The sequence below is a fragment of the Artemia franciscana genome, chromosome 3 (assembly GCF_032884065.1).
Source record: "Artemia franciscana chromosome 3, ASM3288406v1, whole genome shotgun sequence".
NCBI classification, from domain to species: domain Eukaryota; kingdom Metazoa; phylum Arthropoda; class Branchiopoda; order Anostraca; family Artemiidae; genus Artemia; species Artemia franciscana.
In genome coordinates, this window is record NC_088865.1 from 41,913,017 (window position 1) to 41,985,105 (window position 72,089).

Here is a 72,089-nt window from a genome sequence, read left to right on the forward strand (position 1 = left end):
AGACGATTAGAAAGCTTTAAAGGAACGCAAAGTATCGCTCAAATATCATATATAGGCTCGAAATATCAAGGAAATAAGTGAAACCTTAATGAAAATAGTAGGGGAGAGGGGGCTATCCTCTTCCAAGAAGGATAGATTTTGAGTTTTAGTGTTGCTTCTTACTTTCATTTGAAAAGAAATCGTTATTCTTTTTGAATGTAATTTCTGTTTGTTTTAATATCACATTTAATGTCATCTTAAATATGAAGGGGGCTAATGCCTCCTCTTTCTATACCCTTTACATTAAAGTTTGCTTTTGCATAACAATTCTTAAAGAAATAGGGATTGTTTAGTGTGCTGACTTTTTGAAATTAATTAAAAAAAAGATTACTACAAAAAAGATTACGAGCTTACTACGAAAAAGCTATCAAAGAAAAGTAAAGAGCCATACTAAGCTTAAGACCAGCAGAAAAGTTCATATAATAATTATAAGTCAAAACGACCAAAAATTATTATTAAAGAATTAATTAAACCCAAAATTAACGGAAATTAAATAAACAATCTTAACAAACATATAAGAGGTAATAGCATAAATGAACAAATATATCTAAAAACCTATAACAGTCAAATTGAATATCCAAATCAAACTTAAATCGAAAAAAAGCATTAAAAACGAAAGTTTGGTAACACCCCCTCCTCCCTAACTATAAATTTCTAAGGCCTACTACGTCATTTGCGTTTTATTACGCTAACTGTGTGTCTTGAACAATCCTTAAAAAAAAACTAATGAAATTAAACTAAATGTTTGGTACAGAATGATATTAATTGCTGAAAGCTCAGGAATTCAAATTTTATTTCAATGTAATTTTTACATTTAATTTCAATAATTCAAGCACAAAAGAAAACATTTGGAATATAATACGTTTTAAGTAAAGCGCAAATAACGCAGTAGGCCTTAGACTGTATTAAATAAAAAAAAAACAAGTTTTTTAAACTGCAAGTAAGGAGCGACAGTAAAACTTAAAACGAACAGAAATTACTTCGTATATGAAAGAGGCTGCTTCCTCATCAACGCCCCGCTCTTTACGCTAAAGTTTTTTACTGTTTTTGAAAGAAGAATTGAGAGAAAGAGTCAAACTTTAGCGTAAAGAGCGGGGCGTTCATGAGGAAGCAGCCTCTTTCATATACGAAGTAATTTCTGTTCGTTTTAAGTTTTACTGTCGCTCCTTACTTGCAGTTTAAAAAACTTGTTTTTTTTATTTAATTTCTGAACGTTTTTGAAGTAATGCATGTTATTATTTTCCAGCTGTACTTTTTAAATTAAAAAAATACTTTAGTGTAAAGAGTGAGGAGTTGCGCAGGGGACAACCTCTTTCATTTACGGAATAATTTTGTTCGCTTTAAGTTTTAATGTCGCTCCTTACTTTCCGTTTAATTTTTCTTTTATTTAATTTCTGAACGTTTTTGAATTAATGCATGTTTTATTTTGTCTCTCCACAATAATTAATTCATGAATAATTAATTATTAATTGTTAGTAATAATTAAGTAAAAAAATTAAGATCAATAATCATCTCAAAATTAACACAAGCAAATATTATCATAAATCAAAGTGTAGCTAATTTCACGTGTAAAGCTTAGAGTATTAAGATGAAAAGGGTGTCAAATGCACACATCAACAATATTTTTGGAACGGCTTAACGTGTCAAGGCGAAATTTCCGGTGCATCATGAAAGTGATGTTCAACTGAACAAATATGCACATTTTAATATGCACAATCTAATTTCAGGCATGTGGTCAATTTTTGGGGTGATTTTTGGAGCTTCCATCTGTATGTTCGCCATAGATTGGCCCAAAGTTGAAATATTTAAACTTTTATATCTAAACTGACCTACCAAATAATGCTAGTAAATCCTGCTCTCCCTTCATGGAAATTTTCTTCTCCCATTAAAAATTCTCGAAGGAAAGTTCCCCCAGCATATCCCCCTCTTCTCACCCCCTCCCCCAAACCAAAAAAATCCTCCTGAAAACGCCTGTATACTTCCCAATAACCATTACTATATGTAAGCACAGGTCAAAGTTTGTAACTTGTTGCCCCTCCCACGGGGACTGTGGGGGAGTAAGTCGTCCCCAAAGACATAGTTATAAGGTTTTTCGACTACGCTGAATAAAATGGCTATCTCAGAATTTTGATCCGTTGACTTTGGGAAAATAATTAGCGTGGGAGGGGGCCTAGGTGCCCTCCAATTTTTTTGGTCACTTAAAAAGGGCACTAGAACTTTTCATTTCCGTTAGAATGAGCCCTCTTGCAATATTCTAGGACAACTGGGTCGATACGATCACCCCTGGGAAAAAAAACAAAAAAAAACAAAAAAACAAAAAAACAAAAAAACAAAAAAACAAATAAACACGCATCCGTGATCTGCCTTCTGGCAAAAAATGCAAAATTCCACATTTTTGTAGATAGGAGCTCGAAACTTCTACAATAGGGTTCTCTGATACGCTGAATCTGATGGCGTGATTTTCGTTAAGATTCTATGACTTTTAGGGGGCGTTTCCCCCTATTTTCTAAAATAACGCAAATTTTCTCAGGCTCGTAACTTTTGATGGGTAAGACTAAACTTGATGAAACTTATATATTTAAAACCAGCATTGAAATGCGATTCTTTTGATATAGCTATTGGTATAAAAATTCCATTTTTTAGAGTTTTGGTTACTATTGAGCCGGGTCGCTCCTTACTACAGTTCGTTACCACGAACTGTTTGAAACTTTAGAGTCGATGGAACTTACTGCGGTATTTAAGCCGTACTTTAGAGTTTTTTTTTAAAGATGTGGAGCTCAAAACCTCCTAGCATGCATCGGAGCTCAAAACTTTAGCCATTTTAAGCTTAATTATTAAGCCATAATATATAAAATATAAGCCATATAAGCTGTTTTTAAAGATGTGGAGCTCAAAACCTCCTAGAATGCTTCAGACACTGAACAATCAAACTCTTACCATAGACTTTGGATTCCACGGCAGTTTGACTCTCTTTGGACAGAAACTGAAAAGGCAGAAAAAGCTACTTCAATGTTCAGTGTCAAATTGGGGGCTCAAAATTAATTGTTTAAGGTTTAGATCTTAAGAGATACATTGGCAATCTTCGAATTTTCATTTTTCGGCATTTAAAACCTCTCTAAGGAAAAAATTGATGTCTATAAAATGCTATATAAAACGTTTCCTGGCATCTTGGCTCTCTCTGGGCCATAATTACCGTTGGATGGTGAAAACAAAAAGCCAGAAAATGCATTCCATTGAAAAAAGCACTAGATATGGCATTTGACGCCTAAGTGAATCCTTGTCTAATATTATACGGCAACTGGTATAATATTCCACGATCATCCCCGTAGAAAAAAAGAAAAAGAAAAAAAAGGACACATATATAAGTGCAACTAATGCAAAAAGGGATTTCCCTTACTGTTTAAGATGTAATTCTCCTATATAATTCTACATAGTTGAAATTTTCGTAGTAAAAACCTTTGACTAGAGTTTGAAATCCTCCAACTTGAGTAATAAGGTAAACTACATTTTTATGTGGGTCGCACTGACAGGTCTCATGTTCTTTTTCCACGACTGATTGTACCAAGCTACCGTTATAATTGTAGAAAGTCTTAGAGAGGACTAATTTGAAAGGAATCAAAATCCACTTCCTCTTTTAGGCAACAAAATAGATCACACCACCACAAAGTGCCATTTTCTGGAATTTTGTAAGGGGAAACATCAGTTGTGGTCAAAGGCATACCCAGCGGGGGAACAGTACTAGGTTTTGACCCCAACAGATATATTTCTCTGACTCCTATAGTTGTCGTAAATATGAATTTAAAAAATACTCTTTCCGAACAAAATTCCTTAGGCGAACTCCCCTTCCGAACAAAATGCTTTGGGTAAACCCCTCCAAAGCAAACGTTCCAGAAAATATTTCTTATTCTGGCCCAAAATGCCTGAGAATGCGAATTCGGTAAGATCCAAACAATTTTTCAAGGTCTAAATCCTTGATTGGAGGTTTGCAGTTTCACTTCTATAAAACCGAGGAAAACCACATCTTAGGATAGAAAGCATAACTGTTTGGTCTCCGATGATTATTCTAAAGGATTTTTAGAGATGTTTTAAGGGAACTTTTTCCGAAGAATGTTCTTCCAAATATCGAACACAGTGAGAAATTAAGCTATTTGTTATATACCAGGGGAAAATAAATATTATCTTTGCGTCCTCTTTTGTTATTCGGTCCTCTCATTGGCGTTCATTTACATTAATGAAACTCGACTTTCACAGTTACAAATCCTCCACTAATTGAAGGTATTGGTGTGAAAATAATTTTTTCTGTCTGTTTTTCATTTAATTTTTCAAAACTGTATGGAAGTTGATAATTGCCGTACTTTAGGCACCCGTCTTTTGGAATTTTGAACATCAGTTGGGGGACCAAAGAAAATGAGTAACTTATAAGAGTGGAAACTGACGCTAGTGTCGACAAAAAAAACAATCAACGCTATCTAACGTTTGGCGAAATTTGGACTGTATTTAGTTCCCTAATTTTACCAATCACACTAAAAAATTAGTTATTGTCATTCGTAAACTGGAAAAGATGCCAAGTGCCACCAGACTCTAGATGGCGTTGACAGTTTTGTTGGCATTCGTGCCAGTTCCCATTATTGTAAGTTACCCGTACTCTTTAGTGCGCGCAATAACTGTAGGTTATAGCACTTGCAGCATAGGAAATTATCTGTTGAAAAACAACCTATTAAACATGCAAAATAGGTGCAGAAACGGCAGGGAACAGAAATTGAAGTATTTGTTGACAAGAGAGGTAAACAGCAACATTTTGGACCTGACTGGCAAAAAGAAGCTGATCCAGAGAGTAATTGCCCCGTTCTTGCCCCATTCCAGTCTCAGTTTGGAAACAAAAGTAATATCATTGATAAAGCATCAATATGGATTGTTTTTTGGGAGGGGGGAATAATAAGAAAAACTGTTTATAAATTGAACAGGAAATGCAAAGAGGGAACTTGTGTCTTATAGCCACCAAATTCTGAGAATTTATATAGTGAGCATGAGACAATTACCGGTTTTTCATGATCTTTATACCAGACAATTAGCTTTGGCTCGGTGGGAAACTACATTGTAGCTATCTTTTAATTAAATATTTAATTAATGTTTTTGGTGAAGTTAGGTTAGGTTAGTTTAGGTTACGTATTTTATATTATGAAGTCCGGACGGTCCCCCTTCCATAATTCTTTGTTATAGTTTCGATAATTTTGTTACTAAACTATTATATTTTCATCAAATTTTGGTATATTTCATTATGATTAACCTAACTTCACTTCTTGAGTTTGGTGGCTATAAGACACAAGCACCGTAAAGAGTTTCAAGACGCCTTCAGATCTTGGAGGGGGGCCCGCCTTGAAGCCTTATACTCTTTTTACGAGCCTGTTCTTAATCATTATTTTGTCACCAGTTTTAACAAACTTTAAAAAATTGATTCCTTGCCTTATCCAAATTTGGCTCCTAGAGATGTTTTTTCCGTCTATGAGTTTTGACACGCCATTTACCTTCAATCCAATGACATGTGGAAGTTACAAAATTTGTCACTTCCCTTTTACCCGTATTAAATTTACTAAGCCAATGTTACTGTACATTCAGTCATTTTGACACGCGTACAATTTTTCAAGTATCGATAATGAAGGGTAATCATTCAACTACCCATAAGAATAGTTTTGGAGCTGGATAACTCCTCCTCCTGCTACCGACGCTACCTGTTTAGTCGTACCTCACTCGCACCTGGATCAGTGAATGGGCGGACCATAGTCATTTTTAGTAATTTAACATGGATAGTCAACGGCCTGTCAGTTGCTCAACAGTCAATGATGTTAGTTTCTCATGATTCAGTAGGCAGAGAAAAACTAAGGAAGATGGATTTGAGCTTACCTGGGATTGCTGGATTTCCAGGAATACCAAATGGTAAGTTGTCATTGGTTTGGCAAGAAGCTGGTATTAGTTTCAATAACGTACCGCAACAATTTTTTATTGTTGTCACTCATGTGAAAATTGTAAATTATACTCTAGTAAATATTTCAGTATTAGAAAACTAATAACACATTTTGCATTTCTTAGTAACAATATTGTCTCTCGTGATAATTAGCTACATATATTGTTGGGACAATCTCTAGATCATTGGTTCCCACCCGATTCAAGGCCAAGCCCCATTTCTTCATGCTCGGTTTTGGACATTTCTAAAATCCTGATGCACCCCTGGTGAAATTTAAATTTTGTTCTTGAAAGTTTTACGTGTATTCACATCCAGGAAGCTTAAAAAGGGATATCGCCCACATTTGGGTTATACCCTATACAAATATATAGCCCAAATTGGGGTCTTAAAGTACTGAAGAAACTAACGAAGAAACCGGTTTAATCTCAAGTTTTACACAGCGTAGACTAGAGTGAATGGCGTATAATACACAAGCATCAATGCCGCCACTTGTACTCTTTGATAAGTATTTCTCCATTTAGCTTTTCTAGTGAAGATGCGAATAGTGTTGCGATGGGTAGTCTTTGTTTTTTAAACTCTAACTGTGGCATTAATACTACAGTTTCCTCAATATATGAATTAAGTAACATACTTGAAAATAACGGTATATTTACCGCAAAATGTGATATTGATGTGACCGAAGGGGATTTCCCCCAAAAGGGGAAGTAAGATTTAACTTGTAAACTAGAACGTTGAATCATTAAAAAAAAGATCTCAGTGAGCTTTCCAGTATGATTTGCCACTGGCAGATCCATGGGGGACCCTGCCCCCTCAAGATTTTTCTGGCGCCTTTTTATCCTGTTTTTTTTACTCTCTTTTAGAATAAATTTGTCAATTAGGTCAATTATTGCCATCTTTGTAAATTTGTAAAAGACCTCCAAGATTCTGCCCATTGGCACCCTAGTTACATTGGACCTCCCCCAAGATTTTGCTCTAGATCCGCCTTTAATTTGCCAAATGCAGACGATCTGGTGAAAGAGGAAGTTTAATTTCTTTAACACTAAGGTTAGTTCAGATAGGATCTAAGAAATTCATTAAAATGTCCATATTAGTTCTTTTCAGATACTTTCACAGTATATACTTTTGTAACAGTTTTCAGTTTGTAACTTTCTAAGAGTAGATCGTTCATTATGATTATTTTTCCAATATCTTAGCTACTCATAAACATCTTTCACTGAAAGTTTCTTTCTGGGTTGTTTGTTATTCTGAAAAAAAGAAAAGAAAGACACAGCTTATTTTTAATGTAATCGCAATGTTCAAAAACTCTTTAAGTTGTAAGCCTTGTTTTTCAATTTAGAACCAATTCAATAAAAAATGTTCTGTAAATGATGGAAGGAGTTTCTGAAAAGAATTTATTATATGTCTAAACTGAAGGAATGTTTGGAATACTTAAAATTCATTCTAATTAATGTATTTTCTTATTTTTACAAAATTATTTATCCATTATTAACCTCTGCACCAATGGCAGTAAGACAGCGAGTCAGGATTCGTCAACAAATAATTGTTATATTGAGAAAAAATTTCCTAGCAGGATCGCTTAACTGTGGTCTTCTTTGGGAAAGATCAGTCATTTCAAAAGCACCAATTAATTTCTAAATTTGATAATTTTAATTTCCAAATTTTTATACAGGAGTCTATACATAATTTGAACAAGAGACTTCTGTTCGCTTTGGATCAAGAGAAAAATTTAGGGCCATGCCCCACCTAGGCATTTCAAAACTCCTGATGCTCCCCTCGTGATATATTTTTGGTTCTTGAAAGTTGAGCATTCACATAAAGGAAGCTGAAAAGGTCATTAACTTGATATTTCTTTTTTCCAGGTGTCGTCTTGACATATTTTATACTTATGAAAAATATTGTCTGCATAGAATACCTTTTATATAACGTTATTGTATAACGTTTTTTATCGTGTTAATGATAACGTTTTTTTGTATAACGTTATTGATGCTACCATGTATCTATTTTGCTATTAAAATGCACACCTATATGTCGTTTTTCACATGAATTTTTTTTTTCAAAATTAAGGCTCGGAAATATAGTCAGCAAAAGGATACTTGTCCTGCCCATTGCTCACCGAAATATTGCCAAGCGTCACCTGTGGGGCTTGCACCTTACTTTGGGAATCACGGCTCAGGAATATCATTTTTATTGAGTTAATAGACCTGAGTAAGTTAATCTTTGTCACTACTGGAAGCTCCCGGCTTGACTCTGCTAACTTCGACTAATAAAATAGCGTTAGGTTTAAGCATATTTTACATGTTTGGGACAAGCGCAAATGTCCCCAAAATTATCAAATTTGGACATTATTTGTGCTTATAAATGGAATGACCTTTATCCAAAAAGACCACAGTTAAGCGTTTCTGCTAAGAACATTTCCTTGAATATAATAATTATTTGTTGACGAATCCTGACTCGCTGTCTTAACGCCTTTGGTGTAGAGGTTAATAATGCATTATTTAAAAAAAAACTGAAAATAAGGAAATAAATTAATTAAAATAAATTTTGAGTATTTCAAGCATTCCTTCTATAGATATATATAAGAAATTCTTCCGGGAAACTCTTTCCATCATTTAGAGAACTTTTTTTTATTGAATTGCTTCTCAATCGAAAAACAAGATTTAGAATTTCAAGAGTATTTAAACATTGAGTTTACATTCAAAGTAAGAATAAGCTTTGTCTTTCTTTTCTTTTTTTCAGGATAACATATAACCCCGAAAAAAAAATTAAGTGAAAAATGTTGGTGTGCAGCTAAAATATTTGAAAAAAATCATAATGAACGATGTACTTATAGAAAGTTAGAAAATGAAAACTAAAAAAACGATCAAAAACTGAATCTGCAAAAAATCGTGATTCTTCAACCGAAAGTAAGGAGGAAAAATTAAACTTAAAACGAACAGAATTTATTATGTATATACAGGTTTTCCCCTCCTCAATACCTTGCTCTTTACGCTCAATTTTTTTTAGAACTTTAAGAAAAACTAATTACTAACACAACTGTTCTTAAATAATAGGAACAAAAAGTCCAACTTTAGCGTAAAGAGCGAGTTACTGAGAAAGGGGTAATCCCACCATATACGTATTAATTCCTGTTTGTTTAAGATCCAATTTCAGTCCTTATTTTGAGTCAAAATAGTTTTTTTTTTTTATTTAATTTTATGTCTAAGTTTATTACATCTGACATAAAAACTTAGCTACTGTTTTGTTACTTCAAAATGGTTTTGATGCGTAAAAGCTCACTTTAATTTACGTAGATTTTTGCAGACCTTAACAAAAATTTCTATTAACGAAGACGACCTTAGAATAAATTTAAATTCTGGTTTTAATCATCACTATATTTGTTGTGGAAAAAATCATGAATTCTGCGTTTTCCCTTATCGATTTAAAAATGCAACAAGAAAACGGTAGAACTAAAGCTAGAGTTATATCCTATTGAATTACGAAGGCATTATTACCGTCACATACTTCAAGTTTCAAACTATTCAATGCTGTTTCCACATAAAGTGTTGAAACCTATGAATGATGTAACCAGGCTGCTACTGAGTATTCAATAGCAAACTGACCCAATGGTTGTAACCCCAGGGTCAAGGTTCCGTGACCTTGGGAAAATTCCCAAGAAGTGGCAGCCCTGTTGCACCTAAGTTCCCTTTCATTTTATCAGAAAATTAGGGTCTAATCGATATCGATTTTTTCGATCAGATACGAAAATATCCGTATCGTACCGGTATAATTTGCCGATAAGTTCCCCTCCGGAACAAACCTTACCTAAAGTTTAATCTCCCCCTATTCTTTCCCCATATTCATGCTCACATTTTCCCCCCTGGTCTATCAAACAGTTCGTGGTAACGAACTGTAGTAAGGAGCGACCCGGCTCAATAGTAACCGAAACTCTAAAAAATTGAATTTTGATATCAATAGCTACATCAAAAGAATCGCATTTTAATGCTGATTTTAAATATATAAGTTTCATCATGATTAGTATTACCCATCAAAAGTTACGAGCCTGAGAAAATTTGCCTTATTTAGGAAAATAGGGGGAAACACCCCCTAAAAGTCGTAAGATCTTAACGAAAATGACACCATCAGATTCAGGGTATCAGAGAACCATACTGTAGAAGTTTCAAGCTCCTATCTACAAAAATGTGGAATTTTGTATTTTTTGCCAGAAGACAAATCACGGGTGCGTGTTTATTTGTTTGTTTGTTTGTTTTTTTTTTTTTTTTTTTTTTTTTTTTCTTTTCCCCAGGGGTCATCGTATCGACCAAGTGGTCCTATAATGTCGCAAGAGGGCTCATTCTAACGGAAGTGAAAAGTTCTAGTGCCCTTTTTAAGTGACCAAAAAAATTGGAGGGCATCTAGGCCCCCTCCCACGCTCATTTTTTTCCCAAAGTCAACGGATCAAAATTTTGAGATAGCCATTTTGTTCAGCATAGTCGAAAACCATAATAACTATGTCTTTGGGGATGACTTACTCCCCTACAATCCCTGGGGGAGGGGCTGCAAGTTACAAACTTTGACCATTGTTTGCATATAGTAATGGTTATTGGGAAGTGTACAGACGTTTTCAGGGGGATTTTATTTTGTTTGGGGGTGGGGCTGAGGAGAGGGGGCTATGTTGGAGGATCTTTCCTTGGAGGAATCTGTCATAGGGAAAGAAAAATTCAATGACAAGGGCGCAGGATTCTCTAGCATTACTATAAGAAAACAATGAAAAATAAACATGAAAACGTTTTTTCAAATGAAAGGAAGAAGTAGCATTGAAACTTAAAACGAACAGAGATTATTACGCATATGAGGGGTTCTAAAAATACTTTAGCATAAAGAGCAAGGTATTTAGGAGGAGATAAATACCTTGCTCTTTATGCTAAAGTATTTTTAGTAATTAAGACTATTTATTATAGGCCTTTCTGATTCAGGGGTCATTCTTAAAGAATTGGGACAAAACTTACGATTTAGTGTAAAGAGCAAGGTATTAACGAGGGTACAAACCCCCTCGTATACATAATAAAAATATAAGGTTATGAAAGTTTGTTACGTAAGTTAATTCTTAAGTTACGTATATTTTTTACTAATAAAAACGTTCGTTAAAATTAAAAGTTCTAGTTGCCGTTTTAAGTAACCGAAAAATTGGAGGGCAACTAGGCCTCCTTCTCCACCCCTTATTTCTCAAAATCGTCTGATCAAAAGTAAGAGAAAGGCATTTAGCCAAAAAAAGAATTAATATACAAATTTCATTTTAATAGTTTATGTGCGGAGAGCCAAAACCAAACATGCATTAATTCAAAAACGTTCAGAAATTAAATAAAAAAAACTAATTTTTTTAGCTGAAAGTAAGGAGCGACATTAAAACTTAAAACGAACAGAAATTACTCCGTATATGAAATGAGTTGTCCCCTCCGCAATCCCTCGCTCTTTACGCTAAAGTTTGACTCTGCCACAATTCTACTTTTTAAAACAATTTAAAGCTTTAGCGTAAAGAGCGAGGGATTGCGGAGGGGACAACTCATTTCATATACGGAGTAATTTCTGTTCGTTTTAAGTTTTAATGTCGCTCCTTACTTTCAGCTAAAAAAATTAGTTTTTTTTATTTAATTACACACCAAAGAACAGCCTAAGCATATTTCACTGGCGATACCAAAAATCATGCCATTTAGAAGAATTCTTTGATCTTCGTTACCTTTTTTAACTACAGCTTCTGAGCACACAAAGGAAATGGTGGATATTTGTGGAAGTGACAAATAAGAAAAAAATTAATAAAAGAAATCGGTTTAGTTATATAAACACAAATACCTGACAATCTGATTAAAAGAAGCTTAAAGTACACTGGATACAGGGGTGAAGCTTGAGTTCCAAGATAGGTGGAGGGATTTAAGGAATGTGTCGACAAAATCGTCCAGTATGCTGACAAAGGCGGATACACAAGCTAAATTTCCAAGGTAAAGTTTCCAAGCTGTTGACACGTGGTAGTGACACCTTGAAATCCCTCCTCTTCCCAACTTAAAACACTCCCTCTTCCCCTTAGCTGCACCTGGATATCAGCCGATATTAACCATATATCAGCCCAAATGACTGGATATCATGATGTTAACTGATTGAATCTTGGATCTTTCACCCACGCATGTGAACATTCATTGAACAGAAATGTTCAGGGTATTGTTTTCTTTTTAGTTGTTTTGGTAGAGTATGCACATTTTTGAAGTCACCATACATTTAGAACATTGCTACACCGGGTGTGTATTGACCACAAATGTACTTTGACTTCATTTGACTCATCTGTGCTGCTCTCTCCTCCATGGTCAGGCTTAGCTAATGGTTCTGGCCGCATGGACTGGACAAGCAAAACTACCCGAGGAAATCTGGTGCCGTCTTCTGAACAAGTTGTGAATAAAATAAATTATAAATATATCGGCTGATGACCGATATTTTCCCCCAATAACCGATAATGACACTAGCCCTCATATCGGCTGATATATTGTTCGGGCTCTACAAAAATTGTCCTCTAAACTTTTCGTACTTAATTAGTCTGTACATGTTCTCATTAGGTGGTAATATTTAAGTTCAGATTTTGGTTTTCTGTTATTATTGTTATTAGCATAATACAGGCATAAAAAATGAAAGCGAAGTCATGGCGTCAGGTTTTGGACTGAGGCTGAATATCTTGATGGCTATGTTTTACATAGTATTGATTGTCAACACTGATGCGTCTAAGAGCTTCGTAGGCTAAACAACAAACTGAGCTATTGCTGCTTTTTCAAGTTACTAATCAAAAATACTATTAGTTATATGTGCAAAAATTTTATTTTAGAAGAGATCTGGTCGAATTCTATTTTCTGTTTTTTCTTTACTGCTCCAGAAGCCTGCAGGCACGTACAGAGTGGGGTTGGACGTAAGGGGGCCTCTGGTATTTGCTCCTTGGAAGCCTTAGTATGTCTACGATTCTTTCAGTATTATCTAAATTATTTCTTCAGTTCTAAATTTCCTGCTTTTTCTTATTTTTTTGCTTCCTCTGGAATAAAAGTCAGTATATGTTCCTGGGGTCAATGTATTTGCCTGTCTATTTTCTTAGTCAAATTGATGAGTTTTCAGCGTAACTTCAAGTTACTATCCAAAAACCTTATTTTTATTACTTATTAACCTTATTACTTATTTTTACAAGATACAATAGTTACGAAATAAGAATTTAGCTTATTGTTTTCCTAACCCCTATGAAAAAAAATGCTCTCAGCTTGGTAGATGTCATTTTAGTCTTTTTCCTGCCTGATGAATTTGAATAGAAAAAGAGGATATTCTATAAATAAGTGAATTTGCTTTTTTTTTATAAATGTTCCCTTAAAAAAAGAAGCTAAAAATAGATTTCAAAGAAAAGTAACCAGTCATTTCAAATCTAAGACTAGCAGAAACAGAGAAAGTAATAACTTGAACGTAAACGCTGAATTCACTATGAATTAATCAATTACTATGAAACCCACTCCAAACAAAACTTCAAATAAATAATTTTCGGATTGTTAGAAAGGGTGAGTTTTTCATCCCGTGAATCGACAATCTACATGATTTTTGGACGCCCTTCAATACGTAACTTAGACTACAGTTTTGTTCAAAAATATATCTGATGCTTTTCTTTGGTGTAGCTTTTTTTAAGTAAATGTATATCCTGCGAATTAAAAAGAATTTTTTTTGTCCTAAAAAAAAGTCACAAATCAACGCAACCTTATTTGTTTCCAAGCATTTTTTTGCCTTAATAGAAGTTATTTTTCACCCTGTTTGCATAGCTTGGAATTTCCAGGCGGATATGCAAAAAAAAAGATCCTATTTTTGAGTGCTAAAAGTAGATAAGCTACAACGAAACTTTTTGTCCAAAATGTGATGCTTCATGCCGATAAAAATGGTATTGCCTCAACTCGTGGTCTCATGAGTTGATCCAACATAATTATTTGAAAATAAAATCTCATTTTAGCTTTGCTTTTCCTATTGCAAATACCTAATAAGGTAAAAAAGAATAAGAGACAGAACAAATACTGGGTCTACTTTAGTATAATGAGTCGATACGGATAAAAGTAGTTTAAATTTTTTTTTCTTTTTAAATTACGTTGAACAAGGTTCTCTGCATGCAAATCTGTCTCATGTACTTACTATATACTGTATTTGAGTAGTTAACTCTAAGTGCTAGGTGTCAGGAATAAGCTCAGTTTTGAATCGCTATGAAATTCAATTTGCAGCAGCTTCAACTTAAACTATTTTTAGACCGACGGAAGGTTCTATAGCTTCCATTTAGGCAAAGTTAATCTCAAGCATATTTCACGGAAAATTAATAAATAACCACACAAACAGTCAAGACCTTATCAAGATTTTTTTTTGGGGGGGGGGCTATGAAAGATTTTTTTTTCGAGCGGGGCTTACAAAATATTAAAATCTTTTTGTTACGCTTTTAAGAGTAGGAAAAACTTTTCGGGGTCGGGGGGGTTCAAACCCCCTAACCTCTTCCCCTGGATGTGGCCTTGCACGCAGTATCGGGTGGTAAATTTGTTTGGCCATGTCTACAGCTAATATTGAAGCCGATTGGGAAATACCTATCTATGGTTTTCTAAGCTGCTTTTGAAAAAAAATTCCTCTTTTTGGCCCCATTGGTCCAAAAGATGTTTCCACCCTGGTTTCTTTAGTTTTTCTGGTTTCTTTTTTCCTGAGAATTAGATTATTTCTAAGAAGTCTTAACATTATTGTATGTCTGGATTTTCTTTAGAGCCCCTTTTCCCCAATCCTTAGGACATTCTCATGATAGTAAATATATGTTGCTTTTTTACTGGTTAAGGTAAACCTCATTGTGTGTCAATTACAGACGAAACATCAGCATAAGCAATGTCGTTTGAAAATAATCACCGGAAAGTATAGTCCTTTTAATCCGAAATGCTTTATCAGTTTTGATACGAAAACTGAATTGAGCGTTGAAGTGAATTGAAAAAATTATAAAGATTTCTGTGCTATTTTAATCTTAAAGATGTCTTTTATGGTCATGAAGTCAGCCTGTATTTCCGACACCTCCTTTATCGTTTGCTGGTTTAAGTGACGAATAAAACTTGGTCAAATACCTATACGCAAAAAGGTCAGATGGGTGGTACTCGCTGAACATCGTTGGGACGAGCTTCCCCAAGACCATCCCTGAGCCCTGCTCCCCCAATGAAAATTGCTCAATATTTTGTCATGATTTTTAATACAGTCACCATGCCGGCATACAAAGGCAGATATGTTATTTACAATTTAAATAAGTGATCTTCATCTCAAGAAAAAACAGTTTTCTATTGTTAAATTTGTTACGTGCATGATTAATTTTAACAATTTAATTATAACTTTTAGGATCTGGAAGTCAACCTGTGTTTCCAACACCTCCTGTACATACTTTTTCAACCATGCAATCGCCGAATGCTGCACAACAAAGACTTTTACAAGAAATGATAAGGTACAGACTGCCTTATGATTTAGCTGCAGCTAGTCATCAGCTCCTTGCAGCTTCACACCCAGCAGCTGGGGTTTCTAAATTAATAGGTAAGGTTTTTTTATATCTTAAGTTCGTCAGCACTTATTTATTAAATTTATAAGTAGAGACTTTGCAATCCTAAAGGAAGGCTGCCTGGAAAGGAAATTTGCCTTAGGTTTAACATTTTGAAATTTTACTTTTTTCATTGGACAGCAGTCTTAATTTTAGCCCGTCTATTAATAGGCTATGAATTCAATGTACCGTGCACGATTGTCCATTCTGCCCTATTGCTTAGTAGTGGCTGCTAGATCAAAGTTCCTAAACTTTTTTCTCCAGTGGTCAAACAGGTCGTGGTAATGAGCTGTAGGTAAGAAACGAAATAGACTAATAGCAACCGAAACTCTAAAAACGGAATATCGGACCATGGATTGTCAGTTTAATGCATCCCTTAAAGTTTGGATATTTTTTTATTTATGAAAGTAAGAAAAGTAAAAACTTTTCAAACGTATTTTGTTTTCAGTAAAGCACAAATTGTGTCCTGGTCTTGAGAAAGCATGGTTGTTATCAGCCCTACTCATGTTAATTTTGTCTCGTTTTGAGCTTAATTCGGCAACTTATTGCAATTTCAATTCGTTTTGAGTTTCATTTATTTATTGATAGTGATTTGTGGTAGTTTTGCGCTTGGAAGATTATTTGAATTTATTTTTGCTCATTTATGGCCTAATTGAGCGCTTTGCTTTTTTCGAAAAACTTATTTTGTGGAAAAGTTTTTTAAATTATTTCTGATCTTTTTTTATTGACATAGTCTTGTTCATGGAAAAAATAATATAGTAATAGTAGTATCCCCAAAAGTTTCAACTTAAAAACCCCAATCGTTCTCGACATACTTCTGAGGTGACTTATTGACGACCATAAATACAATGTCTTTTGATTTATATTAAAGCATAATTTAGTTTCAAAGTAAGATGGGCCAATCGCATGAATGTGGGGGGTTAACATGCCTAATATCCCTAAAGATACAGTTGCTGGAACCTTCTGCGAAGCTGAACAAAATGGATGTATCAAAATTTTGACTGAATGCGTTTGGAAAATAAATGGGCTAGAGAGAAGGACAACTTGCCCTCCAATCTTTTGCTACTCTTAAAAGGGGCACCAGAACTTTAATTTTGAATTGAATTAGCTCCTTTAAAAGTTCCAGCCATATTCCTAGCCATAATAGAGTTGTGAAGCCTATGATATTGCTTATATGCCCTTTTGAAAGCCCGCATGCATATAGTTTTATCCTTTAATCGAAACTCCTAAGCGTTCCCTAAAAACTTCATCTTAATGCATTTAATGTCATTGGTAACATTGACTGTAGTTAAAGTATTAAAAATGCAAATGGGGTGCCCTCTGGCTAGTTTAAAATCCCCCGAAACTTACACTTAAAGGTCTAAATTAATAATATAAGTTGTTCTTTAGATTTTACTTTGTCATCTTTTTAAAAGTCCACATGCTCATTGTTTATTTTGATTTAGTTCATCATCCGCCTAAATATTCCTTAAAATCTTCACCTTAATACCCTTAGCTTGTGCAGTGGCAATAGTTGTAATGGCATTTGGTAGCAGTATGCACATATCACCTTTGGTTTCTTTACTAGCCACTTCAACACACGCTGAAAGTTTTCAGATTATTAAGATCAATCATTCCTGAAGCATTTCTGATGCGTCCACTCGACAACCTGTGTGGTCATAGTGTGTTTCCGATTTAGTTGCATACAGTTTCTATATATCCCAAATTTTTCACATTAACATCTTTAGTTTTAATAGCATAAGTAGTAGTAGTAACTGTAGCATTAATTGTAGTAGCCTAGGCTTTAGTGGCAGTAGCAGTAATAGAAGCAGTAATAATAGCAGTAGTATGAGTAGAAGCAGTAGCATTGGGATGTAAATATTTTCTTTTGATTAGTTCAACATCCCTTACAACAAGCCGTGTAGTTTCAACTTTACATACCAATCTGTTTCTATGATATTGCTGTTACACCCTTATGACAACCTGCATACAGAGGGCGTGTTCTGATTCAGTTCATCTTCCCCCTCAAAATTTCTTAAAAATTTCACCTTCACGCCCTTAGGTATAGTTGTGTTAGTAGTCACAGTACTATTTATCTATATGTAGTATTATACGAAGTTTATACGATCAGCCTTTCTATATGAGCCTTATATAGCCCCAGGGCACAATTTGCGACCCTTGCCTTGAGGTCATAGAGGGGGGGTGTCATTCTCAAAGATATAAAATTCTGAACCTTTCAATTACGTTGAACAAAATGGATATCTCAAAATTATCATTTGATATGTTTGGTGAAATGGCGGGCATGGCTGGGGGTTAGTTGCCCTCCAATAACTTTAGACTATTAAAAAGGGCACTAGTCTGTTGAATTCCCAATTGAATGAGCCCTTTTCGAAGTTTCTGCGACAACTTTTCCAATACGAAGTGCCCTGATCTGAAACCAAAAAAAAATAAAATAAATGAATCAATAATACATTTTGCCCACATCGCTCTTTGCTTAGGCAGCGCTATTGAGCTACCTATGATATGGAGAACGAAAAATTTACCATTGAAGCTTAATTTTACCCATCGAAAGTTACAACCCTGAAAAAAATTGCCCTGTTTTGAAAAAGATAAAATAATCTCCAAAGGGGAAAATGATATTAATGAAAATTACACCATCAAATTCACCATATTAGTGAACCCCATTGCGAAGTTTTCAAGCGCATATCTACAAAAGTGTGGAATTTTGAAAAAAAAAACCGAGTAGAAAGGTCACAAATGTTTGTTTATTTCTTGGTGTTTTTTCTCTTTGTTTTCCCTTATTATAACCCCTCTCGCTGCCCCCCTTCCCAAAAAAAAAAGGAAAACTCATTCTTGATCTACTGAAAGTTCAAGAAAACTTCATGTTTATTATTTAATGTGATATTTATGCATTTCTTTCATAAGAATTTACAGGCAAACGAGGGTAGAATTTAGATTTTAAAGCTTTACCAATCGGTCTAATTTAGAATATTTTATCCCAAAAAACTTATTACCAGGCAAAAGGCAAAAGCTGACACCCGCATAGTTCTTAAATTAAGCTTTTTCAGCGGAGTTTGTGATTTACTATAGAACTAGTAGAACGTGGTCTATAGCAAATTGCTGTGATTATTGCAATTACTATAGTGGTTTTAATTTTAATAGTAAGTTCAAGTAATCTAAAACGGTCTACAGTAACTTTACAATTTATTTTTTAGTGTAAAAAAAGATATGCTATCAGCAAATAATTGTTATAGTGATTGTGAGGTGGGATAGTAATTTAAGAAATATAACACTCTTTTCAAAAATACACATAGTAGCCTACTAAAAAATGAGAATTTGTATCTCCCACAAGCGTGACGTATTGCAGTAAATAAGACTTTTTAAATTTAGCTCTATGTTCCGTAGTCATATTGAATAGAGGGAGCTTTAATTATTATACTTTTCCTTCACTTTGTTGTTCTGATAGGCCTATATGTTTTCAAATTTTGTTGTAAGTTGATGCAGTCATAAGTAATATGCAATATGTATTGCAGTATTAAAAGAATCGAAAGGAAATAATAAGAAGAAAAATAAGAAAACGTAATATAGCAAAAAGGATCAAATAAGAAACCACACATAATAGGGTGAAAAGAAATATATTATAAGAATCTATAATGTGAATATACAATATAATAATATAAAGAATAAATAATAAGAATAGCATAAAGAACATATAGGATATTAAAAATATACATAATTAGAATATATAAACAGTAGACTGTATAAACAGTATATAAACAGTAGTAAGAACACATAATATAAAACAATGTAATAATAAAGCATAACAAGAAAACAAGCATAAGACCAATAGCATTTAAGGGAGAAAACTTACGCCTCTAAAAATTCATCTGCTCTTATTTGCGTTTTCACAGTTCTTGTTTTCTTTGTTTTCTTCACAGTTCACATTTTCTTTGAAACTTCGTTACAACGGTCAAAGCTTTTTTCTAAAAATAAGGTTGTAATTTTATTTTGTAAATTCAACTGGTTTTAAACGAAGCGGCCAAATGAAACCGAAGCCTTTTATATTAATTAAACTACCAGCCTTAAAAGCTGGAAATAAAATATCTTTTTAGCTATTTTTTCTTCTAAATTTTGTTCTAAACTCTTTTTTAACCCGGTTTGATTCTTCTTCTTCTTCAGAATTTGATCATGGCTTTCCATGTATTTTATCTGCAAGATTTTTAAGAATTTTAACGTTTTGGATATTTTAAGAATTTATAACGGCTTATGAGATTTTAAGAATTTATAAGGGTTTTGGAGATTTTAAGAATTTATAACGGTTTTAGAGATCAGGATGGGAGAATAATTTTGGAAATTAACGCTAAGAAGACCAAATTGCTCATGTTAGGAAGAAATGAGGATAAAAAGATGATACTAAATAACGAGAGGCTAAAATTATCTTCACATACCTAGGTAACATTATTAGTAAAGGTAGAGGAAGCAATAAAGATGTGAATCGAGCGGCCAATAGGCAGGGTGTTTTTGGCAGTTGAAGAAAGTTTGAAAGAGCAGGAAGACAAATTTTTGAAATAATATTTGGTCACTAGAAGAAGCGGTGATCCCGATGACCAAGTGACTCTGAAACATGGGTACTTTGAAAAAGTGAGGACTAAGTGCTGATTTTATTTATTAGAAAATGCTAGTGAACCCAAGTTTGAATGACTTTAAATCATGCATTAAGCGTTCTTTCCCGTTTTCTGGGTCTATAATAAAATAAAGGTTTAAACGCTGAGATTACTTTTTATGGGTGATAATTCTAGGTTGCCAAAAACTTTAATTTAGCCTTTTATCTGCGACAAAACGAGAAGCAAGACATCCTTAAATAGAGTAGAAAAATCTAAAAAAAATACTGAAAAAATTAACTTTATTGGAAAAAGTGAAGAATTAAGCTCTGAACACATTGAGGCAGAGGAGGACCATATTTATTTTCGTTGGCCTCTGATGGTTTTGTCATTTGCTGGTTGTCAGTGCTGTAGTATTACAAAATTATATTTCATATTTTTTGGTTCTACTGGATTAGTGTATCAAAATACCAATTGGCTTGTAATTAAATCAGCCTCACAAGACATGCATCCAATTTTAGGTCGTGGTTTTACGCTCGTTTATAATACTTTATCACTAAAAAACGTCCCCCCCCATGAAAGAAATTCATGCATTCATGCTAGAGACAGACTATCACAAAATTGAATATAGTCTTGTTGTGTTTCTTTGCTAAACTAATTATAGCCACCTCTATTTACGGCCTTGCATCCAGCAGGATCAATAAGGCCTCCTGGAGTTATTGGTGGCTCAAAGCCGAAAGTCGCAACACCGACTGTCGTTTCGAAGATTGAGCAATATAAAAGAGAGAATCCAACCATTTTTGCTTGGGAAATCCGGGAAAGACTTATAGCTGAAGGTAAGCTACATAACAGTTCCTAACGATTTGCTTTATAACTTTTATCAATTAATCTTATTTTTTTCTTAAATCTTGGTTGCTTTCTATTGAACATTTCTGTTGAAAATTTATTGTGAACATATCGAAATACCAAACTCTCCAAATCAACTCTATCAACTCTCAAAATACTAAAAATGTTGTGTTATTCTTCGACATACAGTAGCTTTTTACTGTTTTCTAACAAACATCAATAGTTGGGAAATGAAGCCTTAATTCTGAAACCGTTTTGCCTTGTCTTAGATGTTTAAAACAACCTTGTGCGTCTAAACAACTAATCATTATGAACCGAATGACCATAAACTTGAGAAATCACCATAACTGAAGGTAAGCTGCATAATAAATTCTAGTAAATAGCTCTATAATTTCTATCAATTTATATTATCCGTTTTCTTATTATCCGTTTGGCTCTCATTACACCCAATGGGGCATTTGAGGCTCAAAATTAAAGCAAATATAAAGTTTAAGCTGATTTGAGGTGATTTTAGGAGCTTTGAGGAGAATCGTTAGAACTTCTTCCAAAAATGCAGCAGCGTTCCATAAATCATATTTTCTTACTAACAGCTATTAGCGGGAAAAGGAACTTTTGATATCAAAATTGTTTTTCCTTGTCTTTGATGTCTAAAATAGCTTTGTTGTTTAAACAAACAATCCTTATTAACAGTCAACTGACCAGAAGCTTGGAGAATGACCACGGCTGAAGGTATGCTGCATAATAGCTTTCTACTATTAGCTCTATAAGCTCTATCAATTGATCTTATTCATTTTTAAAAATCTTAGTTGGCTTCCAATCTACCAAAAATGTTCTACTTTTTTCCAAATACATTAATGCACAATGTTTTCCTTGCTAACAGGTATAGTTGGGGTATAGTTGGGAAATGGATCTTTTGAAATCAAAAATGTTTTTGCCTTCTCGTTGATGAGAAAATGAACAACTGTTCATGATTAACAGTCAAAAGACCAGAAACCAATTAAAGCACTCTTTTAAAACTTGGATTTTGAAATATAGCACCATAGCGTTAGCGTTTGTAGTAGTAATTATAAATGATTTTAGATGCAACATATACTCTAATATAAACCGTTCACCGTACATATTTGGGTTGTTAAACACTTAATTCTGTGCAGAATATTCTAGAAGGTGAGATTTTTTTTTACTTTTTTCATAATAATAAGATCAAGTAGTAATCGACAATGTGTTTGAATTATTTATCATTAGGGCCAGTACAGCTAAAGAAATGAAAACAATTATTGAATAGAATTTTTGTTTCAAATACAAGCTATTCCTCAACTATAGAATGGACATGACGGTTTAATAGTATATAAATGTGGAAAATGCCTTTTTCTTATGGAAATTCCTCTGAAGTTTGCGGGTACAAAATTTGGAAAGTCGATTCTTTCTTAGCTCTTCCCAGCGGTTCGGCGTCATAACACGATTAAATGGGAAAAATAACCAATTTATAATTTTCGATTAATTTTGACGCAAGATAAAATACTTGTTACATGAATGCTACAATTTCTTCGGCACTCCAATCAACTTACAGCCCATCTCGAAAGCTGAAAAGTGTTATTTTAGCACTTCTTAGCGAAACTGTTAAGTTTATTGTAGGTTATGGGGGTACTAGTAAAAGAAATATGTTCACTTTGGGGCAATTAAAAGCTACCTGACATTAAAGGTTAGGTTAGAATAGATTTGTTTAGGTTAAGTATTTAATATTTGCTGTGCCTTACCCCCCCCCTCTAATATGCAAATAAATAGCCCAAATTTGTTATTAAACTATAATATTTTTTTCTTAGTTTTGTATATTTCATTAGCATTAATCAGAATTCACTATTGGAGTGTTTCTCGTATAATACTTAGGTACCAATGATTCTAGATTAGGCATACTTCCTAATCTACCCAATTCATACTGAGTCAATCAATATTAATGTCAATTATATACAAAAAAAATGAAAAGGTATATTGTTGTTCTTTCATTTTTTGTTACTATTGCAAAAGGATACTCGGGCACTCTGCCAACGAACAAAGACCAACGAAAAAAAAAACTTTTGTGCCTTAATAGATTTCACTCCATAACGACAACCCTTTGAAATTGATTTAATTTTTCAAAAAGGTGTTCTACCTGTCACTTTGCCTGATGAAAATTTGAGAGGAAAGGACTTAAACTTTAACAAATTGGTCGGTAAACTTTGTTCTTGAAGGGTGCCCAAATTTAATCACGTCAAACAAAAACATTAACGGCAGATTTTAACGAGAGGAATTTATCATTCTCTTAAGTAGTGGCATTAAATCTGCTATAAGCTTTGTTGGCTATTTGGGTTGTTCCATCTCACTCCTGATTTGAAACACTGCAGATTTAAGTAATTAAAAAAAAAATCATATGCTGACAAATGGTCTATGTTGTGAAGGTACCGATCTCCTGATTCACTTCCTTTGGCCGGACGAGCAATGTGTGGTGTGGGGGGGGAAATCATCCAAAGCTTCCCCTGTTCCCCACTAGACTTTTCCAGGTATCCATTTAGAGCTGGGTTGATTCTGGCTCAGCTTACTGAGAGGCACCATTGATTCCTGTTCGAAATCAAATAACCAGCAACACCAGGGCCCGAAGCTGGTGTCACTTGTCAAGCCCAGTGCGGTAATCACTCAGCTAAGATCGCTCGGCTCAGATTTAAGTATAGCGAGTGGAAATTTTGTAATAACGTTTGGGATGCCTGCAACTTCACTAAATCGCTCTGTCTCGCTCAAGTCCTGTCCTCTTCTAATAGATGCCGACTCAGTCTACACAAAAGATGCTATGATTAGTATGTAGACCTTTATTCTAACTTTGATTTACATATCTGTCAAGGAATATGTTAAAAAGATTGGAGAACAACAGACAAAATAAACAGATGAAAGATAAAACTAAATGATCAGATAATAATAAAAACTAGAGAGCATTTGATCATTTGTGTCATTACAAAAAAGACTATAACACAATTTAGGGCTGGCCTTATTTCCTCAATAAGTCTTGGATATAGTAGTTTCAAGTTACAAATATCTCGTAGATGACTCTTTTTAACGATCTCTGCTATGTGTAGAATTAATAACCATGCTTCCCAGAGCTCAGATGTTCAACCTCGTTTTCTTTCTTTTGTTTTTGAAAACGTGCCACTTTCTTGTCTGCTTAATTGCTTACTTAAATCCCCAATATTCTTGTGTGTGGTTTTGGAGCCACTCTTCTTGCCAGCTTGGATTTATGGCTCGCTAATTAGCCCTACGTGGTGCAGTACGTGATAGCTGGGCTATCTCAGTGATGACAAAGTTCTCTGTCTGCCGTTTTCTTGATCTTTCCCGTGGATGAGGGCAATATAGATATCCTTCAAGAACAATTTTTGGAAGACGACTAGGCTCCGTTGAATTGAACTGATTGAATCATTGCAGCTACTTGATCTTGATTTTGTTTATAATTTTTTCAGTGTTCTTAAATTTCTGGCTTATTTCCACATTCCTACCAGTTTGGTACGTCTTTGGCCCGTTGACGGCCTTTTTTGTGAGTAAGAACGAAATCGTTTTTCTGTGCATATTTTTGCATATCAATGTAAAATATGTGACACAAATTCCAAAAATATAATCTAATATGTGTGTGCAGCTGAATTTAAGCTATCGAATAATATATATTTTTTTTAATTAAATTGAAATATAAAAACTGCAGAACTATAGAAAAACAGCATATACCATATGCTGCAGATAATCTAATGATAATCCAATCATTAGGGGGCTGGACGCCCCCTCCCCTTGCCCATCTTAGTTTTATGCTTAAGTTTAACTTGTATAATTTTTTTGAAAATAAAGATTAATTAGGCGTTACTTTACACAGCTAAATTTAAGTTTCCTAAATGTGAGGTAAGGTTTCTCCACTTCAGTATAATTTTTTTCCTAATATTTTGGCTCTTACAAATGATTTTTAATTTAAAACTGGAAAATAACGTACCTAGAACTTACACAGGTAACATAAAATTCAAGCTGTGCAAACAAACACCAATGAACAAAAGGTATACATTAAAATAGCGATTTTTTTTTTTAATATGCTGCTATTTTTCTGAAGAAGCGAACAAAAATATGTAAGGTATTAAAGTAAGAAAAATTTTCAAGTAAACAGTTCCTCACTAAATTATATTTTTATTTGCACAGAAAACTTTCTATCACTCGTATTTTCCTTAATCTTTATTGTAAATTTTTCAAAACCCTAGGATTGAGCTAAAAGATAAAGAAACATCTTGATTTTAGAGACGTATGGTTACCAGAGATTCATGGGTACCCTCATAAACACCTTGAGTTTACCCCCTAGTACTTTCTATCCACTATTCTGTTTGGATCTTTTTTGGACTCTTTTTAGTGTTCCTTTTAATTTATATATATATATATATATATTTATTATATATATATATATATATATATATATATATATATATATATATATATATATATATATATATATATATATATATATATATATATATTCTTGTCCTTTTCTGTATTATTTCCTTATTTTGTCCCCTTCCTTTTTTTCTGACTTGTATTTTGTTCAAGTTTAGTTTGAACGTTTTTTTTCTTTTTAACTTTTTAATAAGCTTATTACAGTTTATTTATTGACTCATAATTGATTATTCATTATGATTTTTATTATTCGTTGTTTTTTTTTGCATTGTTAGTGCAACCATGTATTTTGTCGACTCCGAAGTCCGAATTCAGCCCTTTGAGGGCTTGCGATAGAGATCTTTTTGAAATAAATATCTTATTTGATCTTATTTCACAGGTCAAAATACATCAAATACAAAGAAAAATGACAAAAATACAAAACAAATTTTTAGACTATCTTTATTTAGTTTTCTTGGAGGCGATCCTTCCTGTAAACCATGAGGATGGCACTCCCTCTAACTCTCCAACATGTCTTTTCCCCTATCCTTCATTGATATACAATTTGAAAAAAAGAATACAAAGGAATAGATTAATTAAAAATTGACACAACAACATATTTACAGCATTAGGAACTCCTGGTATGCCTCAAAGCTTGATTCATGAACAATATTTTAAAATAATTACAGTTATAAATTCATGTTCATTTCCTTAAATTAATACGCATTTTTCCTGCACATCTTAAATAAATTATAAAATAATACACTTAGGGTAGAAATGTGCATTGTTTCTAACGTTGTCAGGCGAGTGAGCGACAGGTTTCTTGCCCAGTTCCCCTCCCATCATATCCTCCTAGACAATAAATATACCATTCTTATGAAATTTATTAAAATCGCGATATCTTATAGACTCGGCTCAAAAGGTACTCACAAATCTAATAGAGCTAATCAGTTTCTAATATAATCAGTGAATGGAGATTCACAAGAGAAAAACGTGTCTCTTTCTAATTCATTTTGACACAAAAAGTGTAAGCTTAACTCTTTCTATTCCCAAAAAATGCTGACGTAAAGGAAGCATTGGCTTTTAGTTAGGACATCATAAGTTCATTGACGTCAACTCATTCGCCCATTTCTCATTCTGGTTATGAGCAGGCACGTAAAATCAATTTTTGACGTAATTTTTTTTTATAATTGAATACGATGTGCACAGAATTTTTGCGAATTTACAATTTTGGGGAGTCTGGGTTCTGAGCTCCCTTTCTGTGCATATTACCTGGCTATGAATTAAGAGTCTCAAAGTTACTACTACTCCATGATATTCATATGCGTTTTGATTTGTATCAATGACGCGTATTTATAATTCATCACTGAGAAGAGTATTAAAAAGCACAATGAGTGGTAACTAGTTTCGAAACGCTTGCTTTTCGGAAGAGCAGAAATTGGAAACAATAAGAATTATGACATGGATAAACAGGAGTGGAAAAATGGTTTGGGTGCTTGTCGAATTAGGCTTTTGATAGGTAGTTTTGGGGCAGTCAGTAGACAATTAATTGACTAGAAACGTTGGTAAGAATCCGTGGCAAATTATGTATGAAAGCTTTTTGAGGAGACAAAGGATGGCTGCCACAGCTGTTTTCTTATTTAAAATTAATTAAAAATAGCTCAGCCAATAACAATAAGTGTGAATTGATTTTTTTTGTTTTATGAGTAGAAAACTTACTTTGTAAGTTCAACGCTCTGTCATGCCAAATAATAACATATTATGTAATTTTTCCAAGGTTAAGTTATTTGGACCATATGGTTACGGCTGGAACTCCTTTTTTTTTTTTTTTTTTTTTTTTTTTTTTTTTTTTTTTTTTTTTTTTTTTTTTTTTTTTGCATGAGCAGGGAGAAGAATTAGATTTTAAAAACGTAAACAAAGTTAAATGTGGAAAAATTTCACAAATTATGGATAGAATCACAAAAAGCCCAAAGTTCCAAGGGGAATGGGAATGAATCACCCAGAGGAACCAAGATTTCAAAATTGGGTAGGCTATGACTAATTCAAAAGTAAGCTAAAAGGTCGAGTGTACTTTTAAGTAACCAAAAAGATTATACCAAGGCAAAGTGACGTCTTCTGCCATTGCCACAAAACAATAAACCACCCCTCCCCCCTTCACGTAGTTGTTGAATTAGACTGGTTTTATTGTTTACTAGTTTAGATTCCTTTTAAACTTTGAGGTTAAACATATTTGTAACAACTTCCTTTTTTTCAAAAATTTGGTTATTTCATAGCTTTAAAACATTTTGGGTAATGTTTGGGTAAACAAAACAGAATAATTCTGTTTTGTGGAATGCTATAACATAAAACATATGGTAACTGAAAAAAAAGGTTCTTGAATAATTTTGCTTCTAATATGATTATTTGCTCCGGTTTAAATTTATCTCTCCAGTTAAACTCCTCAAATGTAAATAAAACTAGCAATTATTTTCCATTATCACTATTATGACTATTATTATTATAATAGCAATATTATGACTATTGTGACATTATGACTATTACTTGTATTCCTGCTAGTTTTTTTTTAGTAATAGAAGTGTTTTATTATGAAATTAAATAAAAAAACTAGTTTTTTTAACTGAAAGTAAGGAGCGACATTAAAACTTAAAACGAACAGAAATTACTCCGTATACGAAATGGGTTGTCCCCTCCTCAACGCCTCGCTCTTTACGCTAAAGCTTTTAATTGTTTTAAAAAGTAGAATCGTGGCAAAGAGTCAAACTTTAGCGTAAAGAGCGAGGGATTGCGGAGAGGACAACCCATTTCATATACGGAGTAATTTCTGTTCGTTTTAAGTTTTAATGTCGCTCCTTAATTTCAGTTAAAAAAAACTAGTTTTTTTATTTAATTTCTGAACGTTTTTGAATTAATGCATGTTTGATTTTGGCTCTCCGCACATAAATTATTGAAATGAAATTTGTATATAATTTTTTTTTGGCTAAATGGCTTTCTCTTAGTTTTCATCAGACAATTTTGAGAAATAAGGGGTGGTGAAGGAGGCCTAGCTGCCCTCCAATTTTCGGTTACTTAAAAAGGCTACTAGAACTTTTAAATTTTAACGAACGTTTTTATTAGTAAAAAATATGCGTAACTTAAGAATTAACTTACGCAACAAACTTTTATATCCTTATATTTTTATTTTGTGTACGAGGGGGTTTGTACCCTCGTTAATACCTCGCTCTTTACACTAAATCTTAAGTTTTGTCCCGATTCTTTAAGAATGACCCCTGAATCAAAAAGGCCTTAGAATAAATAGTTGAAATTACTAAAAATACTTTAGCATAAAGAGCGAGGTATTTATCTCCTCCTAAATACCTCGCTCTTTATGCTAAAGTATTTTTAGAACCCCTCATATGCGTAATAATCTCTGTTCGTTTTATATTTCAATGCTATTCCTTACTTTCAATTGAAAAAACGTTTCATGTATATTTTTTCATTATTTTTTTATAGTAATGCTAGAAAATCCTGCTCCCTTTTCATTGAATTTTTCTTCCCCCATGACATATTCCTCCAAGGAAAGATCCTCCCAAATAGCCCCCTCCCATCAACCCCACCCCCCAAACCAAAAAATCCCCCTGAAAACGTCTGTACACTTCCCAATAACCGTTACTATAGGTAAACACTGGTCAAAGTTTGTAACTTGCAGCCCCTCCCCCAGGGATTGTGGGGGAGTAAGTCATTCCCAAAGACATAGTTATTATGGTTTTCGACTATGCGAAACAAAATGGCTATCTAAAAATTTTAATCCGTTGACTTTTGGAAAGAAATGAGCGTGGGAGGGGGCCTAGGTGCCCTCTAATTTTCTTGATCACTTAAAAAGGGGACTAAATCTTTTCATTTCCGTAAGAATGAGCCCTCTTGCAACACTCTAGGACCACTTTGTCGATACGATGACCCCTGGGAAAAAAAACAAACAAACCCGCACCCGTGATTTGTCTTCTGGCAAAAAATATGAAATTCCACATTTTTTTTATATAGGAGCTTGAAATTTTATATATAGGGTTCTCTGATACGCCGAATACGATGGTGTGATTTTCGTTAAGATTCTATGACTTTTAGGGGATGTTTCCCACTATTTTCCAAAATAAGGCTCATTTTCTCAGGCTTGTAACTTTTTATGACAAAGACTAAATTAATTGAACTTATATATTTAGAATCAGCGTGATCTTTTCAACGTATCTTTTAGCATCAAAATTCCGTTTTTTAGAGTTTCGTCTACTATTGAGCCGGGTCGCTCCTTACTACAGTTCGTTTCCACGAACTGTTTGAAATTCTATTTATAAGACAACTATAAATTGCAGAGTTAAATTAAACACATTTTAAAACTATTAATATACATTAGTAGGGCACCAGGGTATAAGAATTCTATAAACTAGCCCAATGGTATCAATTAAGGAGAAGAAGGCAGGTGGTCAGCTGCTTGTTACTTCCTTTTCATTACTATGCTTGCTCAATATTGCTTTTTTATTGTATCTCATTAGAAAAATCAAGATAAATTTTGCCCCCCCCCCCAAATTTTTCTAGATTTACGCCCCTGAATGAAGCGCTATACAATACAAAAATCTTAATTAATGTCCTTTTGGTTCAAGGGTTGAATCTTTATTTAGTTTGACTACCCAGAAGTTTCTTATTTCATTCAAGTCTCCATGTACTTATTGAATTAATAATGAACGCATATTAAGTATTAAGCTGTTGATTTCAAGATGATAGTGATTGCCCATAGTAAATTTGCAGTTATTTTTTTACTATTAGTGCTGCAGCATCAAACAGTTCGTGATAGTGAACTGTAGTAAGGAGTGACCAGGCTCAACAGTAACCGAAGCTCTAAAAAGCGGAATTTTGACAACAATATACATCATTAGAATCGAAATTTTATGCTGATTTTAAATGTATAAGTTTCATTAAGTTTAGTCTTACGCATTAAAAGTTACGAGTCAGCGAAAATTGACCATATTTCAAAAAAGGGAACAACCCCCTAACAGTAATAGAATCCTAATGAAAATTACACCATCAGATTCAGCGTATTAGAGAACTATACTATAGAGGTTTCAAGCTCCTGTCTGAAAAAATGTGGAATTTTGTATTTTTGCCAGAAGAAAGATCACCGATGCGTGATTATTTGTTTTTTTGTTTTTTGTTCTTTTTTCCAGGGGTAATTTTATCGACCCAGTGGTCCTAGAATGTTGCGAGAAGGCTCATTACAACGGCAATTAAAAAATTTAGTGGCCTTTTCAAGTGAACAAAAATTGGGGAGCAGCGAGGCCCCCTCCCAAACTTATTTTTTCTTAAAGTTGCGGGATCTAAATTTTTTGATAGCCATTTCGTTCAGCATAGTCGAAAAACTTAAAAACTATGTCTTTGAGGACGACTTAATCCTCCAGACTCCCTGAGGGAAGGGCTGCAAGTTATGAACTTAGCCCATTGTTTACATATAGTATTGATTATTGGGAAGTATACTGACGTTATTGGTTATTGAGAAGTATACTGACGTTTTCAGGGGGATTTATGAACTTATGCTAAGTTGTGAACTTAGCCCATTGTTTACAACTACTTGACGTTATCGGCTATTAGGAAGGTTATTACGTTTTCAGGGATATTTCTTCTGGTGTTGGGTGGGTCGGGGGGAGGGGGTTACATGATAGGATCTTTCCGTGGAAGAATTTATCATGGGGGAGAGAATTTCCATGAAGGGACGCTGGAATTTCCAGGGCTATTAAAAAAAACAACGAGAAATTAAATAAAAAAGCGAGTCTTTTTTAACTTAAAGTAAGGAGCAACATCAAGTCTGAAAACGAACAAAAATTATTGCGTATATGAGAGGGTTCGTCCCCTCCTCGATACCTTGTTCTTTACGCTAAAGTATTTCTAGTAAGTTCAAAAGAGCTATATATTCTAATTAAACGACCTTTGTGATTCAGGGGTCATTCTTAAAGAATTGGAACAAAATTGGAACTTCAGCATAAAGAGCGAGGTATGGACGAGGGGGCGAACCCCGTTATATACGTAATAAAAATATACGAATATAGAAGTCCGTTATGTTGGTTAATTTGTAAGTTACGTATAATTATTACTAATAAAAACGTTCGTGAAAGAAATTAAAAGTTCTAGTGGCCTTATTAAGCAGCCAAAAAAATTAGAAGGTAACTAGGACCCTCCCTCAACCCTTTTTCAAAATCGTCCGATCACAACTTTGAGAAAGCCATTTAGCCAAAAAAAAGTAAGACTAATATGCAAATTTTGTTTTAACCATTTATATACGGTGAGCCGAAATCAAAACCTGCATTAATTCAAAAACGTTCAGAAATTTAACTTAAAAAAACAAGTTTTCTTAACTGTAAATAAGGAGCGACATTAAAACTTAAAACGAACAGAAATTATCCCGAATTTGAAATAGGCCGTCCATTTCCTCAACGCCCCACTCTTTATACTAAGGTTTGAATCTTTCTCACAGCTCTACTTCTTAAAACAATAAAAAATTTATTCCGTATATGAAAATTGCTGTCCCCTCCTTAACGTCCCGCTCTTTACGCTAGATTTGAACTCTTTCTTATAACTCTACTTTTTAAAATAATGAAAAAATTTATTCCGTATATGACAGGTGCTGTCCCCTCCTTAACACCCCGCTCTTTACGCTAGAGCTTTTTAATTTTTTAAAAAGTAGAGTTGTGAGAATGGGTCAAACTTTAGCGTAAAGAGTGGGGCGTCGAGGAGGGGACAGCCCCTTTCATATGCGGAATGATTTATGTTTGTTTTAAGCTTTAATATCGCTTCTTACTTTCAGTTTTAAAAAATACATTTTTTTTAATTGAATTACTTTAAGAACTTCTTGCTTGTAGTTACACAGTAGATCCTCGGATACTCCTTATTTCTCGTAGTAGAGCAGCTTTTCTCAATTTTCGCCTGTTTCCTTAGGAACAATATCAAAAATCAAGAATAAGCCACTTACTGGTGAATGTAAGCTTAAATAGCATTTAATAATGCATCAAATGCAACGTGTAAGAAAATAAACTGATCTTTGTTGATTATCAAAGCAAAAAAACTTACCCAGGCATTGATGTTTATTAACATTGATTGTGCTTATATTTTCTTGATTATAGTAATATAGAACTTCAGAAAAGTGCAGGTCATCTTTGAATACTGCATTCAAAACCCTTTATTCCGCTGAGTCATTGATATTATTAATTTTATTATAAACCTTATTACGTTTGATTAATGAGTATCAGGCACCTGTTCAGGTACCTTTGAATTATACTGATGGAAGCTTATTCAGAGGTTCGCTGGTTTTGTGTAGTGTTAGATTCAACTTTAACGGCTACAAAACGGGTATCCTACCTTTAAAAAAATGGATAGGCATATCGAAATTGACTTGCTACAATAGACTATTTACAATGAAAAAAATTGACATATAGTCACGTTTTAACCTGGTTTTCTTGTGTAGTTTCTTTCGAAAATGTTCTTCTGCAGAAAATCCTCTGCAGGATTTTGCTGCTTTCCAGTTTATCTGCTTTACAGCATAATTGCTGCTGCAGTACAGCTCTCTTCTACGTTTTCTTGCCACTTTCTCATTTGCCTGCAGATACTGAAATAAAAATATTCAGCAATATAAAAGTTAAATCAAAAGTAGAACAAAAGGGCATTTAAACAATGAGGAGAAATGTTTATCCTTCTAAAATATAGACTAAAAAATTTTCGGCGAAGATATTTGATCAGACTGAGATGAGGTATCTATAGATGAATAATCTGTTTATATGGATGGATCAAAGAATATGAGTCTCAGTTATTTTGGTCATTACATGCGGCAGGGTTTTTCTTACACAACCAAATGGACTGTTTCAGTTTTTTACTCTTTTTTTTTAAAATGGTCTCTGTAATGACTATTTGCTAACATTTATGCTTACGGGTAAATTTATTCTTTTAACCAAGAGGATATATATTTAAGATGTAAAAAGGAGAGATTGTATTTGATTTCATTCTTACAATGTCCATATCAAGTTGCACAAAATCCCGTAAAACAGAATTTAGACAAAAGGAGGCTCAAAACGTAACTACCATTAATTTAATTTTTATGGTATTGCCCAATGTTCAATATATAGCACCATGGTAGGATATAACACAGGGTGCGATAATATCAGAATTCAAATCGAGTTGATGTCTTCTCAATTAAGTAATAAATAACCTTTTTAAATATAGGAGTTTGCACCTCAAATACTGCACCAAGTGTGAGCAGCATTAATCGAATTTTGCGCAACCGTGCAGCAGAGAGAGCAGCAGCAGAATTTGCTCGAGCTGCGGGCTATGCAACCATATACCCAACAGCGGGTCCAACCGGCATAGGAATTCCTTTTCCATGGCCTTCTCCTTTATGGCACGGGATACATTCGGCACATTTTGGAGGAGGATTAGTACAGTCGGTTTCACAAGGAAGTGTCTCGTCATTAATGCAACCTGGACTTATTCGCTCCTCTTCAGTTGCATCAGCCAATTCTACACAGCCATCTCCACCCCTTTCAGTGGGCTCAAGCAGTTCACCTATTCTTATGGAGAAAGATAAGAAATCAGGTATATATTTTTTTGGCTATTGGTTTTGACCTGTCTAGTTATACTTTCAAAAATTAACATGAATTTCTTATTTCCAGAATAGGCTTCCAGTCATTTGTTGTTAAGCAGTATTTCGGCATATCCTCCACCGTGTTCAACAGTTTTTTGTTTGTTTCTATTTAGTTTCTACTTAAACACGAACCAGAAAATAAAGCGAATATATCTTGTCCAAAATCTTACGAAATAAACTTGTACCCCCTAAAGTACGAACGAATCGATACGCAAACTCATTTGTGCCTCTTTTCACATCAGTTTTTAATGCTGAGTTGTAGTGTGTGATTTTTGTTTAAATGTATGATTTTTGTGAAAAAACTGAATTTAGCTATCCTACGATAGTTTTTAAAAATACCGATCTCTCTCTCTCTCTCTCTATGATACGACAAAGGACCAAGCAAAATAAGGCCATTGAAACGAATTTATATGCGAATATTTATAGCTGCTGTGCCTTAGCACCTTCTTCTAATTCCAATCTATGAAATGTTGAAGCCTTGATAAGAAAAAGACAAGATAATAAAATGTTTCAATAAGGTTCGGCACCTGAAACAATAAAATAGCTTCGTTTCTTGACCTGAAATTAGATAAAATTTCAGAATTTGTACATAAAGTTAATTGAAAATTATAACATGCAGTCTAATAAAAGATTTCATTCTGGTAATGCAACGTGCAATATGTGCTTCTATATGGTCCAACTTGCACTAATGATTATGTAGTCGTGTATTGATAATTTCGAAGACCATACTGCCTTTCCACGACAATAAATTAAATTTTAAATAGGGATAAATTCTTTTAATAGACAGTGATTAATTTTACAAGAAATACTCTATATTTCTAGTATTACTACTTTGATACTTCAAGTATTATTTAAGTGTTACAACTGATTACGTCTTTGGATTTGTGACTGAAAATCTAGTATTTCTTGCGAAATGTACCACGGTCTATTAAAAGAATTTATCTCTATTACAACTTTTATTTATCGTGATTATGTGTAAATGAATTTGTTTATTTTCAAAAAATATATAATGTCTACAAAATTTCTTTTTGAAACTCAGATCGCCAAACTCTTTCCCCTATAAGAAAAGTATTAAAATAATTTCTTAAAGAAGATCTGTCTTCATCACCGCAAGATTTTTGATATTATTAAAAATTTACGAACAAAATTTTACAGTTCTCGTTGGTTTAAATATTATACTGCTATATTGAATATATTGTTGAATAATATAGTAAGTTGCTTCACGGGGACTAATATCAGTAGAATACTTTAGGGGAGGGGGGAATATAATGAATCTCAAAATGAGAGCGGATAATAAGATAAAAGTTTAAAGATTCTACAGCTAATGGATTTATCTGAACAAGTTGGCTTGCATTATTAAGAAATACTAAGAGACAAAAATTGTCTTCCTTTTTAAATTCATCTAGCATTCGAAAGCAAATTATTAAGGGGTACAATAATCCCAACCGTGATAAATGATTTGCCTTGTTGATCAGAATGAAATTTTGTATCTTTTAATTGTACAATTTACCCCCTCGCCTTATCTAAAATTATTTAACCTTCAACACGGCTTAAGTGCACATTTTCAAAATAGCGAATTAAAAGTTTAATTTTTATGAAGATCGTAAAAGAACATTGTGAAAAACAAAAAGAACAGTGTCGATAGCAATAATTAGTAGGAGTGGTAACACCTCTAAGTTTTTCAGAACTTCTCTAGAGAAAGAGGGGGTAATCTTCAGTGTTTCCGAACCCTTTCGTCGAGCTCCTTGATTGTTAGTCAAGTAGATAAAATATTATTTACTAAAATTTACCTTTCGAAGTCTATTATCCAAAAAACTAATTTCTGTAGAAACAGCTCTATGCCGAAAAACTAAAAAAAAATGGATAATTCAACAATAGAGATAACTCTACGCATCCTTATTTCGCAAAGAGTAAAGCATACGCTTATTAGACCTTGTGACAGTGCGTAGAGGTATCTACGCATGCATAGTTGGCACTCTTTCGCAAAAAGTTCTAACGAGCATACGCTTATTAGACCTTGTGAAAGTATGTAGAGTTATCTACGCATGCGTAGTTGGCACTATTTTGCAAAGAGTTCTAACGAGCATACGCTTATTAGATTTTGTGACAGTGCGATGGATCAGTTGGCACATGAAAAGTACGTGAAAACCTTCTCCCCCTTTGCACACTTTGCCTCCCCTATCGTTACTAACATTTTTCTACAAACTTGCGGAAACTGAATTGTCAACTAAAAAAAATACGAGATTAAAGGTCCACTGAAATGTGCAGCGCTAAATTTAATAATAAAAAGTTAATATGGAAACATGGAAGGACATTAAGCATCATCGTCAATAAATATTGAACCGCCCTGTGATCAACAGACGTCGAAGTATGCTAATGATAACCATCAATAAACGTTTGTCTATCACAAGTTTAACAGATATTGAAGGGCTTAATAGTCATCATCAACGGGGATTTGACTTTCCAACAAATTTAAGGTTATTTGATTGGAGGTCGACAATCAGGAAAGGACCTTCTAAGCATCATGATAAATGAATTGTCAGTTCGAAACTTAACAGACACGGAAGGACATTACGCATCATCATCAACAAAGATTTGGAAACATATAAAAAAAAAAATGTTAGTAAAATTATTATAAGCATTGCTTTTGGCTAGGACAGTGAAAACCATTCTTTAATCAAGAAACTAACCCATTTCTGCTGTTTTGATGTCATTTGGTTTTGTGAGATGATTCGTTGTTAACATTAACTGCAGCAGGACTGTGCCTACTTTTTCCGTCATGAATTATATATTCTCATTCTAAAAATTCTCTTTCTAAAAATTCTTTTCGTCATGAAAATTCTAAAAATTTCTCTTTCTAAAAATTCTCTTTCTAAAAATTCTCTTTCTAAAAATTCTTTTCGTCATGAAAATTCTAAAAATTTCTCTTTCTAAAAACTCTCATTCTAAAAATTCTCTTTCTAAAAATTCTTTTCGTCATGAAAATTCTAAAAATTTCTCTTTCTAAAAATTCTCTTTCTAAAAATTCTCTTTCTAAAAATTCTTTTCGTCATGAATTCTATTTCTAAAAATGTGAAGGTACTCCTTGAAATCGGCAAAAATTCACCTTGTAACTCTTTCTAGAACTTCACCTGTTTTAAATCCATGTGCCTGAACTTTCAAACTTTTGAACTTTCAAACTGAACTGTAATTTATTCGTGGGCAAATACCAGATTGTGTCTAACAGCCCAAAAGAAAGAAGCCTTATATAAAACAGTGATTATGAAATAACATGATTATGATTAATTCGTATGAATTTCTAAAATTTATTAATGTGCTATGATTATAATAAAAGCTATGAAATTAAATTCTGTATAAATATTCAAAATATTAATGTTCAGGATGGAAGCTAATTATCAAGTGACATAAACCTTAAAATATGCCCTGTGAACGCTTAAACAGCTTATTTAAACAGCTGTTTTAATTTTATGTGTTTATGCTAACTGATATAATATCCTGACAGAGATATTGATTCAAATGTTGTAACTTGTATTTAATCTGCTAAAACCCAAAAATAAGGTAATAATTTAGTTTTTTCTCAACTAGTGAAAGTAAAACATCTGCCCGTAACATGCAGGCGCAATGATTTCTCTGAAAGACTTTTGATGTAGGTTTTATCTTCAAAATAGCATTTTTGAAGTTTATTTTATTATAGTTGCCCGATTCACATTTTCTCATTATTTAATTTTCTTCTTATGCATGCTCATACTACAATATAAAATAAGAAAATATTCTTGTTTTTGAGTAAGTTTAGATCCCTCTCTCAGGAAAAGTCTAGGCCATATCATAGGTCTGATTTAGTGAATGCATAGATCTGAAGCTAATGGATTCAATGGTATTAGTACCTCATCCATTTGATGCTTGTCTCCGTCGTAGGCCTGTGGTAATATTGTATGTTTCACAAGTGAGAGTGTATCCAGCGTCTTTGATCGGAGGGGGGGGGTAAATTATTGCGGGAAGATTTTACCAAAAATGTAAAAATTACATCAAAACTTTTTGATTTGTTTGTATTTATTTTTGCAACGTTATTACGAGCCATATTTTTTGGAGGGGTAGGTCAAACACTGAAACCCTCCTCCTTGTTCACAGGGAACGTAAACCGTAATTCCCCTCCAGCTAATTCTTTAATGCCTCGAGTTTAGTCAAACGCCGTGATTTTTTGGATATTTTCATTTCAAAAACAAGATTCAGTCTTACTCAGTCGATATGTTAAAAAATTAATTATGAATTTTAATTATTTATTATTTTAACCAATTAATAAATTAATTAATTTTCTTTGCAGATGAGGGATTATGTAAATCACATTGGACAATGCCTAAGACTGAAAATTCAAGCAGAAAACGGGAACGATCTCGAAGTCGTTCAAAGAGTCCTGAAAGGCCACCTCCAGCACACCGCTCCCACATAGAAACACTCCCACAACCTCAAATGTCCATTCCCTTTCACCTGAAACATCCCTTACTTTTTAGTCAGAATTTAATATTTAACAGCGAAGCGGCTAAAATTCGAAAGAATAATTTGTCGGTGGAGCAAATGAAGGAAATTGAGAGAGAATTTGAAAGAACTACACTTCCTGCCTTACAAGCTCGGGAAAAGCTAATGAAAGCACAAATGGAAATCAGGGTAATTTTATTTCCCTACTTATGAACATTATATGAACCAGTTCAAGGTCAGGTCTATTTAATTCCGTAAAATAGAGGGTAGAGGTTGACAACAAGGAAAATACAGCGATCGTCTCAAATATATTGTACTAAATACTTGAATGATCTGTCAACATTTTTTTTCTTTTTTTTTTTAATTCGTGTGTGTGTGTTTGTATTTGACTATGATAAGTTTTGTTGCGCTAAGTACAAAGCTAGTCAAATTTGTTTCAAAAAACTTACAGTTATCTTTGACCACCAAAGCGTTTATAGTATTAAATGAATTTTTTTTTTAATGCTTTAAAAAACGTTCTGAATCTAATTAAACGGCCTTTTTGCTGAACGAGTCGTTCTTAAAGAATTGGAAGAAAAATCAAACCTTAGCACAAAGAGTGGGGTATTTAGATAGGGACAGCCCCTTTCATATACAGAATAATTTGCGGTCGTTTTAAGTTGCTCCCTACTTTTAGTTGAAATAGTTTTTTTTTTATTTTAATTCCTGATCGTAATCCAATTAATGCCAGGAAATCCACCCCCTATCCAAAAAAAATTCTCCCTCTCCCAAAAAACTCCTCCATAGAGAGTTCTTCCAATACAAAGTCTCTATCCCGTCGAGAAATTAGCCTCAGACAATTCCGTCCTTGTAGCAAGATCCCCCCAGAAAATTTCTTGCTGATTGTCCCACCTGAGAAATTCTCTTTAGAATGCACTTATTTGAAAAATACCGGTTGTTTTTTAATCTGATCGTTTTTTTCAAGTGTCACAGAAATCCCTCCTCCCTATTCGGAATGTCTTTCCCTTGAATCCCCCCTCAATCAATGAAAAGTTTTCCATGCAGAAACTTTCACGTGAGAAATTTCACCAGGTGATAATTCCTCAATGAAAAATTTATGCCGTGGAATAGCTCCCCCCGTCTCTACAGCAAAATATTCAAGATAATTTAGACCCCACTGAAAGTTTTACCCGGATAATTCCTTCATAACATCTCAACATGTCAAAGTAAGTCACTAAAGAGAAAGTAAGATAGATAAAACGAACTTCGTATATGAATGCTATGAAACTTTTCCCTTGGAAAACTTCCACTGGAAAACTCACCCTTGGAAACATCCCCTCAGCAATAAATTGTCCCTGTAAAAAATCCCCCCTTAAATATATCTGTGTCCGTCCTAATAACAAACAGGCTATTATATGTAAACAATAGGCAAGTTTCAGAACTTGCAGCCCTTCCCCCGAAGGCTAAGGGGTTCCACTTCATTCACAAAGACATATTTGTTGACCTTTCAATTATGCTGAACAAAAAAGCTGTCACAAAATTTTTATCAGTTGACTTTGGGAAAAAACGGGGTGGAAAGGTGGATAGTTGTCGTCTTAATTTTAGATCACCTTAAAAAGGCACTATAACATTTAATTTCCGTCCAATTATGCCCTCTCTCGATTTCTAGGACAATTGGTCGATACAATTATCCCTCTGAAGGACAAAAAAAAAATACAAAAAGTACTCTTATTCTCTCTAAAATTTCAAAATTCTCCAATTTTTTCAGATGGGAGTTTGAAACCACTATGGTAAGGTTCTGTGATGCGATGATATTGATTACTTATAGTCTGAATACTTCTTTATTTATTAAGGTCAAAAAAGTGAAAAAATTTAAGATGCGTTTTTTTCAGTTAAGTGCAAATTATGTTCTGGTCTTGAGAAGGCATGGGAATTGGCAGCCCTACCCGTGTTCATTTTTGCTCGTTTTGAGTTTGACTCGGTTATTTATTGTAACTTCTGTTTATTTTGGGTTTAATCATGTATTGGTGGTGATTTGTGTTATTTCTACGCTTGGAAAATTATTTGAATTTATATCTACTCATATTTTGGTTAAAGAAGCTCTTAAACATTCTTTAACAAACTTTTTTGGTGAAATTTTTTTTAAATTAATTTTTGTTGGTTTCTTATTGACATAGTCTTTTTCACAAAAAAAAAAAAAAAATTTTTCGTGTCTTTTTTTTTATTACACTTCATAGTCTTTACTTTGAAGATTATTTGACTTTATTTCTACTCATTTTTCGTTTAATCAGGCTCTTTACTTTTTGTGAAAAAAAACAAACTTATGTTTCCCATTAACAAGTACTATCTCTAAGTAAGTAAAAAAAAACAAGTTCTTCAACTGAAAGTTATGAGCAACATCAAAACTTAAAACGAAATTATTATGTATATGAAAGTGGTTGTCTCCTCCTTAAGACCTCACTCTTTACGCTAAATTATTTTTATAGTATTTAAAACAAAACTCATTATTCTAATTAAAGGGCCATTGTGTTTGGGGAATCGTTATTAAGGAATTAGGACAAAAAGTCGTAACTTTAGCGTAAAGAGCAAGGTCTTGGGGAGGGGCCAACTCCTTCCGTATTCTTAAATAAAATGTATATTTAAGTTAAATAATTAATATATATTTAATTTAAAATGTTGCTTTTTACTTTTAGTTGAAAAAACTTTTTTTTAATTTAATGTCAGATCGTTTTAAAATAATACAGGGAAATCTGGATCTCTTTCCGTGAGAAATTCCGGCACTTTTGTATTATATGTTACTCACTTAAGTATACGCTGTGCAAAATTCGAGAACAAACTGATTTCTTTGTTAGTTTCTTCGTTACCTTAGAAACAAATCTTGGATATATATTGGCTCATTAGTGGAGGGAGGGTATAATATTGCGGGTCTGCATGTAAAATGTGTTAGGTACAATTATTCTTCACATTAGGAAGTAAGAATTAATTTCTATTTCAAACTGTCCGAATACTTTACCCCCCTCCCCCTTCATCTGCAAATATATAGCCCAAACTATATATTTTCCATCTATTCTGTCACTTGTCTTTTTCTTGTCTCCCGCTAAGCTGAAAGAAACTAACGAAGAAACCGTTTTTTTTTAGTTTTACACGGCGGAAACTTGAATGAGTGGCGTATAAAACACAAGTACAAAGAATCCTTCCCCCTACGGAAAAAAAAACTTAAATAAAATTCTCCAAATTGGAAAGCCTGAATTTACACGGGGGTATTTTCCGGGAAGGGGGGTATTTTCCAGGATTGTATTTTTTGGGAGGCTATTTCCTGGGAGCGAGGGTTTAAACACCGGCCATCGGATGAAGGACGACCGATTGTTTTGTCGGCAAACCGTTTAGTGCCTCACAAAAAGCACTTATTCTCCAAATAAGGTGGGAAGATCTAATAAGGAAAGATTCAAGGAGAATGGGAACTTCTTGGGATGGTGTAAAAGTATATGCTTTCAATAAATTGGGATCGAGGAGGAACTTTTGTAGCTGCTTTGGCCTCAGGCGGCTTGTTTCTGTAGTGTTTTAGTAGTGGTATATACATATAAACAAAACTCAAACTAACGAGCCCCAGGGGGGTCCGATACAGTGAAAACTTCGTGCCCACTCAGAAGTAGAAACAGAATTTCTTTGAGAAACGCTGAGAAGACCCTATAATAGTAGTAGCAGCAGCAACAGTCGCAAGCATCAATAGGAATTAGGTTACATAATGGACAGAAGAGACGCGGTAAGACAGCACCGTAATATGTGTTTATTCTTGAATAAAATTATGTTGCATGAAGTGAAATCTTGTCAAGTCATTCACTATTTTGCAGGCTAGCTCTTTCTAACATCTCCTTTAATCTATTTATTTTTTCTTTCATAACAAGGCTAACCAAGAAGAATCAAATGCTGCCCATTTAGTCCGCCCGTGGGATCATCCGTTCGTCAGATGGCAACCATGGTTAGCCTCCTCCCAAAATAGCACTGAAAGTGAGCAGAAAAAGTCTGAAGATTAGACCAGCGCTATTATTTGAAGCACACTATATTCAAGAAAAGCGGAACGCCAAAGAATGAACATGGGTGGAAGCACATCGACTTCAATGAACTCTCAAGTGAGGCCTTACAGACTCTTTCACATGTCAGTCGAACAATATGTCATGCGTCAGCTGAGAAGGTGCTTACATCTCGTTAAGATAGAAGAAAATAAGGAATTCTGTTCAGAAAATAATTAAGAAAATAAGTAACAGTTGGGAAACTTTTAAGGGTATGATACCCCGCTCGATTATACACACTATTCTGTAAGCCTTGCTTCACAAATTGATGATCATCAATCAATATTGGACGGTTGATAACCAAAAGATGAGAAGCAAAACTAACCCAAACAACGTTGAGTTTTTTCGAGAAGGACAAGACTTTAGTGTAAGATATAAGCTTGTGCTGTGGGACCTTTCAAGAACCTGACTTTGTTGTGCCAGATATTGAGAGCAGTTGTTTGTTCTAATCTATTTTTCTTTGACACTAATCTTTCACGTTGGAATTTTCTAACAAATTTTCGGTGCATTGTCTGTGATCCAGTGATAATCAGTTTGTTTGTACAGATCTGTTGTTTATATTGCTTATGATAAATAAATGTACTGTTTTCCTACGTCAGTCTGCTTTTTTAATTAATTCTCAATTTTTACGACAAGTTGCCAGTCGCTTGGGCTCTAGCAAGGTTATTTTTCTAGTCAGCTATCAGCCTACATGTCATTAAGAACTTACTTTTCCTTTAAAAAACTAGCTTACTGGTAAAACCTTTTATTATACTAGACAATTATTATAAACTATAGTTCTATACCAATATGCTACAAAACCATTTACGTGTACGGTTCTCGTGTTTTTCCCGTGTACGGTAAACGAAATTTTAAAAGTAAAAGTTTAATTTAGAATATAATGAGGAATCTACTTCTTAAGTGAGCCAAAAATATTCAAGAGTTTTGCTGTTCAAATTTCCAATAATAATTAACTAGTATGGGAAAATCTAAATCATTAGGAAAGGGAAATATACCCCGAAAACGTGTGACCAAAATTCAGAGAGGAAGTTCCGCTTGTTCTTATAAACTTCGAACGAAGGTTCGACTCCACTATAGAAGAGTTTCTGGTAATGAACTGTAAGCAAAACGCGGCTCATGCTTAGAGTGATTGAATAAAAATATTTGTTGCTAGCAATATACGCGTGAATAGAACTGGAATTTTAGAATGATGCTAAATGTATAACCGTCATTAAATTGAGGGCTATCCACCAAAAGCTATGAAAATAAAAAGAAGCTTGCCTGATTTCTATAAAAGGAGCTAAACACCCCAAAAAAGGACGAGTGATCTTGACTAAAATTTTACCATTAAATTCAGCCTATAAAAGTCCCATATTACAGATATAAATTCAGCCTATAAATTAAATTCAGCCTATAAAAGTCCCATATTACAGATAAAAATACAAAACTTTGTATTTTTCCCGAGAAGAATGATCGCTTGATGGTTCTTTTTTTTTTTTTTTTTTTTTTAGGGACTTTTCTTTAGGGACTGTACTATAAATCAAGGAAACATCCATATGAAAGGGAACAATTATGCCACGAATCCTGTCGTTTCTGAATACCTTTAACTTACCAATCAGATTGTAGTGAAATCAATTTTTGTGTCGACCTTAGAACGAACTGAAATCACTAAACAAAGGAGTTAAGCTACTGCAATCAAAAGAAAATAAAATCTTTATAAAAAATGAGATGACTGGTTTAGTTCAGTTTAGAGTTCTGAGTTCTATTCACCAATAAATACAAAATTGAAATATAATAATCTTATTCCCCTCGAAAGGCTAAATGGCTAGGGATACAAGGGAGATACAAAAAAATACAAAATAAGAAACAATCAAAAAGAAAGAGAATAATTTTCAAATAACATACAAGCTGAAAAAGAGAACATACCTATGACCTGGGAGTCAAAACGTGGACAAGACATGCACTATGAACAAGCTCTCAGGGGACATCAACTCATCAGAGGAAAAGGAAAAAAATCTATTCTGTTTGATTCTTTACTAAATGATCCTTAAGAATCCTTTAAGTCCCAAACCACTGTCATCTCTGTAGTGAAGAAGGTAGTGAACTCCAGACCTGTTGACAAGCAATGCGGAGATTGAAATCTGATCGAGTATTAGGGGTAGGTGGAATGCAGATATTATATGAAGAACGAAGGCTATATGGAACTGAATCAGAAATAAACATAAGAGTTTTTTGAAGAGATTTCAGCCGTGGAGCTGATGAAAGACAAAAGAAGCACAAGAAATAATGTAGATAGACTGTAGACTTAAGAGCAGTGTTAGTGAGGAACGGTTGGTGTCAATAATTAGACGCCGTGCTTTGTTATGCATGACCGAAATAGACCGCAGTGTAGAAGGAAAAGTAGACATCCATACAATGGTGCAATAAGAAAAGTATGACTGGAGAAGGCAGAGACAAAGGAGCTTCAGAGCAGACCCAAGAAATGTTTGTCTAGGTTTTCGAATGATATCCAAACTCCGTGAGAGCTTAACCATAATCATGGCTATATGGTCTCTAAATGAAAAGTTCTCATTAAGAAGGAGACCAAGAAACCGGACCACCCAATTCTCTGGCCTAAACAAGGAGCCTTTTGACAACTGAAGGCGCGTAAGCTGAGGGAAAGTTATACCAATTCGAGAAAAAATAAGAAAATGTGACTTACCAACATTCAAGGCCAAGTAATTCGCATTAAACCATGAAATAGCGTTCTCAAATATTTCCACAAGGTTGGACTTAGATAACACATTTCGTCTTCCCGGGGTCCTAAGAGTGGTGTCATCAGCAAAAGCAACTAGAAAATCTTCATTAGAAGTAGTATCGGAACACAGTCGAGCATAAGGATGACACAGCTTGCAGCATACCAGAGATCCATTGTTTTTTTACCGCCGAAATCAGATCATTAACATAAATAAGAAATAAAGTGGGTCTAAGAACAGATCCCTGAGGAACGCCATAATATACTTCAGAAAGACTTCGGAAAAGCGAATCAATTGAAATAAGTCTACCAGAAAGACATGAATCAAACCAAGAAAAAGCGTTTGATCTTATACGAATATACGATAATTTCCAAAGAAGAATCCAATGAGTCAAGGGATCAAAAGTTTTACGAGCATCCAAAAATAAAGCTGTAGGAATATGACCAGAATCTATTGCCGAATAAATGAAATTCAAGGATCCTGTGCAAGCATGTTCTGTAGAGTGATTCGCTCGGAATCCAAACTGGAAATCATGCAAAAATTTTTTTTTTGCATTCAGAAATCTAAGAAGCCAGGATAGCATAGCCTTCTCAAAAATTTTGCTGGAAACAGATATGAGAGAGATTGGCATATAATTAGCAAAACCACTCCGAGAACCACCTTTATACAGAACTGTAACCTTAGCTCACTTGAGAGAATCAGGGAAAATTCCTGTCTCGAAAGAGAGATTGACAAACTTTGTAGATGGTAACAGAATAGCTGACAGAATGGTACGGATAACCCTTGTAGGAATTTCGTCTGGTCCTGAAGACGATGGTCCCTTAAGAATATTCACGATAAGAGCTGCCTCAAATTCAGAAACAGAGTTCAAGACCACTAACTATAAACATGAGGGTCCAAGATGGACTCTGAAATCGCAACGAGAAGTTGCAGATCTTGCAGAGGAAGCAGTTGTCTTACCTATACTAGCAAAATAAGAGGTAAGCTCTAGCTGAACATCTTCTTCTTCTTGAACATTTTTACCATCGACTATCAGCTTTGATGGAAGAGAAGGCAGAGGGAGAGTAGGTCTGAGAACCGAATTAATTAAATCCCGTGTCTTCCTAACATCCTTTCCACATTCAGAAAATTTTCTATGAAAATACTGAGACTTAGCCTTCCGACAAAGAGAATTAAATATACTCCTGTAGGCTTTGAATCGTTCTTGATGAACTACAGATGATGAAGCCTTGTAGAGCTTCTACAAAATATTTTTCCTTGTCCCGCTTTTATGGAGACCTGAAGTCATCCATGAATTCAGCGGTGCTATCCTTATGAAGTATGGGGCACTGGACCCTGATTGCAAACTTCCAGGATTCCTTCTTTCACTAAATCATAAAAGAAATCAAAAGAGACGTTAAAATCCGATTAAGAAACCAAACTGTCCCACGGCTGATCAGCCAGACGAGAATTAAGTAGACTTAGCTCAGTATCTCCATTACAGAAAAATGGGAGATTAGATGGTGATGCTATAAGCTGCGCTTGATCAGCACTCTTTTATCGAGAAATAGCGGGAAAATGATCAGAAATATTAGTATCCAGCATCGAATTATCGAAGACATCTAGTGATGAAAAAATATTATCAATAAGAGACATGCGTGTCAGTAGCTCGGGTTGGTATACAAACTGAAGGGAGAGTTCCCGAATAGAGCATCATCGACGAAATTCCATAGCTGAAGCGGAAATCACCCATAAGGATTAGTTCACCGGCATGCTTTTGGATTGAGTCCAAAACCTCTTCCAGAATTTTCCTAAATGAAGGAATAGATCCACTGGTGGATCTATAAGCCAAACACACAGCTAAATACTTACGCACTGGCTTATGCTCATTGAAAAGGGATTCAAAGATTCCTTCCTCATTTCTGCTCAAATCACCTCTGACATTATATGCAAGACGATCAGCAATACAAAGGGCAAGGCCACCTCTCACAATTTGTTTCCTTTTTAGCCTCTCCATCCTATATCCTGAAATATTTAAAAGCATACCCTTATTTGAATCTAGGAATTTTTCACATAATACAATAACATCAAGAGTTCCACCACTAACGGTCCTTTTCAGCTCATCAAAAGACAAGAAAAGTCCCTGTAAGTAAAGGTGAAGCACAGAGAAAATATCATCTCGGTTAGAGAAGGAAGAACCATTTAACTGCTAAACATACTTACTTTTATTAGCCTAATTATAATCATTATTCTTTTGATTTCTACTTCCAATTGAATTTTTAATTGTACCTTCAACATAAAAAAAATTATTTTGTAATTCAACTAAACGCTCCCTCAAAAAGTTGATACCAACCTGGTCACCAAAAGAAATTTTCAATTTATTTACGGTGGATGGTAGATACTCTCCGCGACCAAACCCACCAGACCAAAGGTTGTCAACATCACAGCAGAGATGTGGCATTTATACGAGGTAACGCTGAACTCATTCTTATGCGCACATGAAACTGAAAAACAAAAAATGAAAGTCGAAACAACCGAATCTGAAATAAGGAATAGCGGAAAGGAAAAATATAAGGAAAAAAAGTAATTAGTAATATAATAGAGACAAGGATAAGTGAGGAAAAGCTGGGAAAGATTATGAAAAAGAAATAAGGAAAAACTAAGAAATAAACAAAAATAAGGAAGAGGGATTGTCGATAGATTCGTTTGAAGATCAATACACACACAGGCAGGAGCAATATCGTATTTTAATGAATATAATAATAAATAGACCAAAGGGATAATAAAAACAAAGGAAGGAGCCAGACGAAATAATATAAGGCAAATAAACAACAAAAATCAGTTTTTATTTTCAATGGAAGGGATAATCGCGATAGACGCACTAACGGATATATTTAACGGATCAAAACAGGTATCCTTTACTCACCTCCAGTTCTTCATTTTCAAATTTTTCTTAGCTTCAAGGCAAATATTGATTTCTTTCGAAATAACTTTGGTTTCAGCCACTTTTATTAGCGGAGTAGCAGAAGTGCGTAGGCTTTACCCGTACGCTAAAAGTTCTTTATGGTGACGCGCTAGGTCACGAGCTAAATCGTAACTGACACTTTTATGAGAGCCTTTAAACTTTCTACAATTCCGCATACAGATTTCTCTATCAACAATGCTTGTCAATGTGACTAAAATTGGCACAAACTTATTCCTAGCAGGAGACCTAGTAGAAGCCCCTGTCTATCTATTACTGTTCAAGCGATAGCACTTCAGAAATGGAATAGCGTCAGCATTTGTCAATCCGATATCAGTCAAAAGCTTGCGAGTAGCAGTTTATGCACTTCGACCAGACACAATGGGAATCCAGTGAAATAGAAGATTTTGACTTTTAGAAGCAAGTTCAGAATTCAGGCACGATTTTCTTATATTTATGTATATATATGTATATATACATATATATATGTATATATATATATATATATATATATATATATATATATATATATATATATATATATATATGTCCGCAAACTGATGAATATCGACATTCATCGGTAAATATCCGAAATGTCTTTGTTTCTCCTTGGATTTAGTTTGCGTTGCCAGTTAACTTTTTCGTTTTAATACAAGGTTTTATGATGACAGGTTTGGTTAGAATTGATTTGGTTAGGTGAGGTTTGGGTGGGTCAGGTTAGCTTAGGTTTTTAACCCATTTCTTCCATTTAGAACCTAATTCTTACCTTTGTTAATAGAATAATCTGTTAATAGAATGCAATAATAGAATACTAATTGCTCGTCTTATGACTAAAAAGTTCAAGGTATCAGTTATAGTAGTATATGCCCCTGTAGAACCGACTGACGGAGATACTAGTCAATCAGATGACTTACATGAGCATATAGACAGGGTCCCAGGTAGAACTATGATGTTTTTACCAAGAGATTTTAACGCCCAGATCAATAGAAATAGGAATAGATGGTATCCTAGGTAAATTTGGTGTAGGAAAAGAAAACCGTAATGGCTACAGACTTTTGCAATTTTGTAGGAATAACAAGGTAGTTATAACCAATGCAGTATTTGGTCATAAAAATAAAATAAAAAAATAAGTTTTTTTTTAACTGCAAGTAAGGAGCAACATTAAAACTTAAAACGAACAAAAACTATTCCGTATATGAACGAGGTTGTCCCCTCCGCAACGCCCCGCTCTTTACGCTAAAGTTTGACTCTTTGTCACAACTCTACTTTTTAAAACAATAAGAACCTTAGCGTAAAGAGTGATGCGTTGAGGAGGGGAAACCCCCTTTCATGTACGTCATAATTTTTGTTCATTTTAAGCTTTAATGCCGCTCCTAACTTGCAGTTAAAAAAACTTGTTTTTTTATTTAATTTCTTAACGTTTTTAAATTAATGCATGTTTTGATTTTGGCTCACCGCACAATAATAACTAAAATGAAATTTGCTAATTATTTTTTTGTCTAAATGGCTTTCTCATATTTTTGTTCGGACGATTTTGGTAAAAAAGGGGTGGAGGAGGAGGCCTAGTTGCCCTATAATTTTGGGTCACTTATAAAAGCAATACAACTTTTTAGTTTTTATTGCGGACGTTTTTGTTAGTAATAAATATACGTAAATTCCAAGCTAACTTACGTAAAAAACTTCTATGTTTGTATATTTTTATTACATATATGAGGGGGTTTTCCCCCTCGTCAATACCTCGTTCTTTACAGTAAAGCTTAAATTTTGTCCCAATTGTCTATGATCCCAGAATCACAAAGGCCGTAGAATAAATAGTTGGAATTACTAAAAGTACTTTAGCGGAAAGAGCGAGATATTTAGGAGGAGATGAACCCCTCATATACGTACTGATGTCTGTTCCTTTTTAGTTTTAATGCTTCTCCTTACTTTCAGTTGAAAAACTTTTTCATATTTATTTTTTCATTGTTTTTTTTTAAATAATGCTAGAAACTCCTGCGTGCACTTCATTGAATTTCCTTTCCCCCATGACCAATTCCTCAAAATAAAGATCCTTCAAAATAGCTCCCTCCCCTCTACCACAACCCCCCTCAACTAAAAAATATCCCTGAAAATATCTGTACACTTCCAATAGCCATTACTGTATATAAAAATTGGACAAAGTTTGTAAATTGCAGCCCCTCCCCCAGGAACTATGGGAAAGTAAGTCGTCCCCAAAGACATCTTATTAGGTTTTTTGACTATGTCGAACAAAATAGCTATCTCATAATTTTGATCCGTTGACTTTGGGAAACAAGTGAGCGCGGGAGGGGGTCTAGGTGCCCTCCAATTTTATGGTCACTTAAAAAGGGTACTAGAAATTTTCATTTCCATTAGAATAAGACCTCTCGTGACATCTTAGGATCACTGGGTCAATACGGTCACCCAAGGGAAAAAGAAAAAAAAAACAAAAAACCAATAAACACGCACCCTGATCAGTCTTCTGGCAAAAGATACGAAGTTCAACATTTTTGTAGATGGGAGCTTGAAATTTCTACAGTGGAGTCCTCTGATACCCTGAATGCAATGGTGTGATTTTCTTTAAGATTTTATGACTTTTAGGGTGTGTTTGCCCCTATTTTCCAAAATAAGGCAAATTTTCTCAGGCTCGTATATCTTGATGGGTAAAACTAAATTTAATGAAACTTATATATTTGAAATCAGCACAAAAATTCGATTCTTTTGATGCATCTATAAGTATCGAATTCCCGTTTTTTAGACTTTCGTTTACTATTGAACCGGGTCGCTCCTTACCACGAATGTGTTTGAAATACCATTGGTTATTTTTTATAATTGGTTATTTTATAGTAAACCGATGATTGGCAGCATCAATACAAGATATAAGTGTACATAGGAGTGCTGTTATTGACGTTAAAAGTAAAGATCAACATCTAGTAGTGTCTAGGGTTAATTTAAAACTGAAATTTCGAAAGGATAACTATCTCCCGGGAAGGTATGATGTTGGTAGACCCCAGGATGAGAATTTGAGTGAAACTTTCCAGGAGCAGTTAAATGCTAAACTTCAGAGTATAAAAGTTGACAATGTGAAAAGTGGATGGACAAATTTTAGAGAAATAATTTGTGAAGTTGCCGATGGTGTCTTAGGGAAGAAAGATAGGAATACAGCTAGGAATATTAGCGAAAAAGCTATATGTTTAATAGAGATGAGAAGGGGCTTGTACAAGAATGATTTGATTGATAGATTATATGAAAACAAAAGGAAAAAAGAAAGTGGAAAAAGCATTACATTATTAACTAAAGAGGTGTCAAGTGGAGGCCCTGGATAAAATTGTCAAGGATCTGGAAGATGCAGCTAGACGACACAAAGGTAAAATATCGTACTGGCATGTTAATAAATTGAGAGGAAGTTGTGAGTCCGGACTTGTCCCAGTTAAAGATAGGAACGGAGCCACAATTAATGAAAAGGAAAGAGTTAAAGAGAGATGGGCAGAACATTTTGAGAATGTCCTGAACCAATATATAGTTTTCAGAATAGATATCGAGGAAAATGAAAAAGTTTGTGATACCGTGAATGTGAAGGAAGATTTGTTTTGTGAGGAAAAATTAGCAACAACACTAAAAGGATTAAAAATAATACGTCTCCAGGTGCTGATAGTGTGGTAATTGAATTCCTTGAATATGGTGGTTCTGAGGCTAGAATTAAATTACTGAAGAATATTAATATAATTGCTGAAAAAAAAAGGTTTTAGAAAACCTTAATTAAACCATTGTATAAGAAAGTTGAAAAAAGGGAAGTGCCTGACGATTTTAGGAAAAGCTTAATTAAACCACTGTATAAGAAAGGTAATAAGAGTGAATGTGGCAATTATCGAGGCATTGGTCTGGTCTCTGTAGGAACCAAATTCTTTAGTAATATGATACCTTTTAGACTGAGAGATGCTGTACACAAAATTTTAAGAAAAGAATAGTGCGGTTTTAGAAAAGGTAGAGGATGTGTCGACCAAATTTTCACTCTTATATTAATAATTGAGAAGCTCCTGAGTTTTCAAACACCTTTCGTTCTCAGTTTTATAGATTAGGACCAAGTGTTCGATTCTCTGGGTAGAAGAGCTTTAGCAAAGGTCTGATTCTTACATGGTATACCAGACAAATACATTAAAGTGATTTGTACTATGTACGAGAATAACACTGCTGCGACAAGGGTAGGAAATTAGGGTAGCAGCTGGTTTTGTATAAAATCAGGAGTTAAGTAGGGTTTTATCCCCCTTTATATGGATCATTTTGATGGACTTTGTCTCAAGGAGCACAAGAAAGACAATAGGAGACTACGGAATCAAATAAGGAGGAAAAACTCTCCTGCACAGATTATGCTGTTGATTTGAGCATCCTTAATGAAAGTGTGAGCAAAGTGAGTGAAGTCTTAGAGGTTTTGAGAGTTCAGGGTACTAAAAACGGTTTGAAAATTAATGTTAAGAACTCTAAGTCGCTATGGCTATGCATAAGTGAAGATGAAACGTTGGGTAACTGAAAAATTGATCATGGGGACTGCATCACTCACGTTGGTAGTATCAAACAGTTCGTGGTAACAAACTGTAGTAAGGAGCGACCCGGCTCAATAGTAACCAAAACTCTAAAAAATGGAATTTTGATACCAATACGTAGAAAATTTGCGTTATTTTAGAAAATAGGGCGAAACGCCCCCTAGAAGTCATAGAATCTTGACGAAAATCACACCATCTGATTCAGCGTATCAGAGAACCCTACTGTAGAGGTTTCAAGCTCCTATCTACAAAAATGTGGAATTTTGTATTTTTGCCCAGAAGGCAGGTCACGGATGCGTGTTTATTTGTTTTTTTTTTTTCCCCAGGGGTGATCGTATCGACCCAGTTGTCCTAGAATGTTGCAAGAGGGCTCATTCTAACGGAAATGAAAAGTCCTAGTGCCCTTTTTAAGTGACAAAAAAAATTGGAAGGCACCTAGGCCCCCTCCCACGCTAATTATTTTACCAAAGTCAACAGATCAAAATTCTGAGATAGCCATTTTATTCAACGTATTCGAAAAACCTTATAACTTTGTCTTTGGGGACGACTTACTCCCCCACAGTCCCCGTGGGAGGGGAAACAAGTTACAAACTTTGACCAGTGCTTACATATAGTAATGGTTATTGGTAAGTGTACAGGCGTTTTCAGGAGGATTCTTTGGTTGGGGGAGGGGTTGAAAAGAGGGGGATATGCTGGGGGAACTTTCCATCGATAGTTTGTTATGGGGGAAGAAAATCTCCATGAAGGGAGCGCAGGATTTACTAGCATTATTTAAAAAAAAATGAAAAAATAAATATGAAAAAGTTCTTTCAGCTGGAAGTAAGGAGCAGCATTAAAACTTAAAACAAACAGAAATTATTACCCATTTGAGGGGCTCGCCTCCTCCTAATACCTCGCTCTTTACGCTAAAGTATTTTTAGTAATTTCAACTATTTATTCTTCGGCTTTTGTGATTCTGGGGTCATTCTTAATGAATTGGGACAAAATTTAAGCTTTAGTGTAAAGAGTGAGGATCTGACAAGGGGGGAACCCCCTCATATATGTAATAAAAATATGAGAATACAAAAGTTCTTTACGTAAGCTAATTTATAAGTTACGTAAATCTTTTACTGATAAAAATATTCGTAAAAAATTAAAAATTCTAGTTGCCTTTTTAATTAACCAAAAAATCGGAGGGCAACTAGGCTTCCTTCCCCGCTCTTTTTTTCTCAAAATCATTCGATCAAAATTATGAGAAAGCCATTTAGCCAAAAAAAATGCAAATTTTGTTTTAATTATTCCTCTGCGGAGAGCCAAAATCAAAACATGCATTGATTCAAAAACGTCCAGAAATTAAATAAAAAAAAACAAGTTTTTTTAACTGAAAGTAAGGAGCGACATTAAAACTTAAAACGACCAGAAATTACTTCGTATGTGAAAGAGGCTGCTTCCTCATCAACGCCCCGCTCTTTACGTTAAAGTTTTTTACTGTTTTAAAAAGAAGAATTGAGAGAAAGAGTCAAACTTTAGCGTAAAGAGCAAGGCGTTGATGAGGAAGCAGCCTCTTTCATATACGAAGTAATTTCTGGTCGTTTTAAGTTTTAATGTCGCTCCTTACTTTCAGTTAAAAAAAACTTGTTTTTTTATTTATTTAATTGTTAGTAAAGACGAACGGAGCAGTGAAGATTTTAAAAGTAGAATAGCCAAGGCTCAGGTTGTTTTTTCAAAGCTAAAAAAAAGTTTGGAAAAATAGGATTGTAAGTCAACAAACCAAGATTAGAATATTAGAAAATACATTGATGACAGTGGTTAAATATGGGTGTGAAGCATGGGCACTCCAAAAGCAGATGGAAATTTGCTAGATGTTTTCCAGGGAAATTGCCGATGGATTTTTCTTGGTACTTGGCTAAGTAATTGCATTTCAAATAGTAAGCCATACAAAAAATGTGGTTCAATCCCGCTTTCTATGGCTAAAATGAAAGAAAGGTTGAGATGGCTAGGACATGATGTGCGGATGAAAGATGACAGATTGCCGAAAATTGCCCTTTTCGGGAAACCGTCTAGGGCTAAACACAAACCAGGTCGTTCTCATCTTGGGTGGGAGGTCATCATAAAGAAATATTCGAAGGAAATGGGAACTTCCTGAGACGGTGTGAATAGGGAAGCTTTGAATAAATTGGGATGGAGGAGGAGCATGCTCAGCTGTATTGGCCTTAGGTGGCTTGGCACTGCGGTGAGTTATAATTTTTAGTAGTGGTAGCAGTAATAACAAATTTTCCCCCAGGAATCGTTTTCTAAAGTTGGCCAGCCACATATTGTCATGGTGGCGTGAATATGCATAGTCTTGGCTCAAATAAACGTGGCATTTTCATTAAAACCTCTAAGACATAACCGGATGCAAAAATATGTCTATTTTTCTTCACTTGCATCTAACCAAACAGTTCGTGGTAACGAACTGTAAGTCAGGAGTGACCCGGCTCAATAGTAACCGGAATTCTAAAAATTGAATTTTGATACCAATGGATACATCAAAAGAATTGTATTTTTAGTGCTGATTTTAAATATGTAAGTTTTCCATAAGTTTCATCCTACCCATCAGAAATTACAAGCCTGAGAAAATTGGTCTTATTTTCAAAAAAGGGAGAAACCTTCCTTAAAAGACCTAGAATCTTAATAAAAATCACATTATCAGATTCAGCGTATTAGTGAACCCTACTGTGTAGGGTTCAAGCTCCTACCTATGCAAATGTGTAATTTTGTATTTTATCATGGATGCGTGTTTATTTGTTTTTTTTCAGGGTATCAAGCCATTGTTCCTAGAATTTCATGAGAGTGCTCATTCGAATGGAAATTAAAAACTCTAGTGTCCTTTTTAAGTGACTAAGTGGCAACTAGGTCCTCTCACACGCTCTTTTTTTCCCAAAGTCACCGGATAACAATTTTGAGATAGTTATTTTGTTCAACATAGTCGAACTATCTAATAACTATGTCTTTGAGGACGACTTAATCCCCCACAGCTGCAATTGATGAACTTTGCCCATTTTCTACATATAGTATTGGTTATTGGTAAGTATACAGAAGTGTTCAGGGGGATTTTATTTGGTGGGGAGTTCAGGGGAATTGATTTACGTGGAATGATCTTTTCATGTTGGAATTCTCCATGGGGAAGCTAATTGTTTTAAAAAGTAGAATTGTGGCAAAGAGTCAAAGTTTAGCGTAAAGAGCGAGGGATTGCGGAGGGGACAACCCATTTCATATAGGGAGTAATTTCTGTTCGTTTTAAGTTTTAATGTCACTCCTTACTTTCAGTTAAAAAAAAAGTTTTTTTATTTAATTTCTGAACATTTTTTAATTAATGCATGTTTGATTTTGGCTCTCCGCACATGAATTATTAAAATGAAATTGGCATATTAATTCTTTTTTGGTTAAATGGCTTTCTCTTAGTTTTGATCAGACGATTTTGAGAAATAAGGGGTGGGGAAGGAGGCCTAGTTGCCCTCCAATTTTTCGGTTACTTAAAAAGGCAACTAGAACCTTTAATTTTTAACGAACATTTTTATTAGTAAAAAATATACGTAACTTAAGAATCAACTTACGTAACAAACTTTTATATTATAATATTTTTATTATGTATATGAGGGGGTTTGTCCCCTCGTGAATACCTCGCTCTTTACACTAAATCTTAAGTTTTGTCCCACTTCTTTAAGAATGACCCCTGAATCAGAAAGGCCGTAGAATAAATAGTTGAAATTACTAAAAATACTTTAGCATAAAGAGCGAGGTATTTATCTCCTCCTTTGGGAAAAAATTTTGACTTTGGGAAAAAATGAGCGTGGGAGGGGGCCTAGGTGCCCTCCAATTATTTTGGTCACTTAATAAGGGCACTAGAACTTTTCATTTCCATTAGAATGAGCCCTCTTCTGACATTATAGGAACACTTGGTCGATATGATGACCCCTGGGAAAAAGAAAAAAAGAAAAAAACAAACAAATAAACAGAAGACGTGATCTGTCTTCTGGCAAAAAATACGAAATTCCACATTTATGTACATAGGGGCTTGAAATTTTTGCTATATGGCTCTCTGATATGCTGACAGCGATGGTGTGATTTTCATTAAGATTCTATGACTTTTAGGGGTGTTTCCCTTTTTTCCAAAATAAGGTAAATTTTCTAAGGGTTGTAACTTTTGATGACAAAGGCTAAATTTGATGAAACTTATATATTTAAAATCAGCATAAAATCCGATTCTTTTGATGTATCTCTTAACATCAAAATTCCGATTTTTAGAGTTTCGTTTACTATTGAGCTGGGTCGCTCCTTACTACAGTTCGTTACCACGAATTGTTTGATTAAATACAAAAAAAAGTTTTTTTCCAACTGAAAGTAAGGAGTAACAATGAAACTTAAAACGAACATAAATTATTACGTACATCTTTTAAAGATATTTCTTTCATTCATTTCAGTCATTTGAGAATTGCTCAACTTGTGACTCTCATTTTCATAAAAAAAATTTTCACCTCTTTGGCTGTTTTGTTATTATGCCTTACAAAATTAATTCAGCAAATATAGTTAATTTAAGTTACGTGGACGAATCTTTACATAGAGGAATTTCTTCTGGGGAAAAGCACTTTTTTATGGAGGGGGAGCTAGATATCCAAATATTATTTGAAATACAATCAGTAATTAAATAAACAAGTTTTCTCAACTGCCCATAAGAAGCAACATTAAAATACAAAACGAACAGAAAATATTACATACATGAGATGGGTTGCTTCTCCTCAGTAGCTCGCTCTTACGCTAAAGTTTATTTTTGGATTTTAAAAAAAGTTTTTAGGGGTCAAAAGTTATCAGGAGTCATTCTTAAATAACTGAAACAAAAAATAGGTTTTTATAATGTTATTATTAGTTTGAAAAAATTGAAATTAATATGAAAATTTCGATTTAAATATTCATATACTGTGAGCCAAATTCAAAACTTTTATTAATTCAAAAACGTTCAGAAATTGAATGAAAAAAAAACAATTTTTTATACTGAAAGTAAGGAGCGACATTACAACATAAAACGAATAAAATTATTCCGTATATGAAGAAGGCTGTCCCCTCCTCGGCGGAACGTTGAGGAGGGAACAGCCCCTTTCAAATACATACTAATTTCTGTTCGTTTCAAGTTTTAGTGTCGCTACTTACTGTCAGTTAAAAAAAACTTGTTTTTTTTGTTTAATTTACCAATAGAGACGATGCATTTTCATTCAGATGTATCAGAAATATTTCTTAATATAGCCAAAAATTTACCTCTCACGCATTATGAAGTTGACATTTTTTTCTAATTATTACTAATGTAAGTAATGAGGTTTCTGGTGCATAAATCATGGTACTTACGGATCATTCAAAATGTGATTTTACTCAAATCAAGCTTTAATGTAATAGAGTGAAACAGGTAGGTGCGTCTAAAAGATCAATAATAAATAGCATTGGGATGCTTGCGCGATCTCATATCGAAAGGGTTGTAAACATGAGATCCATTTAATCGTTCTACAAAGCAGGACAGGGAATTCTCTGTGTGTTGAGTAGGTTATCACGTAGATAGCATTCCCAGAATAAACTATTAGAAAGGCTTTTAAAGTCCAGCTGCCTAGCGCTCCATTCTATTGAGGGGAAAATCTCTTTCGAATCCTAATGTGGACAAAAATCCTTGGAGTATAAATGTCCCTTGAGAAAACAATGTCTTGAAAGAAAAAGAAATTTCGAAAAAAACGCATTGAAAGAAAAATGAAATCCTGAAGAAAAAAGCCTTGAAAAAAATACACCTTGGAAGAAAAATGAAACCCTGCAGAAAAAATCTCTTAAAATATTATTTAACACCCATGACTGTGCCCAACTTTCACGTAATATCCCACTTGTGTGCCGTCATTACGTAAGATCTCATTTGTGCGCCACAATTACGTAACACCCATATGTGCATCACCATTACGTAAGACTCACAATTATGCCGTCATTATGTAACAGTTGCATGTGTCCTGTCATTAACTAACGCTTACGTGTACTCTGCCATTACGTAACACCCACATGTGTGCCTTCTTACGTATCAACCACGTATGTGCCGTGCTCGGTTACAAGCGGGGTGTCCCCACGGGCCTTGAAGAGACAATTCATGCAAGATCATGTCATCTTCAACATAAGTAGACATTCCCATTACTTAACAACCAAAGAAATAATGAAAAACGTGTTGAGAAAAATGTTTAAAAAAATACCCTCAAATGTCTTGAAAGTCTTGAAAACTGTCTTCAAGGAAAATGTCCCAAAAAATGTATTGAAATGTCTTGAAACGTCTTGCAGAAAAAATGTCTTAAAAACGTCTTGAAATGTCTTGAAAAACGTCTTGAAAAAAAATGTTTTAAAAAAGTCTTCAAAAGTCTGGAAAAACGTCTTGAAGAAAATGTCCTAAAAAGGTCTTGAAATGTCTTGCAAAATGTCTTGAAGAAAAATGCTTTAAAAACGTCTTAAAATGTCTTGAAAAACGTCTTGAAAAACGTCTTGAAGAAAAATGTCAATAAAAAACGCCTTGAAATAGGCTATATTTTGAAGAATAGTCTTCCTATTACGTAACGTGAGCGTTTGCATCTTGAATAGTGGTCCCTAAACTCTAACAAGTCCTATTACGTATTATCCGAAGTAAACAAACCTCTACTACGTTACAACCACCTGCATCTCTTAGAAAACATCCCCTATTTCGTAACAGACACCTGCATCTCTTAGAAAACATTCCCTATTACGTAAGTGATACCTGCATCTTGAAGAAATTTAATAACACAGGCGCCTTGAAGAATTATCTAAAAAAGGTGTCGGGATGGAGATTCCAAGGGATAGAGCCCTTGATAAATTCGGCACAGCCTCACTACTAATACATTCAGAAAAACAAGTATAGTCAGTTTGTAGCTTTCTTACTTTCGATTAAAATCGAAGTTACTAAACCCAATCGATTTCAATAACTTCTTTTCAACGGAGATTTTTAAAGAATTTCCCATTCCACGGGTTTTTCTCTCTCTCTCTATTTACCTGGATCTTCTGGATTTGGGATTGAGTCCCTTTTTTCTTGATACCATAAGTGTGACCCTGTGGGCAAGACAGGTTATATATTATATAATAGAAAATGAGACAAATTGCTACAGGCAATCCGTTTTGAGAAGATGTGATAAGACATCTTCAATTTTGTGATAGCAAATTTCTTTAATATAAATTTAAAACTTATAAATAGTAAATGCACATACAATGTCAATATAAATTGCTTTAACGTACTCTGATTGGCTAACAATCCGGACACCAAGAAGCGATAGACTCATGAATTATGGATAAACAGTTGTTCCTATACATGGTTTGAGTTTTTTTTTGACAGGTGATCCGTTAATCTATCTGGGCGGCTCTTCTGAAACTAAATAAATAATTAAACAGATTACTTCTTCAAAGCCACGGAATTTTCGTACTGGAGCATTTTTTCACAAAAACTAACCGAGTAAGGAAATTACAAGATTCTGGCTACTGCACAACCTTTAATCATATTACCCCGAAGCTCATATTAGCAGGTTTTGTGATGCTCAAAAGCACACTTTAATCAATGATGAAAAACTTGCTGAAATCCTACTTGGACAAGTCAGATTGAACGGTGGCTTATCTAAGCTTTAATATCATGATCCCTCAATTGCTTCATAATTGCGAGAAAACATAGACCCGAAAAGGTGATAGTCAATGTTAGGGTCGTTGATTACTTCGTCTAAATCTGGTGATTAATCATTATAGCGGAGCAATAAGCTCAATTTTTGAACTTTCGGCACTTTTTATATGATCAAACTGAATTAATAATTTGGCAATAATACAGATTTTACTATTTAGTATTTAGATAATCTATTATTATAAAAGTAAAATAATTGAATAGAACCTATTTAAAACGCTCTTTGCAAGCTTGGGTTGAAATTATTTTTTGTCCGTTAAAAAAAACGAGTTGTCTCAAAGGAAAGTAAATACTGGTGCATAGAACTTGAAATCGGAAGAAATCATTCCATATATGAAGCCATCTTTTAGACGAGGAACCGCCCGGGGCCGCTTACGGGGCCATTACGCCATTACGGGGCCATTACCCGGGGCCATTACGGGAACGCCCGGGGCCATAACAGTAGTGCAATAAATAATAGCTTATTTGATAAGAAAAAAAATACAATGGCAGTATTTGTAACCAAATATCTGCATCCTTTTTTGGATGAGACGTATATAAACTATGTAAAAATATTACAAATACAGATTTTCAAATAGTTCGTGGTAAGAAAGTGTAAGTAAGCAACGGTTCATAACCGAAGTTCCAATCCCGAGAGATTCAAATAAAAGCTTTCCTTTTCTACGGGACGGTTTTCTTAAGGTTATAAGCATATCAAACAGTTCGTGGTAAAGAACTGTAAGCACAAGTGACCCGGCTCAATAGTAACCGAAACTCTAAGAAAACAGAATTTTGATACAAATAGATACATCAAAAGAATGTGATTTTTTGATGATGTTAAATATGTAAGTTTAATTAAGTTTAGTTCTACCCATAAAAAGTTAAGAGGCTGAGGAAAATTGCCTTATTTTCGAAAAAAAGGGTGAAACACCCCCTAAAAATTATAGAATCTTAATGAAAATCACAGCACCAGGTTCAGCGTCTTAAAAACTTTACTAATAGAGTTTCAAGCTCTTATCCGCAAAAATGAGGAATTTTGTATTTTTTGCCAGAAGAAAAATTACGGATGCGTGTTTATTTGTATTTTTGTTTGTTTGTTTTTTTCCCCAGGTGTGATCATATCAACGAGACACTAGTCCGATAATATCGTGAGAGGGCTAATTGGAACGGAAATTAAAAACTTCTAGTCCCCTTTTTAAGTGACCAAAAAACTGGAAGGAAACCTCCACGCTCATTTTTTCCCAAATCTTCAGGATCAAAATTTTGAGATAGCCATTTTGTTCAATATAGTCGGAAAATCTAGTGACTATGTCTTTGATGACGACTCAGTTCCACACAGTCTCCGGGGATGGGCTGCAAGCTAATAACTTTGCCCATTGCTTGCATATAGAATTGGTTATTGGGAAGTATACAGACATTTTCAGGGGGAATTTTCTGGTGGGGGAGAAGGTTGGGGGACCAAGTTACTTGGGAGGAACTTTACATTGGAATCCATAGAATTATTTAAAAGCCAATCGGAAATTAAATAAAAAACAAGATTTTTTCAAAAAAATAAGGAGCAACATTAAAACTTGAAACGGACAGAATATATTACCTACATGAGGTGGTTTCCCCCTCGTCAATACCACGCTCTTTACACTAAAGTATTGTTAGTAATTTCAAAAGAGCTATTTATTCTAGTTGAACAGCTTTTGGATTCAGGCGGCATTCTTACAGAATTGGAACAAAATTCGAACTTTAGCGTAAAGAGCAAGTTATTGATGAGGTGGAAAACTTCTCTATATTACCTATATATTGGAGTATCTTCCCCTCGTCAATACCTCGCTCTTTACGCTAAAGTAAGAATTTCGTTAAATAATGGGCGATATAAACAATAATTTGTTTGTGCTATTTTTCGGCCAATCTCAGCATGTAATATTATCTTAAACAGCTTCTTAACTATGAATTTTACGTCATAATAAATCAAAGATATTTATGTCTTCGACTTGTGGTTGTTATTAAATAAGAAAAAAAAAGTTTTTTTCCAACTGAAAGTCAGGAAAAATTTTAAAACTTAAACTTACAGAAATTATTACATATGTGAGGGAGTTGCTCCTTTCTCAGTACCTCACTCTCCACGCTAATGCTTGACTTTTTATTCCAATCATTTAAGAATGACTTCTGACCATCTAATTAGAATAACAAGCTTTTTACAAATTCACAAACACTTTAGCGTAAAGAGTGAGATACTGATTAGGGGGCAACTCCCTCATATACGTCATAATAACCAAAAGAAAAATCTAAGAAAATTACAGCTCAAACAGTTCGTGATAACGAACCGTAAGGAGCGACCTGGCTCAATAGTAGCCTAAACTCTAAAAACAGTTTTTTTTTAAACGGATTTTGATACCAATAGATATATTAAAAGAATTGGATTTTTATGCTGATTTCAAATATATAAATTTTATTAAGTTTTGTCTTACCGATCAAAGGTTAGGAGTCTTTGAAAATTTTCCTGATTTTTGAAAAAAGAGAGAAACACTCCCTCAAATTAAAGTGATATAAATGAAAATCACACTATCAGATTGAGCGTATTTAAGACCCCTATTGAATAGGTTTCAAGCTCCTATCTGCAAAAATGTGGAATTTTGCTTTTTGGCCAGAATAAAAAACACGGATGCGTTTTTTTTGTATGTTTGTTTTTGTTTGTTTACCCCAGGTGTGATCTTATCGACCCTGAGATCCCACAATATCGGAAAAGGGCTCATTCATGCAGAAACTAAAAATTTTAGTGCCTTTTTTATGTGACAAAATCGGAGGGTGGCTAGGCCAACTCCCCCGCCACTTTCCCCCCAAAATCGTCCGATCAAAATTTTGGGATAGTCTTTTCGCTCATCTTAGTGAAAGGTCCAATAACTCTGCCTTTGGGTATAACATGCACCCTCTTCCCAGTCCCAGGGGAAAGGTCTTCAAGTTATAAAATTTGTCCATTGTTTACGCATAGTGTTTGTTATTGGGATACATGCATACATTTTCGGTTGCGGGGAGGGGTGAGATTTCCTAATGTTTTTTTTTTTTTACGAGGAATTTTCCATGTGGCGGGAAATTTCCAGGGAGTGAACTTGTCAGAGGAAATAATACACAGCGGGAATTTTCCAGAATTCTTATTCAAAATACTTTTTATTTTCCGACTCAATTTTACGCGCGGATTGGTTAAGAGTAATTGTCCGGAGTAAATTTTCACTAGGATTGAATTGTCTAGAGGATGTTTCCATGGTAAGGGGGTTTCTCCGTGGAGGTGGGATCATGTCTCGCGGTATTATTCAAAAAAAGATCAGAAATTAAACAAAACAAGTTTTTCAACTGTAAGTAAGGAGCAACATTACAACTTAAAATGAACATAAGTTATTATGTACATGAAGAGGGTTACCCCCTTCCCAACACCTCGCTCTTAACGTTAAAGTTTGAATTTTTTCCTAATTCTTTGAGAATGACTTTAGAAACCCAAGGTTCGTTTAATTAGAACAATAAGACGCGTTTTACAACTACTAAAAAACTAAATAAAAAGCGTAAAGAGCGAGGTTTTGAGGATAGGGCCAACCCCCTTCACATGCATAGTAATTTCTGTTCGTTTTAAGTTTTGATGTTGCTCCTTACTTTCAGTTGAAAAAACTTATTTTTGTATTTAATAGCCATATAAACCATAATCCTAATAGGTTGTTTTTACATAGGAAGCGGAGTGTAAGCCTTAGTAATACTCTGGCACCCTCTGTTATTCACTACACTGGTAGAATAGTAGGTTTTTGCCGATTACCACACCAGTATTTTGGAAGGTTTTGATTCGATCTTTCGTTTTAGACGAATTTCTCTCGTATTTTTACGAGGATTTATATGAAATAAGATATGTCAGAGGTTTTTGAGCATATAAAAAAACTACCCATTTGGTTGTGTCACTGGGACACCCTTACCTAGCCTAGTATCAATGGTGATAGCCTCAAGTGGCAATTGAGTAATAGTCACATGGAGATTCCAAGCGAGAGGTTTCCTCTACTCCGGGACAGTTTTCTATAGGTTATAAGGGTATAACCATATAAGGTTTAATCCGTATAAGATGTTTTGTATAGGGAACTAAATAATGCATACAACAAACAACATAGAATGAAAAAAGAAAAGAAAATAAATTGGTTTCATACCAAAGAAATGAAATGTAAAAAAAAATGAATATAAAATAATGGTAGATTTTATTTATATGATATAAAAACTTTCTATTATTTCTATTATTTACTATGTTTCTATTACATTCCTAATATATTAAAGCCAAACTTTCCGCTGAGTAGCTACCCCGAACCTCCAAACTATTCTTGGATTTTGTGTCCATGGAGAAAGCTGTAACAGTTATTTAACAAACCTGAAGAGTTTAGATTATTTTTCTTTCGTCGGACATAGTAAAATTTTTCGAAAGGAGGCAATATACGAAATCAAAGGGAGGAATAAATTAATTCAAGAGTGATACGAAAAGAGGTGGGTTCTTAGGCAGTTTTACGATGACTATGCATGTGCAGTAATAATTCTACGAGAGACAGGGCTTGTCAAGAGCATAAGAGTGTAAGAAAGAGTTGCGCCTATTATACACCCCAGATGCACAATATTTCTACTAATTGGACCAGAGATGAGTTAAGGGTTTCAGATACTTGAATACCGACTGAAAAAGAAGAACCTGCACTTTCCGGCATTAAATTGAAGACTAAGACTTAAGAATTTAACTTGTATAATTTTGATAGTTTTAAAAATTAGTTTATTAGTTAAACTGAAACAAATAGGCACGAAGACCACGCTGGCTTTCCATAATAAACAGCAAATAACAATTAGAACAATAGGTTGTTTTGTTTTTTTTTTTTTCGTAAGACAGTTAATTCCACCCTGCCTCTTAGTCCTATTTGCAGGAACGGTCAAAAAGGACGGACCCAAAAGATACCAGTCAATATCCATGGGTTTTTAAACAAAAGGTGTTGAACCCCAAAATTAGTTTTGACAGTTGAAAAAAATCACACTACATTGCTCTTTAGTAATTCGTTAATTTTGAGGTTTCGAAGATCGAAGTCAAAATTCTAAATTCAAATAGCGCCTAGTGACCAAAGTTAGTGCCAAGTATTTCTTTTTAAAACAAAATCCGGTATTTCACTTTAAAATTCAAGTTTCTTTAAGTTTGTAGTTTTCTATGGGTTAAAATTATTTGTTTTTCTATAGTCCTAAAAGTGGGATATTTTAATATTTTTCTTTATAGAATTATTGTTGCTATATTCTTAAATATCCGTCCAAAGGATGTCCAACCCTGTTCCTCAAGTAGATTTGGCCTTAATTGACAGATCTAGTTACTTCATTGCGAAGTGTAATGGTATTAGGTCTGAAGCCATCTTTGCCCAAAATCCTAGTACATCCTTTAATATACTTGTTTTCTTGAGATAATTCAATTCTGTTTCTTTCAAAATTTTTTCCTGATTCAAGAATATGGATAAGTTGTTTTAAATTTTTTAAGATTTTGTTGTTTCTTCATCCTTGGACTAAAATTCTGGTTCTTATTACTTATCTCGTATACCGTTCAAGAATAAAACCTTCACTAAAGCACTTCTATCAACTGAATCAGACTCTTGCTAAAATCTATAAAACTAAGGACTAAAGGGGTTTGATGGCACCAACACTTCTCAATTATTAATCTAAGAATGCGAATTTGGTCAATGCAACATCTCCCTTTCCTAAGAAAGCAGACTTCTCCTCTTCAAATTTTATCTACATACATACTTGTATGTAGTATGTAGTATGTAGTATGTACTTGTATGTAGTCTACATTATACTTGGTAATGTTCTTTCTACAGAAAAGAAAACTAATGTCTCTATAATTACCGCACTCACTCTAATCACCTTTTTTATAGAAGGGTTTATTTAGAGTTTTTTCCAAAATCACTAGGTACTTTCCCTTTTTAAAAATCATAAACATAATCTTCAGTAATTACCGTTAACTTCATAACCACCATACTTAAAAAAACTCATTTACCAAACCATTAGCACCTGAAGCCTTATTGTTTTTTAGTCCGTTCAGTCTGTCACTAATTCTTCTTCACAAAATAAATCTTCCTTCAACTCCAAAGAGTCACAAACTTTTTCATTCTTTTGTATATATTAAATAAAAAAAAACAAGTTTTTTTAACTGGAAGTAAGGAGCGACATTAAAACTCAAAATGCACAGAAATTACTTCGTATATGAAAGAGGCTGCTACCTCATTAACGCCTCATGCTACCTCATTAGAGGAATAATCAAAACGAAATTTGCATATTTTTTTTTTTGCTAAATAGCTTTCTCGCAATTTTGATCGAATGATTTTGAGAAAAAAAGAGCGGAGGACGAAGCCTAGTTGCCCTCCGATTTTTTGGTTAATTAAAAAAGCAACTAGAACTTTTAATTTTTTACGAATATTTTTATTGGTAAAAGATTTACGTAACTTATAAATTAGCTTGCGTAAAGAACTTTTGTATTCTCATGTTTTTATTACATATATGAGGGGATTCGCCCCATCGTCAGTACCTCGCTCTTTACACTAAAGCTTAAATTTTATCCCAATTCATTAAGAATGACCCCTGAATCACAAAAGCCGTAGAATAAATAGTTGAAATTACTAAAAATACTTTAGCGTAAAGAGCGAGGTATTAGAAGGAGGTGAGCCCCTCATATGGGTAACAATTTCTGTTTGTTTTAAGTTTTATTGCTGTTTCTTACTTCCAGCTGAAAAACCTTTTTCACGTTATTTTTTAATTGTTTTTTTTTTAAATAATGCTAGTAAATCCTGCTCTCCCTTCATGGAAATTTTCTTCTCCCATGACAAATTCTCGATGGAAAGTTCCCCCAGCATATCCCTCTCTTCTCAACTCCTCCCCCCAACCAAAAAAATCCTCCTGAAAACGCCTGTATACTTCCCAATAACCATTACTAAATGTAAGCACAGGTCAAAGTTTGTAACTTGTTGCCCCTCCCACGGGGCTGTGGGGGAGTAATTCGTCCCCAAAGACATAGTTATAAGGTTTTTCGACTACACTGAATAAAATGGCTATCTCAGAATTTTGATCCGTTGACTTTGGGAAAATAATTAGCGTGGGAGGGGGCCTAGGTGCCCTCCAATTTTTTGGTCACTTAAAAAGGGCACTAGAACTTTTCATTTCCGTTAAAATGAGTCCTTTTGCAACATTCTAGGACAACTGGGTCGATACGATCACCCCTGGGGGAAAAAAAACGAACAAATAAACACGCATCCGTGATCTGCCTTGTGGCAAAAAATGCAAAATTCCACATTTTTGTAGATAGGAGCTCGAAACTTCTACAATAGAGTTCTCTGATACGCTGAATCTGATGGTGTGATTTTCGTTAAGATTCCATGACTTTTAGGGGGTGTTTCCCCCTATTTTCTAAAATTACCCAAATTTTCTCAGGCTCTTAACTTTTGATGGGTAAGACTAAACTTGATGAAACTTATATATTTAAAACCAGCATTAAAATGCGATTCTTTTGATGTAGCTATTGGTATCAAAATTCCATTTTTTAGAGTTTTGGTTACTATTGAGCCGGGTCGCTCCTTACTACAGTTGGTTACCACGAACTGTTTGATTTTTCTGTAAGTCTATTGCGGTTTAGCACATTCTCAAAGTGTTCTGCGCATCTGTCTTTAACTCTTTTCTATATTTTAACTCAATATTTGATATTTAGATGAGGTTAGGGGTTATGTTAAGTTAGGTATTCGATATAATGTGTTCTGCGTGACCTGCTTCCCATAATTCTTTGTTGTAGTTTCCATAATTTTGTTTCTACAGTATTATATCATCGTCATGTTTTGGTACAATTCATTGGGATTAATTTAACTTCACATCTTGAGTGTATTTCGTTTAACAGACAAGTAACAAAGTTTTATAAGAATGTAATGATTTTACATAAATTTCTGCGCATGCACATTGTAGACACGTAAATTCAACTCATTTCTAAGTAAGTATACTACTACTACTACTACTAACAACTCACTGCAGCACTTTATAGAGGGGTTTATTTAGAGTCTTTTCCATAATCACTAGGTACTTCCCCTTTTTCAAAATCATAAATATAATCTTCAGCAATTTATCTTTAACTTCATAACCACTATACTTAAAGAAATTCAATTACTACACTATTAGCACATGAAGACTTATTGTTTTCTAGTCCTTTCAGTACTCTCACTGATTTTTCTTCACAAAATAAATCTTACTACACATCCACAGAGTCACGAACTTTTTCATTCTTTTCTATATATTTTTCTGTAAATCTATCACGGATTTAGTATATTCTCAAAATGTTTTGCCCATCCTTCTTTAATTCTTTCCTATATTTTAATATAGCAAAGAAAATACAATTTATATATTTATATTTTAATGAATATATATTTAAATGAAGGAAATAAATCTTCCTTCACATCCAAAGAGTCACGAACTTTTTCATTCTTTTCTATATATTTTTCTGTAAATCTATCACGGTTTAGTACATTCTCAAAATGTTCTGCCCATCCTTCTTTAACTCTTTCCTATATTTTAATATAGCAAAGAAAATATATTCATTTCATTAAATATATTCATTAAAATATATTTATATTTTAATGAATATATATTTTAATGAAGGAAATAAATCTTCCTTCACATCCAAAGAGTCACGAACTTTTTCATTCTTTTCTATATATTTTTCTGTAAATCTATCACGGATTTAGTACATTCTCAAAATGTTCTGCCCATCCTTCTTTAACTCTTTCCTATATTTTAATATAGCAAAGAAAATAAAATTTATATATTCATATTTTAATGAAGGAAATAAATCTTCCTTCACATCCAAAGAGTCACGAACTTTTTCCTTCTCTTCTCTATATTTTCGAGTAAGTCTATCATGGTTTAGTACAGTCTCAAAGTGTTCTGCCCCTCTGTCTTCAACTCCTTTCTTATCACCTAAATAAAAACAAAGGGTTTTTTTTTAACTGAAAGTAAGGAGCAACATTGAAACTTAAAACGAGCAGAAATTATTTCCCCTCCTCAACCCCCCGCTCTTTGTGCTAAAATTATTTATTGTTTTAAAAAATAAAGTTGTGAGAAAGAGTCAAATTTCAGCGTAAATAGTGGGGCATTGAGGAGGCGAAACCCCCTTTCTTATACGGAATAATTTCTGTTCGTTTTAAATTTTACTGTCGCTCCTTACTTTCAGTTAAAAAAAACTTGTTTTTTTCATTTAATTTCCGAACGTTTTTGAATTAATCCAGCTTTTGACTTTGGTTCACCATACATGAACAATTCAAACGAAATTTGCATATTAATTTTACTTTTTTTGGCTAAATGATTTTTTCAAAGTTTTGGTTGGACGATTTCGAAAAAAAGGGCAGGGGAGTTTGCTTAGTTGCCTTCCAATTTTTTTGGTTACTTGAAAAGGCCACTAGAACTATCAGTTTTTTCTAACGAACGTTTTTATTAGTAACAAATATACGTAACTTAGGAATTGACTTACTTAACGAGCTTCTAGATTCATATATTTTTATTACTTACTTGAGCGGTTTGCCCCCTCGTCAATACCTCGCTCTTGACGCTAAATCTCGAATTTTGTTCCAAATATTTAAGAATAACACCTGAATCCCAAAGGCTGTTTAATTAGAATAAATAGCTCTTTTGAAGTTACTAAAAATACTTTAGCTTAAAGAGAAAGGTATTGAGGAGGGGACAAACCCCCTCATATACGTAATTATTTCTGTTCGTCTTAAGTTTCAATGTTACTCCTTACTTTCAGTTGAAAAAAACCTTGTTTTTTCTATTTAATTTCTCATTGTTGTTTTAAATAATGCTGGAAAATCCAGCACCCCAATAGTAGAAATTCTCTTCCCCCATGATAAATTCCTCCATGGAAAGATCTTCCTACATAATGGACGGGAGAGTAGGACATAGTTGCCCTCCAATTTTTTTGGTCACTTAAAAAGGGCACTAGATTTTAATTTCCCTTAAAATGAGCCCTCTTGAAATATTTTAGAACCATTGGGTCGATACAATAGCCCCTGGGAAAAAAACAACAAAAAAACTAATAAACACGCATCCGTGGTCTTTCTTCTGGCAAAAAAATAAAAAAAAATTACATTTTTGCAGATAAGAGCTTGAAACCTCCATAGTACAGTTCTCTGATACGCTGAATCTCATGGTGTGATTTTCATTAAGAATCTATGACTTTTAGGAGCTGTTTCCCCCTTTTGCATAAATAAGCGAAATTTTTCAGGCTCGTAATTTTTGATGGGTAGGACTAAACTTGACGAATTTTATATACTTAAAATCAGCATTCATCCGATTCTTTTGATACATCTATTAGTATCAAAATTTCGTTTTTTTAATTTTCGGTTACTATTGAGCCGGGTCACTCCTCACTTCAGTTCGTTACCATGAACTGTTGGTTTAGGGTTTGTTTTTCCTGTAGTTAACTTCAACAGGTCCAGAGTAACTATTCTCTGTCAATTTGTTAACAGGCCAATACAATATTTTATTATTTTACTGTCTGCCACCATCATCCAGATCTTCCTCAACTATATTATCAACAGACAACCATCCATTGTCTTTCCTTTACATCCTTTGATTCACATTTTGATGTCTTTCACCACTTTCTTTATATTCCTCTTATTTTCATGTAAGCTATCTCACAAAATTTTCCTGTGCAAGACCCTTAAGGCTAGCTTTCTTACCATCATGTGAACACAATATTAACTTATAGGTCATTTTATGATCAAAAACTGTATTGGTTATAACTAAATTGCCATATTTACGAAATTGCAGCAGTTTGTAACCGTTATTGTTTTTTTCCTAAACCAAATATACCTAGGATAGGTTACAATCTATCCCTATTTTTACTACCATCGCCATCAAAACCTCCTCATAAAAATACTATATTTCTACCCTGGACCTTATCATTTTTTTTTTCTCCACCTGAGGGTATAATTCATGTCAGTCACAACTATCTCTATCTGTCGGTTCTGCGGGGAAATACTTTACTATTGCTGATATCCTGCCCTATCAAGTCACAGAATGTACAACTATTACTCTATTATCAATGCCTTTCCACAATAAAAAGGATTTAGCAGCTTCCTTATTCATCATGAGCCCTACTCCCTGTCTATGTACCCATCCTTCCTTCCTTAGTAGATAAATTCACCTAATTTCATGTTTCCTACCCTTGGCATGGGAGTTTCTGAAACTCCTACTAAGTCTAGTTTGTAAAACCTGAATTAGTCACTCAAAATGTCAATACGATAGTTGCTTTTTAACATTGTTTCATTCTAAGTTGCAATTTTCATATTCTTTAAGTTTTGAAATTACTATGGCCTCATAAAAAAACAATTGTTCCTGAACCAGTTCAGAACGGGGACTAACACACATAAATAGTAAACATGTTAATATTCGGCAGAAGGGCTGTGCTCTGGTGCCTCCTCCTGTGCCCCCCCCCACACACACAAACACATACACACATACACACACACACACACACGCACACACATACACACACACACATAGCCACAAACACACACACACACACACACACACACACACACACATTGGCCTG

The 72,089-nt window shown here is 34.1% G+C and overlaps 1 protein-coding gene across 1 annotated transcript; it reads left to right on the forward strand.

Annotated features, from left to right (window-relative positions):
* Nucleotides 1-5,787: 5,787 nt before the first annotated feature.
* On the forward strand, nt 5,788-43,185 carry LOC136025278 (paired box protein Pax-2-A-like). Its single transcript, XM_065701159.1, has 6 exons — nt 5,788-5,973; nt 15,386-15,574; nt 20,854-20,994; nt 33,653-34,021; nt 38,392-38,732; nt 42,428-43,185. Exons 1-6 carry the CDS (start codon nt 5,877-5,879, stop codon nt 42,554-42,556), a joined length of 1,266 nt encoding a protein of 421 aa, XP_065557231.1. The 5' UTR covers nt 5,788-5,876; the 3' UTR covers nt 42,557-43,185.
* The last annotated feature ends 28,904 nt before the right edge of the window (nt 43,186-72,089 follow it).

What these genes read in the sequence shown, in the direction of transcription:
- LOC136025278 (XM_065701159.1), top strand. Translation starts at nt 5,877, where the DNA reads ATGATGTTAGTTTCTCATGATTCAGTAGGCAGAGAAAAACTAAGGAAG. An exon ending in GGAGAAAGATAAGAAATCAG is followed by an intron (nt 34,022 to 38,391) that starts GTATATATTTTT and finishes TTTTCTTTGCAG; the next exon opens with ATGAGGGATTATGTAAATCA. An exon ending in AAGCACAAATGGAAATCAGG is followed by an intron (nt 38,733 to 42,427) that starts GTAATTTTATTT and finishes TTTCATAACAAG; the next exon opens with GCTAACCAAGAAGAATCAAA.